We start from the raw sequence: 72089 nt of genomic DNA, 5'->3' as shown, positions 1-72089 counted from the left end.
ACGAGAGTAAAATAGATCCTCCAAAATCTCCTTTCTTTCATAACCCGAGGGCACAATTGATGCCGTAGCCGCGAAATCTCCTGCATAACAAGATCATCGTGAAACAAAGAGAAGCTATCATGGCTTCTCGCAGCAAAACACGCACAGAGATCACCAAGCCAAACATTTAGACCAGAGGCAGCATAGGGAGCTCTTTCAAACCTAAACGACAATGATCAGAACGATAACTCCTTGTCCAAACAAAACTTCATTGAGCCAATCTGAAACACTCGCAAGCACATTTCTTACCAAGCCACAAGAACTCGGCGTCGTACCTTCACGGTCGTGAGGACGAGAGTCGCGTGTTTCGCTTGCCACTCCGTCGATCCCGCTTCACGTTTGAACCAGCCGCGGCAAAGACCGCACTCCTCCTCCACCTCTTCGTCATCTACCATCACAACCAAACCATCAAACGACCACGCCAAAATCAATCCCTACGACCTCACAAGAGCCTCGAGGACATCAAAGAAATGTACCTCGAATTGGTAAGTTCTGGAACGTCGTGGGCGTGGACCCCTTGACGAACTCCCGCAGGTCGCCGGTGACGTCGAGCTTCTTGAGGTCCTCCTCCTCCTCCAACGGCCCCGGGGAGCGGTGGTGGCGGCATTGGCGGAGGGGCCGGCGTCGAGCGCGGGAGATGGAGTCGGCGATGGACTTGATCTGGTCGGCTCGCTTGAGGGCGGCGGCCTTGAGCTCGTCGGCCTTCTTGGAGCCCTAAGAATCAATCAAGGTTGATACTTTAATATTAATTGTGGATTAGGTTGTGTCGGAAAACCGATCTTCACTATACTTAGGTAGTCATAATGTCTTGTTAGAGACCGCTTATGACTTGTGGGCCAAAAGAGTTTTGGGCACACTGCTAATGTTTAGTGAACCTACAGGGTCGCACACAATAGCGAACGGACTTAATATTGTCTGTGCTCCTTGATCTACTTAAGAAGTAGATTTTAATTTATTCTCCTATTTAAATTATCTATGCGGTCGTGCGCGTTATGAGATAACGATTAAACGTACGATTGAAGGTGGACGGTTTGGCGGGCCCAAATAGCTCGGCTCACTTCTTTTAATTCCGCTAGATAATGAGGCTGTATAAATAGATAGAGAATCGTTCTCTGTCTAGGGTTTTTTCGATAGAGTATCGAAAATCAAAAGGTGTTCAAGAAAAGGAACTTCAAGATCTTTCGCTAGCACGTGGATCGTTGGAGAATTCTGTTCGTGTGTGTGGATACCGGTAGAGGCGCAACACTTGGGGCGCTCATCCAGACACAATCAGTTGCTGATTTATCTTCGATCTGCAAAAGGTACGTATCGAAATTCCTTTTCGATTTCAATATACACATGGATCCTGTCTAGAGTTCTATATTCCGCTGCGCTGTTTTCGTTGATGAACCCTACAGTGGTTTGAACTTTTTAAAACATGACTTCTCTCCAACATCTCGATCTTTCAAGGAACTTTTTCAACTCATCAATTCCCATGTGGTTTGACAAGTTTACAAGCCTTGTTCATCTCGATCTCAAGGGAAATCTTTTTGACAGCATTGAGGGAGGCTTATTCTCATTCTTAAAGAACAAGCGGTACCTCAAGTCGTTGCGTTTGTCTGCTAACGAAATCGGAGAAGAGATTTCAACAACCCAAAGAAATTCGTCGAGACTCAATGAGAATAACTTAGAGAGTCTAGAGATACGTGGTAATCTTCTTAAGGTTGCTTTGCCCAACTGGTTAGTGCACTTTACTAACTTAAAATACATTATGCTTCCCTACAATTCCATATCCGGTTCAATCCCTAGTGTCATCGGGTCATTGTCGAACTTGGTAACACTAGATCTTTCAGATAATGGATTGAATGGGACCATTCCATCATCATTAGGTCGGTTGTCGTCATTGAGATGGTTAGATCTTTATAATAATCAATTGGCGGGGCATATTCCCAAGTCATTAGCAAAATTGCGGGCTTTACAAGATTTGTGTCTTGCCAGTAATCATTTGACCGGTACTATACCCAGTAGTTTCGGAAAGCTTTCTCATCTCTTGGGTCTGAATCTTGGTAATAATTCTTTGGGAGGTGTGATTTCGGAAATCCATTTTTCTAATATGTCAATGCTCAAGTTTTTGGATGTTAGTGACAATAATAACTTGACTTTCAAGGCAAAACCCAGCTGGATACCACCTTTCCACCTTCTATTCATTGTGCTAAAATCTTGTAAATTCGGAACTCCATTTTCCCAGTGGATTCGGACACAAGTGGAAGCCGAATGTATCATACTCTCCGATGCTTCCCTTTTTGGGCCCCTGCCAAATTGGTTAGCCAACATGACGTTCGACGAGCTCAATCTATCTCACAATCAAATTACTGGACCCTTGCCTAGCTTATCTTCTAACTGTTTCGCTTTGGATCTCTCCCACAACTCGATCTCTGGATCTCTTCCGACAGAGATTGGTGTTATGTACCGATTAGATTTTCTGTATCTCAATGATAACCTAATTAATGGTACAATACCGTCATCGTTATGTACCGTGATGGGCATGTGTGCTTTGAATCTTGCCAACAATAAGCTATCTGGCAGTATTCCGGACCGTTGGAAGTGTTCTTCATCTCCCTCAACTTTGTCATTCAATAAGTCGTCTGCAGTACCTCCATGCTCAATGAGACCCGTCATTTCTTTCCTACGCTTGAATGGAAACCGTCTCAATGGGGAGATTCCTCTGTCTTTGGGTTATTGCACAAGGCTAGAAATTTTAGACCTTGGAGAGAATAACTTCTCTGGTAGCATCCCGACATGGTTCGGCGAAAGCTTTAGTTACTTGTCGATCCTGAGGCTACGAGAGAATAGGTTTACGGGAAGCATCCCTCCGCAGCTCTGCTCACTCTCAGGATTGAAAATATTAGACATGGCAGCGAACAATTTGAGGGGAACGATCCCACGTTGTCTTGGCAATATGAGCGGCATGATAAACTTCAATCAAGTCAATCCATTTGGATCTCCATTGCCATTATATCCTTTTTTGGGATCAGCTTGTGGTTGAGATCATGAAGGGACGATACAATGAATACACCAATATTGATCTGCTACTTGTGGTCAATTTGGATCTCCCAAGCAACCATTTGACCGGGTCAATCCCCAAAGAATTTGCTTATCTCGCGGGATTGCATGGCTTGAACTTGTCCCACAACCTTCTCTCTGGAGATATTCCCATTGGCATTGGGAACATGACGTCACTCGAATCTCTTGATCTTTCGAACAACCACCTCTCGGGGACAATTCCGCAGGGCATTTCAGCGTTAACATTTCTGAGCCACCTCAACCTATCTCAAAACAACTTCACCGGGCAGACAGAATACAATGCAAGCCTCATCATCATATCAGCCATCTCGTAAGCTGTGGTACCAAATCTGGCATCTGAAGGCCCACCCTAAAGTTAGAATTTTTCTCTGGAACCTGTGCCAAAATGCACTCCCTACCAGAGAAAGCCTATACAAGCGCAAGATCATACCTCAGCCAGTTTGTCCTTTTTGTAATCACGAAATCGAAAGCGGTGGAACATCTGTTTTTGCTCTGCCCTTGGACCGGCTCGGTTTGGAATGATCCTGCATTAAATATACAGTCAGAACATCACGCGGATGGACGAATGGCTACAAAATCACCAACAAAAGCCAGCTAACTCACTTCCCTTTGAGAAAATCGCAGCCCTTCTCTGGTACATTTGGAAAGCAAGGAACGATCTTGTATTCCGTCGAAAACAAACACCCCCCCTGTCCCCCCCCCCCCCCTCCCCCGAAACACTAATTGCTTCAGCGGAGTCGATGATCAGCAATTATTGTAAGTGGAACACTAAAAGTTCAACACTTGACTCGAATCAAGCTCACTTACCCTTGAATTGGTGTCCGCCGAAGAATCAGTCCTTTAAGATAAACATCGACGGTTCCTTCGTAGCTGGTAGTCCAGAGGGAGCGATCGCAGGAGTCCTCCGAGATACCTCAGGAGTTCTGATAGACGGATTTGCTAAAAAAATCCGAGCTTCCTCGCCCATCCAGGTGGAAACCCTGGCTCTGGTGGAGCCGTTGAAGCACTTCAGTTTGAGAAGAAACGAAGTACTGTACTTGGAGACCGACAGCTTGAATCTCTTTGAAGCCATGCAGGAAAAAACTCACGTGCCGTGGGAGGTGGAGGCGCCCATCTTGGATGCTCAAAGCCCAGTTAGCCTATTTTAACAACATCACCTTGGCCCATTGTGGAAGAGTCGCAAATCAAGTGGCTGATTGGGTAATTAAGGCCCGAAGATTAAATACTCTTCCTCCTTCTTGGTTATCCCAGCCCCCCAACCTCTTTAGGACCTGTTGTGTTTTGATGTCCCTTATTTGAGCGTTTTGTCTAAGACTTCTTGATGATAAATAGAACTTCTTTCCGACCAAAAAAAAAAAAGAGGTGACGTCGCTGATTTGCGTCTATTAAAAATGGTGATATTTCCGGTTCTCAAATTTTGAACATGATGAGTTTGCTTGGAGATTTATGTATTGTCAGCGACCGTATGGAATCTGAATTTAACCTTACAAAAAGATTACTTTGAGGTTGCTTTACCAAATTTAGCTATATCTGTGTTTACCATCTTACTTTGCTTAAGTTGAACACGAGTTATTTTTTAAACTACTTCGGATCGTCGGTTTTTTGCGCAACTACTTGCTCTCTTAACGAGGAATGTTGTTTATGATCATCCCATATCTCCTAGAGACTCGTCGAAGTAATTTTCCAAAACCGTGTTTTAATCCTTCGATTATGTTTATATTTTGCCTCGATTCTCGATTCTTCTGTGTTTTTTGAGCTCAGAGGCCTCTTGATGATATCCAATCTAAGAGGATGGAAATTGATGGCAAAGCCGTACTCTTAGCTTCTCATTTCTTCCCCTTCATGAATGACCTTTGGTCTCTCTGCTAAAAATCAACCATGCTTGTCTCCAGTCTCAACTAGGCTTTTTGTCCGAATTGTATATAGAGTTTGAATTCCTCAACCTTCTCATATTCATCATCCATCCAAAAGCTCGTTGCTACATTTTTCTCTACAACAAAGGTGGTGGTTAGATTCTGTCTTTTCTGGATGCTATTAGCAGTGATCGCGAATGTTTATCCCCACTCATTATCAGACTTGTTTTTCTAATATAAGATAAGATACATATGCTGTTCGATTCTTTTCTTTTGGGAGCATTTTATTTTATGATAGCTCTGAGTTTCTTAGTGTAGTTTATATGTAGGAATGGTACTCTGACCCTTTCACTTTCTGCACATGAATTGCGTTATTGATCCCTTGCTCAATTACCATCACTATTAGTTTAGTGATTTGCATTCATAGGAAACACTAAATAACTAAAGAATCAAATTACATCCATGGAAAACAATCGACACACGTCTATTGAAAGAAAAGCCTACATAGAGATAGTTCCTTTACAGATTGAACTGTTAATGTTTTCTATGGTCGAAATCATCATTTATCTTGAAAATTTATGGACGAAGCAAACTCAAGTTTGAAATAGGTGTTGTGGGAGAAGAATTCAGAAATAAAGAATAAAAATTTACATTTGCGATGCTGTGAAAGTGATCGCAGTATGTTTTTCGCTGTTGTTTCCTATTGTCTTGCTTTTTGAGCAATGGCCGAGAATATCTTGTGTGTAGCACGGGCAACAAGACTAGTTGAAATTGTCATTTTAAAATTGGTAATTTGATAAAAGTCATGACGTGAAATGGACGGTGTTGTTATAGACACGCATTTATACATAGAAACAATCATTAACCCAAAAGACTTGACTTAATTAGGTCCGTGTCCAGCACTGCAAAAATTGAGCGTAGTGTCCCACGATCTCCTTAATTGGGCTGCTTTTCACTTAAACTAATCTGTAGTGGTTGAATTCTCTCTTCCGGATGGGGCCCTGTCATTAACTTACAAACTCCCACTTACAAGAACGGACGTGCCTTCTTTTATGACTCTGATTATGGTATGTGGACCTTACATGTGCTGCACATACATCCTTTGAGACAGTACACTTGCATCCACATCAGGTGCATGTTATGTAACCACACCGCATGAGAAATGAGCAATCTCGTGCCCTCTCCCCCGCCCTTTGGTTCTTCATTTCGGGTGTATTTAGAACTTGTGCTCGTGTGATCTCTTCCCTTCCATTACTTTGCTTATCAATGTAATGTAATTAGCACGCTGTGAGGTCTAATTCGCAAAACAATACTCTTTCTACTGTATCTTCGCATGCCAAACTTTGCTCTCCGCTCTCTCTTTTCAGCCAAATTTGATTTCTACTCGGCTTCTTTTCTCGCATTTTATGTGGCCGAAGGTCATAGTGCAAGATACCTGTTAATTAGGGCTGGTCCGGACAGATTTAAATGGGCCTCCAATTCTTGGATCATTGGGACGGACAGGGAAGCAGGCAAAATTCTAGGGTCCGGACAGATTAAAATGAGCACTGTGAATATTCCAATACACTAATCGTTATTAGTTACCTGTTATATATTTTTCATGATAATATTTTTGTATCGGAAAATGTTATTAAAAATAGTAGTTCTTGTCTGAACATGAAACTTAGTGGTTCAGATACATTAAAAACGCATTATGCCGCCTATATTATCTATATTGTAACTACAAAATCATGTTTTATCCTAATTACATGATCAGTAGAAGTCCACCCTTATTGTACCACATTTTTTACAAGTAACAGTTTCGCGATCCCTTTTTCGTTCCACGTACCGGTCCACACTCCAAGTAACCTAGGTCTTGCTTTTTTTTTTTTTTTGGTCTGTCCTTCTCTAACTCTCAACTCACTCTCAGACTTTTGCCCTGCCTCTTGCCGGGCGTGGGAGTCGAAACCCACATCTTAAACTACACGTCCCCATCCCTAGCTTGAAGTATTTGGATATTAGCGATAATTTACTTGACTTTTAGGGTAGATCCCAAGTGGCCCTTTTCCAACTTGGAATCATTCGGATGGATTCCGTCAAATTTGGAGCAACATTTCCACAATGGATGGGACACAAGTGGAGGACCACGGGATATCTCTCTCAAATGGCACCATTTTTGGGGGCTTTGCCCAGATAGTTAGCCTAACATGTCGCTTTTGTGGCTTGATTTCTCCCACAACTCCATCTCTGAACACTCTACCTTGGCCGACTGATACCAGCGAAGTCGAGATAATGAAATTTGACTTTGCTTCAATTTGATTCTATCTTAAATTTGTGGTGCTTAATTTATTATTTTTATTCAATCGATTTTCAGGAAAAAAGTTGGACATGGTTGACCTTTTGAGACCTACTACCCATTTTGTTTTTTTTTTTTTTTTTGCCTTTTCTCTCTCTTTTAGGCTATCTCCAACTTTCATATGTTTTTCGTAATTTTCTTTTCTTTAAAGTAATTGCAAAAATAAGCAATGACCATCTCCTAAATTGACACCTACCTGCATTTTTTATTTTTATTTTTGGCCTTATCTTTCTCTTCTGGGCTCACAAAAGATCGTAGAAATAATTTGTCATGGAGCATTCTACAAACATATAACCATTGCAAAAATTTTGCAAGGCAGTAAAAATATGACTTCCTCAATAAGGTGTTGGCTTAAATGGTAATAGAGCTTGCTTCTCTCCTTGTCTCTTAGTTTCAAGTCTTGTTGTGAGCACTTTAAGAGTAAAATTTTGAATGCACCAAGCCGATGTGGGGAGAGCACACCTTTAAGATCGTTCGGGTAAATGAACCAGTTGAGGTGCGCGAACACTGGTATGGATACCACGTGACCGCTAAACTTAAAAACAGAATATCGCTTCTATCTCATCTTCTTTTGAAAAAATACATTTAAACTTTATTATACCATCTTACTTAGATCACGAATAAAGTGAGGCACAGAAGGTGAGTATTATTAGGTAGAAATATTTATGAAAATAATACTTTTATTATAGGAAAGTTGGACAACATTAATATGCAATTGATTTTCTCTTGATTGAAATACATCTATCAAAAGAAAAGCCAACAAAAAGAAAGTTTCTTTAACAGACTAATCGCTTATATTTCCTATGGAGCAAATAATTAGTTATCTTGAAAATAAAGATAGATGTTACTGGAAAAGGGTTCGGAAATAAAGAATCAAATTACATTTGTGATGTTGTGAAAGTGATTACGATATGGCTTCTCCGTTTGTTTTCATTGTTTTGCTTTTTAAGCAATAGCTAACAAAATTCTGTGCATAGCATGGGCAACATAACTAGTCAAGATAATTATTTCGAAATTGTTAATTTGATTAAGATCTTAACTTAAAATGGACGGTGTCTTATAAACACGCATTTATACAAAAAAAACAAGTGTTATGAATAATGACAAGGAATCAAAAGACTTCCTTCCAAGTTGACTTGGACTTCTCTTCCAGATGGGGTCCAGTCATCAATTTAAAGACTTCAATTCCAAGAGTGGATGTGCCTTTCCTTCCTTACCATAATTATGATAGAGGACCTTAAGTGTGCTGCATATAGAATCTATCATATAACATGCTGGATAGACTTGAGATTTACCTATGATACAATAATTTGGTAGGATTAGTGCACAAACATTCATACATACGGCGAAACCAACATTTCTTCTAATTCATCACAACGGTCTCTTTTCTCTTACCGTTGTTAGTGGCTTTGAGTGTCGATTCGCATGGATTATTGCCTTTTTCTTGAGTAGCGGCACAACAGATGCAGCCGTTCCTTTGCCAACAACTCGACATAACATTGCAGCACTAAAACTGAAAGTACAGGAGAAATGGTACCCCTGGTACCATCACGATATGGTAAACGCAATTCAAATCAAGTTAAGGAAAAGCTTCCACAAATTCATTCACAATGACTAAAACTAGACTCTTTGGTTTCCCAGCTTGCAGGTTGGGTCGAGATATATGAAGGCTTGGCGTTCGTTGCCGTAATGGGCTCGGGACATGAAGTGCCAATGTGTCGCCCCTCCCAGGCACATACTATGCTCAAGAGCTTCCTGTCTAATGCACCAATGCCCAAGCCACCTCCTAAGCAGACAAGCTCCGCCTGAAGTCACTTGAGCTATGATCCCACAAATGCTCAGGTTCATCGTTAAATGAAACGGTTCTGGTCAATCTTTTGTTCTTGATGCAAAACTATTGAAGCCCTTGCAGTATGCTAGAAGCTTGGGAATTTCATAAGAAGTAGTTGGTTGGAAGTGCTTGATATTTCTTCTTGTTAATTTCGAGTTCTCGACTAGAATGCGGAAAGCCAGTGACAATACCAGTTGAATGAAATGGACGTAATTAAGGTTAAAAGATCAGCCTTTTCCTTCTATAAATGTACAGTAAATAATCCTACCACAGACATTACATTCCTTTCTTTTTTTTCCGTAGAAAGTAACACCACACAATTGACTCGATAAACTGTATTAGCGGTGGCCTCTCTTCTTTTTTCATTTGGACATGACGAGAATATTTTCAGAACCGCCCCTGACATCAACAGGTATTATCCCGGAAGTTGCTTGATTTAACGACATAGATGGAGAGAAGGTTCACTTGACCTGGTGTTATTTGCGAATAGTCAGTATTTTCCTTAACTATAATTGACACTCAAACGGTGGTAGTTACATTTTATAATAATAGAATGCATATGCACAGCAAAGTCTCTCCGTGATTTTGGCCCTTAATTTTCTGACCGAGGAGAACATACTAAAATGAGCATTTCAAACGTCCCAATACACTGATCTTTATTACTTATCCGAAATATATTTTTCGTGCTAATAATTTTTTATTTGAAAACATTATTGAAAATAGTAATTTTTGTTTGAACATGAAACTCAGTGGCTCTGATACGTTCGAAACACATTATACTGCCCACATTATCTTTATTATAACTACAAAATCATGTCTTATCTTAATTACATGATTAAAAGAAGTCTACGCCTATCGCTTGGTACAAATGATGTTCCGCATTCCCATAATTTATTCCCCGTACTCAGGCGATCCACACTTCAAATAACCTAGGTCTAACCTGCAGTGTTTGGATATTAGCGATAATTACCCGACTTTTAGGGCAAAGCCCAACTGGTCCACTGTCCAATTTAGAATTATTCGGATGGGTTGTGTAAAAGTTGGATCGACATTTCCACAATGGATGCAGACACAAGCGGAGGACCATGGCATCTCTCTCTGCAATGCCTCCATTTTGGGGGCTTTGCCTACATGGGTTAGCCAACATGTGAATTTTGTGGCTTGATTTGTCTCACATTCAAATTACCACGCCCTTAATATATATACCTTTTAACGGTTCCAATTTAGATTAGGGGTGAGCGGTTCCCGGTCCGGTCCGGTTCCAAGGTGGAACCGGTTCCCAATTTTGGGAACCGCGGACCGGACCGTCGGTCCGGTACGGTTCCGGTCCGGTCCAATGGAACCGGTTACTTAGAGTTTAGGGTTTTTTTTTGTCAAACACATAAGGTTTAGTTCACATTTTACTAATTTTTGTCAATAAATTTTTGTCAATGAAGTTTACTTAAGGTTTAATTCACATTTTACTATTTTTAATCAATGAATTTATGATAATGAAGTTCACTTAGAGTTTAGTTCACATTTTATTAATTTTTTTAAAGAAAAAAATAACAAATATATATATTAAATAGTCGGTCCGGTCCGGTCGGTCCGGTCCGGTCCGGTTCCCCCTTGGAACCGGGAACCGGACCGCCCGGAAACCGGTTCCGCTTTTAGGAACCGGGAACCGGACCGATAGTCCCGAGAACCGGACCAAACTTGTCGGTCCGGTCCGGTCCGGTCCCGGTTTGGGCGGTCCAAGTTGCTCACCCCTAATTTAGATCTCTTAGACAAACTTAATCTCTCTACCTCTTTCAATCGTGTCTCGGTGATATCGTGATGAACGGTACATTTCCATCAACCTTATGGGCAATAAGACTAGTTAACATCGTTATTTCAAAATTAGTAAATTTAGTTAAGATAAATCGTGAAACGGATGGTATCTTTATAAACCCGCAGTGTACACCGAGAAACGACCTTAATATGAATAATAATGAAACGAACCCAAAAGACTCTGACGTGATCCGGGACTGGCACTGCAAAAAACTGGACAGAGTTCTGCACTTGCTTCCAAGTTGACTTGGACTTCTCTTCTAGATGGGATCTGGTCGTCAATTTACAGACTCCAACTGCAAGAGTGGATGTGCCTTTTCTCCCTGATGATGACTATCATATGTGGACCTTAAATGTGCTGCATATACATGATACACATGCATACACATAAGGTGCATGTATGTAACCACAACTGGTCACATTAAAAGAGAAATCTCTGCCTGCCCTTCTCTATAAATGATCTAGGTTTGATTAGAGGACCCTTAAACCCTCCACTCTAAAACATGAATTCATCCTCTCCCTCATTGCTCATGGGGAGATATTGTTCCCAAGTGCTCACACTAGTAGTAACTCTATTCGTTATTTTAGATAATTCATGTGTGTGCTTCTGTAGCAATTCAACGTCCATTTGCAAAGAGCAAGAAAGAGAGGCTTTGCTCCAGCTTCGACAAAGCCTCTTGGATCCATCTGGCTTGCTTTCTTTGTGGAAAGGCCAAGATTGCTGCATATGGAAAGGAGTGATTTGTGATAGAGTATATGGTCATGTCATCGAGCTGCAATTACCCCAACCAAGAAATGACGAAACTAGTCTTCATTTTCCCATGGAATCGAAGCTCTTCCTGGCTGGTGAGTTGAACTCTTCTTTGCTCCACTTGAGATACTTGAACCACTTGGACTTAAGCGGGATCGATTCCAATCATCGAAGAATACCCGAATTCCTCGGTTCGATGAAACAATTGAGGAACCTCAATCTGTCATTTGCTAACTTTCATGGAACGGTTCCCCGACAATTGGGAAATCTCACCAAGTTGGAAGTCCTCGATCTTCAAAATTACAATAGAAAATTGATTGTGGATGATACCTCGTGGGTTTCTCATCTTCAATCACTAAAGTACCTCGACATGAGTGGTTTAAAGATTGCAAACGCAAAAGGCCTCATACAGGTGATCATCATGCTCCCATCTTTATCAAATTTGAGCTTATCAGACTGTGGATTAGATAATTTTCATCTGTCTTCTAATCACTTGGTCAATTCTACTTCTCTTGTTCATCTTCAGTACCTCGATCTTTCGATGAATCATTTCAAAGGTCCCATCCCGAGCACTATATTTCAAAACATGACTTCTCTCCAACATCTCGATCTTTCATGGAACTCTTTCAACTCATCAATTCCAATGTGGTTTGACAAGTTTACAAGCCTTGTTCATCTCGATCTCGAGGGAAATCTTTTTGACAGCATTGAAGGAGGCTTATTCTCATTCTTAAAGAACCACCGGTACCTCAAGTTATTGCATTTGTCTTCTAACCAAATCGGAGAAGAGATTTCAACAATCCAAGGAAATTCGTCGGGACTCCATGAGAATAACTTAGAGAGTCTAGAGATACGGGAGAATCATCTTAAGGGTGCTTTGCCCAACTGGTTAGCGCAGTTTACTAACTTAAAACACATTATGCTTCCTGCCAATTCCTTCTCCGGTTCAATCCCTAGTGTCATTGGGTCATTGTCGAACTTGGTAACACTAGATCTTTCAGATAATGGATTGAATGGGACCATTCCATCATCATTAGGTCGGTTGTCGTCATTGAGATGGTTATATCTTTCTAATAATCAGTTGGCAAGGCATATTCCCGAGTCATTAGGGAAATTGCGGGCTTTACAAGAGTTGTGCCTCGACAGTAATCATTTGACCGGTACTATACCCAATAGTTTCGGAAAGCTTTCTCATCTCTTGAGTCTGGATCTTATTAACAATTCTTTGGGAGGTGTGATTTCGGAAATCCATTTTTCTAATATGTCAAGGCTCAAGTATTTGGACGTTAGTGACAATAATAACTTGACTTTCAAGGCAAAATCCAGCTGGATACCCCCTTTCCAACTTCAAATCATTTTGATGGGATCTTGTAAATTCGGAACTCCATTTCCCCAGTGGATTCGGACACAAGTGGAAGCCAAATTTATCGTACTCTCCAATGCTTCCCTTTTTGGGCCCCTGCCAAATTGGTTAGCCAACATGACGTTTGAGGATCTCAATCTATCTCACAATCAAATTACTGGACCCTTGCCTTGCTTATCTTCTAACTGTCACGCTTTGGATCTCTCCCACAACTTGATCTCTGGATCTCTTCCGACAGATATTGGTGTTATGTATCAATTAGTTATTCTGTATCTCAATGATAACCTAATTAATGGTACAATACCGTCATCGTTATGTAACGTGACGGGCATGAGTGCTTTGAATCTTGCCAATAATAAGCTATCTGGCAGTATTCCGGACTGTTGGAAGTGTTTTTCATCTCCCTTAACTTTGTCATTCAATAAGTCGTCCGCAGTACCTCCACGCTCAATGACACCCGCCCTTTCTATCCTACGCTTGAATGGAAACCGTCTCAATGGGGAGATTCCTGGGTCTTTGGGTTGTTGCACAAGGCTAGAAATTTTAGACCTTGGAGAGAATAACTTCTCTGGTAGCATCCCGACATGGTATGGCGAATGCTTTAGGTACTTATCGATCCTGAGGCTACGAGAGAATAGGTTTACGGGAAGCATCCCTCCGTGGCTCTGCTCACTTTTAGGATTGAAAATATTAGACATGGCAGTGAACAATTTGAGGGGAACAATCCCACGTTGTCTTGGCAATATGAGCAGCATGATAAACAGCAGCATGATAAACGTCAATCAAGTCAATCCATTTGCATTTTTACGGCCATCATATCCTTTTTGGGATGTATTATATCCTTTTCGGGATCAGCTTGTGGTTGAGATCGTGAAGGGACGATACAATGAATACACCAATATTGATCTGGGTCTTGTGGTCAATTTGGATCTCTCAAGCAACCATTTGACCGGGTCAATCCCCGAAGAATTTGCTTATCTCGCGGGATTGCATGGCTTGAACTTGTCCCACAACCTTCTCTCTGGTGATATGCCCATTGGCATTGGGAACATGAGGTCCCTCGAGTCCCTTGATCTTTCGGACAACCACCTCTCGGGGACGATTCCGCAGGGCATTTCAGCGTTAACATTTCTGGGCCACCTCAACCTGTCTCAAAACAACTTCTCCGGGCAGATTCCAGAAGGAAATCAAATCCAGACACTTGACGATCCTTCCATTTATGCCGGCAATCCTCTACTCTGCGGTGATCTTCTAAGAAGAAAATGCCTCGATGCCGAGGCGCCTCAACCTCCAAAAATCCCTCACCCTGAAGATACACATGACGTGGATAAGCTTGAAGAGGCCTTGTTCTACGGGGTCGTAATGCTTGGGTTTGCGACTGGGTTTTGGGGCTTCTTTGGTGTTTTGCAGGTCAAGAGGGATTGGAGACGTACATATTTCAGCTTTGCGGATCATGCAACAGACAAGGCATACGTGGCTATAGTGGTGAAGGTAGCCAAGATGAAGAGACTGAGACGGTCAAGAAGCACATAAATAATGAGCAATCTCTTGCCGTCTCCTCCCCTGCCTTTGGTTCTTCATTTGGGGCTGTGTGAAATTTCTTGTGCTTTCCAATAGTTGGCTTATTGATGTAATGTAATAAGAGTGCTGTAAGGTTTCCAACTTTGTCGCAGAATATGATGTCTGCAGATTGAGAGATGGGCTTCAATTGTGATGGATGCATGGATGCTCTCCCACCAAGCTGAAGGTGGAGAAAAAGAAGTGAAGCGAAAGACGCGGTCATTTTCCCAGATTCAAAGTTGAATACAACTAAAATTTCAAGTCCGAAAGAGGGTTAAAGATCAAAGGCAGATTTGCAAAATTTCAAACAAGCCAAGAGAAATCTAAAGCAGGGTTTATGAGATGTTTGTTTTAATTAGGCAAATTTCAAAATCAGATCTGCCAAATTTCAAAAAGAAAGAGAGCTAACAGATAGTAGAGGTTCGAACAAGAAACAACTTTTTGTTTTTTTCTTAAATTTCTTTCTTCTAAATTTTTTACAATTTTTTTTTACATACTTTAAGGTTTTCAATAGCCCCTGTTTTCAATAGCCCCTTTGGATGCCACATGTAATGCCGATTGCCGACATGGCTTTTAACAGGAATTTAACAGCACCGTCCGCATTTTCTAGCAAATGGCATTAGAAATTTACCAATTAAATAAAAAATCTGAACGGAACATTTTGCAGCTTTTCCAATTCCTTTTATGAATTTTTCCTTCTGTCGTCTCTCTCAGTATCTATCCGCCGCCTGAATTTTGCTTGTCCCCTAAAGCTGAAGTTGTTCTTCTTGTTCTTCCTTCGGCCATTTCTCATATACGTTAGGACTCGTTATCAATAGGCGACCCAGCTTTTGAGTCCATGGAAGATTTGAAATGTTTGTTGAGTTTGAATTCCTCGACCCTTCTTAATATATATTCATCATCCATCCAAAGCTTGTTGCGATATTTTTCTTCACAACATTGGTAGTGGTTAGATTCTGTTTTTTCTCGATGCTTTTAGCAGCAATTGCGCATGTTCGTCCCCACTCATTGTGAGACCTGTTTTTCCATTATAAGATAAGATACATATGCGGTCCGTTCTTTTCTCGTGAAAGGATTTTTTCCTTGTTTTTTTTTACGATAGCTATGACCCTTTCACTTGCTGCACATGAATTGCGTTACTGATCCCTTGCTTAGTTACCATCACCATTAGTATAGTGATTTACATCCATGGGAAACACCATTTGCATAACTAAAGAATCAAATTACATCCATTGGAAACAATAGACATACATCTATTAAAAGAAAAGTCCACATAGGGAAAGTTCCTTTTACAGATTGACCCGTTTATGTTATCCATGGTCGAAATCATCATTTATCTTGAAAATTTATGGACAAAGCAAACTCAAGTTTAAAATAGATGTTGCGGGAGAAGATTTCAGAAATAAAGAATAAAAAATTACATTTGTGAATTGTGATGTTGTGAAAGTGATCGCAATTGTTTTTTCGCCGTTGTTTTCTATTGTCTTGCTTTTTAAGCAATGGCCAACAAAATCTTGCGTGTAGCATGGGCAACAAGACTGGTTACGATCATTATTTCGGGTAATTTAGTAAAAAATCATAACGTGAAATCGGTAGTGTCGTTATGTACACGGATTTTCACGGAAAAACAATCAAAAGACTTGACTTAGTCCGTATCCGGCACTGCAAAAATTGGGTGCAGTGTCCCACGATCTCCTCAATGGAGGAGCTTTTCACTCGGACTAATTTGGAGAGGTCGAATTCTCTCTTCTGGATGGGGACCAGTCATCAATTTTACAAACTCCAATTGCAAGAATGGATGTGCCTTCTCTTCTATGACTATGATTACGATATGTGGACTTTACATGTGCTGCACATACATCCTTTGAGACGGTACACATGCATCCACATGAGGTGCATGTTATGTAACCACACCGCATGAGAGATGAGCAATCTCGTGCCCTCTCCCCTACCTTTGGTTCTTCATTTTGGGTGTATAAAATTTCTTGTGCTCGTGTGATCTCTTCCCTTCCATTAGTTTGCTTATCAATGTAATATAATTAGCATGCTGTGAGGTCTAACTCGCAAAACACTAGTCTTTCTAGTGTATCTTCCCGTGCCAAACTATGCTTTCCACTTTCTCTCTTTTCAGCCAAATTCAAATTTTTTTTTTGTCTATTCTATCTTTAGCTCTCCTCTCTCTCTTTCTCTGACTTTTGCTCTGCCTCTTATAGAGCGGTGGAGTAGAATTCCACACTTATGATACTAGTGTTCTCGCCCCCTAATTCCTTTACTAACATGGCCGCATGCCTATTTGATTCATCTTGGTTAGTGGTAATGCCCAGTAACTTGCTTATCAGGATTTCACGAATGACAAAATAAATAACTAAATTTCTAAGTCCTCTGAAATTCTACGAGTATCCCTGTAACAGTCTGAATTTTCGATCCTTTTCCCGGGATTTAGGAAATGAATTTTATCAATGCACTTATAGTAAGATCTCACCCGGAAATGCGCATTCACGGGATGCTAACCTTAGGGGTAGGGCTATTACGGGATTGAGTTCGCACGACCAAAGAACTCGACCTAGTTTCGATCTTCGACCATATCGATTGACGAGGGAATGTTTTGAGCCAACCGAGACCGATCTATTTGATTGATCGTGTCCAAAGGGCACTAGTGACAGACCCTCGCAATTATATGACAATCGAGGTCGCCTTGGTTCGAGCAAACTTAAACGTGATTTGACTTAGTGTCGGTCACGGGTCGAGAGCGCGTAATCCCAATGAGCCACCCGTTAGCAAGAGATAAGCTAAAGTCGTGATTGTTCGATTTTAGTCATTTCTTGGAATTCGGGCTCGAGAATCGAGAATTTTGAAAGTCACAATTTTGGACGGCCGATGACTTTTTTGGCTTGGCCAACCTTGGGGCCACCCATTTCTGCAAAAAAAATGGATTTCGGTCCGGGGCCGAAAAAATTACAGTTTTGCCCCTATGGGCACCGAGACTGGATTCGGAGGCCGTTTCAGGTTATTTTTCGCGGCCAAGGTCATTTTGGGGTGGCCACGCACATTCAGAGTGGTTTTAGCCAAAAATTGGAATTTCGACAAAAATTGGAAAAATAATATTATTTTATTCCTGAAACTTTGACGTGGATTTTCGAGGGCTTGCGCGATGAATTTCGCGATTCCGACGCCATATTATGTTGGCCACGCACATATGGAACACGTATGTGCGAAAATTGGAATTTCGGTTTGGGATCGGAAAATTACGAAAATGCCCCTAAGACCATTTTATTTAATTCCGAAAATTGGTCAAAATTTTGGGGTTAACCAAGGTTAATTGGGACTAAACCAGGTCTGGTCAACCATGGTTAGGGACAAAAGACCATTTCACCCCTAAATTATTGGATTTGATCAAATCTTGTCCTTTGGATCAAGGGCAAAAGTGTTCAATGGGCTTAGATAATGACACTTGGACTCCACTTAGACCATCTTTGACCCAATTGACCAGAAATCTCTCTCTTTCTCACGCATTTCCCTGATCTGCCGAGCCCATTCTCCTCATTTCTCTTCTTCCTCACTGTTTCGGTTTTTTGCCGTGCACTTTCGCGACCCTCGGTACTGCGTTCACGCAGAACAATGCATCACCGGCGGCCGGGCCGCCCACCAGCCGTCGCCACAGCACCCTTGGACCTCCCTCTCACCTGTTCAGCCACCACAGCCCCGGGTATAGTCCAGAAACAGCCCTCTCTCTCCTTTTTCCCTCTTTTCTCATTTTTCTCGTTTTACAAACAAGATGCACGGAGCTTCGCGGAGCTTCGATCGCCGCTCAGTCGACACCCGGCCGTCCGGCCCAAAGACGTCCATAATCGCCGCCGGCCAAAGACTGCCCCCGCATGCTGTCCGTACGGTTCGTTCACCGTCCGTACGGATCACTGTTCACGCCGGATCAGTACGGGACGCCGCGGCTGTCACCGGCACCTCGCCGGCCACCGTCCCCACCTCTGTCCGTACGGTGTCCGTACGAAAAAACTGTTCACGCCGTCCGTACGTCGCCGCGCGGCGCCCCTCTCATTTGCTGCTGTCCCGGCCCGTTCCAGCCCGTTCTCGTCTCGCCTTTTTGGGTAAGTGTCTTCCCCAAAAACTACCTAGGAGCTCGGGTATTTCTGGGCTCGTTTAGGACCCGGTTTAGGCGATTTTGTGACTATTTTTGTGGCTATTTCGGGACTGAATCGAGGGCTGGAAATTGGTTTGTCGTGGACTAATTTGGCGATGAAATTTCGAGGTTTAGGAGGCTAAGTTAAGGCTGTGATGTTGCGGATTGATCGGGATGAAATTGGGTGCAAAAAATACTGTTTGCTGGCTGTGATATGCCGTGTGATGTGCTGTGAGTGGCTGTTCGATACGTGGTTAGTACCATTAGGACCGGCTTGTAATTTTATGAAAGTGCCGTGAAGAGCCGGGAGTGAGATATGGTGATTTTGAGGGCGAAAAAGACTGATTGATGGCTGTGATGTGTGGTTTTAGGTGCTGTGGGGTGCTGTTTGTCGTGTGGTTGGTACTGTTAGGTCCGGCCCGAGATTTTGTGAAATTGTCGTGAAGGGCCTGAACTGATTTGATAACGTTTGGGTGTGGAGAAATGCCAGTTTGTGTGTTGATCGTGTGTGTTGTGATATGACTGTGTGGTTGTGGCTGATTTGGGATTGTGCTTAGGCTGATTGTGGGCTGACCATGTGTTGCGTGTGTGTGGCTGTGAAGTGTGGTGGTGTGGTAGTGCATTCACGTATTGTATTCGCGTGCCAACAATGTGTGATTGGGTGTTCGTGCGGTGTTTGTGTGACGAGGTTGTGTAAATGTGAAATGTGTGTGAAGTGTGTATGTTTGGCAGTGTGTTTGTGTGGTGGCGTGGCAAGTGTGGTTTGAGTGGAACGAGGGTACGGAAATGTAGGATTGGTTGGAAAGGTCCGTCCTGAGGCGTGTACGTTTACGCGGGACGATGCCGTCCCTGACGAGGTGACGATGCCCGGCCCGACGGGGTGTCGATGCCTGACGTGGTCAGAAGACCATTGGCCTGATGCGTTTTACGTGGGCGCGGTAGAAGGAAAGTGTGTGTAGGATTCCGTTCTGAGGCGTGTACGTTTACGCGGGACGATGCCGTCCCTGACGAGGTGACGATGCCCGGCCCGACGGGGTGACGATGCCTGACGAGGTCAGAAGACCGTTGGCCTGATGCGTTTTACGCGGGCGCGGTAGTGGTGGAAAGGTTGAAAATGAGTGGGATTTGGCAAGACAATCGAGAGGATTGTGGAAAGTGACGCATGGTGTGAGTAGCGTGCGAGTGTGTTTGTATCGCGCGATGTGATGCTTAATTATGGGGTAGAAACTGTTAGGCACGGTATGGGATGTGCCCAAGTGGTTTTTGTCTTATAATTGAGGCACGCGCGCGTCTGTGATTCCTTGCTGTGATGTGTTGGCTGTGTTATTGTCTAACGTGCAGGAACGTGCGTGATGGATTCCAGGTAGGGTCGCATGTGATTGTTAGTTTGGCCGATCGTTGTGTGTTATGTGTGTTTTCGTCTGGCGGTATGTGAGTGCCTACGTGGGCTTTGGGGTTGTACACTTATTGAGATTCGTCTCACGGTTGTATAACCGCCACTTTCAGACCCCCGGCCCTAAACCCGGGAAGTGCGCCTTTTCTTTTTGGAAGTCCGGGGAGCTGCTGTTGGTGCCCAGTGGAGCTGCAGGTGAGTTCCAGAGATTCAAGCCAGAAATTCAGAAGCAGAATGGAAGAGGGCGACCCTTAGGTTTTTCCCTAGGGTGTTTTAGGGGTTGTATAACTTTCTATTGAAAGAAAAGCCAACAAAAAGAAAGTTTCTTTAACAGACTAATCGCTTATATTTCCTATGGAGCAAATAATTAGTTATCTTGAAAATTAATGGTCAAAGCAAACTCAAGTTAAAGATAGATTTTACTGGAAAAGGGTTCGGAAATAAAGAATCAAATTACATTCGTGATGTTGTGAAAGTGATTACGATATGGCTTCTCCGTTTGTTTTCATTGTTTTGCTTTTTAAGCAATAGCCAACAAAATTCTGTGCATAGCATGGGCAACATAACTAGTCAAGATCATTATTTCGAAATTGTTAATTTGATTAAGATCTTAACTTAAAATGGACGGTGTCTTATAAACACGCATTTATACAAAAAAAAAAAACAACTATTATGAATAATGACAAGGAATCAAAAGACTTCCTTCCAAGTTGACTTGGACTTCTCTTCTGGATGGGGTCCAGTCATCAATTTAAAGACTTCAATTCCAAGAGTGGATGTGCCTTTTCTTCCTTACCATAATTATGATAGTGGACCTTAAGTGTGCGGCATATAGAATCTATCATATAACATGCTGGATAGACTTGAGATTTACCTATGATAAAATAATTTGGTAGGATTAGTGCACAAACATTCATACATATGGCGAAACCAACATTTCTTCTAATTCATCACAACGGTGTCTTCTCTTACCGTTGTTAGTGGCGTTGAGTGTCGATTCACATGGATTATTGCCTTTTTCTTGAGTAGCGGAACAACAGATGCAGCCGTTCCTTTGCCAACAACTCGATGTAACATTGCAGCACTAAAACTGAAAGTACAGGAGAAATGGTACCCCTGGTACTATCACGATCTGGTAAACGCAATTCAAATCAAGTTAAAGAAAAGCTTCCACAAATTCATTCACAATGACTAAAACTACACTCTTTGGTTTCCCAGCTTGCAGATTGGGTCGAGATATATGAAGGCTTAGCGTTTGTTGCCGTAATGGGCTCGGGACATGAAGTGCCAATGTGTCGCCCCTCCCAGGCGCATACTATGCTCAAGAGCTTCCTGTCTAATGCACCAATGCCCAAGCCACCTCCTAAGCAGACAAGCTCCGCCTGAAGTCACTTGAGCTATGATCCCACAAATGCTCAGGTCCATCGTTAAATGAAACGGTTCTGGTCAATCTTTTGTTCTTGATGAAAAACTATTGAAGCCCTTGCAGTATGCTAGAAGCTTGGGAATTCATAAGAAGTAGTTGGTTGGAAGTGCTTGATATTTCTTCTTGTGAATTTCGAGTTCTCAACTAGAATGCGGAAAGCCAGTGACAATACCAGTTGAATGAAATGGATGTAATTAAGGTTAAATGATCAGCTTTTTCCTTCTATAAATGTACAGTAAATAATCCTACCACAGACATTACATTCCTTTCTTCTTTTTTTTCCGGAGAAAGTAACACTACACAATTGACTCGATAAACTGTATTATCGGTGGCCTCTTTTCTTTTTCATTAGGACATGACGAGAATATTTTCAGAACCGCTCATGACATCAACAGGTATTATCCCGGAAGTTGCTTGATTTAACGACATAGATGGAGAGAAGGTTCACTTGACCTGGTGTTATTTGCGAATAGTCAGTATTTTCCTTAACTATAATTGACACTCAAACGGTGGTAGTTACATTTTATAATAATAGAATGCATATGCACAGCAAAGTCCCTCCAGGATTTTGGCCCTTAATTTTCTGACCGAGGAGAACAAACCCATATACTAAAATGAGCATTTCAAACGTCCCAATACACTGATATTTATCACTTATCCGAAATATATTTTTCATGTTAATGTTTTTTTAGTTGAAAACATTATTGAAAATAGTATTTTTTGTTTGAACATGAAATTCAGTGGCTCAAATACGTTTGAAACACATTATACTGCTCACATTATCTTTATTATAACTAAAAAATCATGTCTTATCTTAATTACATGATTAAAAGAAGTCTACCCCTATCGCTTGATACAAATGACGCTCCGCGTTCCCATATTTTATTCCCCCTACTCAAGCGATCCACACTTCAGATAACCTAGGTCTAGCCTGCAGCGTTTGGATATTAGCGATAATTACCCGACTTTTAGGGCAAATCCCAACTGGTCCACTGTCCAATTTAGAATTATTCGGATGGGTTGTGTAAAAGTTGGATCGACATTTTCACAATGGATGCAGACACAAGCGGAGGACCATGGCATCTCTCTCTGCAATGCCTCCATTTTGGGGGCTTTGCCTACATGGGTTAGCCAACATGTGAATTTTGTGGCTTGATTTGTCTCACATTCAAATTACCACGCCCTTACTCAATATATACCTTTGAACGGTTCCAATTTAGATCTCTCAGACAAACTTAATCTCTCTATCTCTTTCAATCGTGTCTCGGTGATATCGTGATGAATGGTACATTACCATCATCTTTATGGGCAACAAGACGAGTTAACATCGTTATTTCAAAATTAGTAAATTTAGTTAAGATAAAACGTGAAACGGATGGTATCTTTATGAACCCGCAATGTACACCGAGAAACGACCTTAATATGAATAATAATGAAACGAACCCAAAAGACTCTGACTTGATCCGGGACTGGCACTGCAAAAAACTGGACAGAGTTGTCCACGATCTCCGTAATGGTGCTGCACTTGCTTCCAAGTTGACTTGGACTTCTCTTCTAGATGGGATCTGATCGTCAATTTACAAACTCCAACTGCAAGAGTGGATGTGCCTTTTCTCCCTGATGATGACTATCATATGTGGACCTTAAATGTGCTGCATATACATGATACACATGCATACACATAAGGTGCATGTATGTAACCACAACTGGTCACATCAAACGAGAAATCTCTCCCTGCCCTTCTCTATAAATGATCTGGGTTTGATTAGAGGACCCTTAAACCCTCCACTCTAAAACATGAATTCATCCTCTCCCTCATTGCTCATGGGGAGATATTGTTCCCAAGTGCTCACACTAGTAACTCTATTCCTTATTTTAGATAATTCATGTGTGTGCTTCAGTAGCAATTCAACGTCCACTTGCAGAGAGCAAGAAAGAGAGGCTCTACTCCAGCTTCGACAAAGCCTCTTAGATCCATCTGGCTTGCTTTCTTCGTGGAAAGACAAAGATTTCTGCAAATGGGAAGGAGTGATTTGTGATAGTGTATATGGCCATGTCATCAAGCTCCAATTACCCCAACCAAGAAATGACAATACTGATTTTTATTTTCCCATGGAATTGAAGCTCTTCCTGGCTGGTGAGTTGAACTCTTCTTTGCTGCACTTGAGATACTTGAATCACTTGGACTTAAGCGGGATCGATTCCAATCAAGAAAGAATTCCTGAATTCCTCGGTTCGATGAAACAATTGAGGTACCTCAATTTGTCGTTTGCTAACTTCGGTGGAATGGTTCCTCGACAGTTGGGAAATCTCACCAAGTTGGAAGTCCTTGATCTTCATAATGAAGATGAAATTTGGTCGTGGATGATATCCAGTGGATTTCTTATCTTCGGTCACTAAAGTACCTCGACATGAGTGGTTCAATGATTGCGAATGGAAGAGTGCTCATGCAGGTGATCAGCATGCTCCCAACCTTATTGCATTTGAGCTTATCAGATTGTGGATTACATAATTACCATCTGTCTTCTGATCACTTGGCCAATTCTACTTCTCTTATTCATCTCCAGTACCTCGATCTTTCGATAAATCTTTTTGAAGGTCCCATCCCTAACATTACATTTCAAAACATGACTTCTCTCCGACATCTCGATCTTTCAGGGAACTCTTTCAACTCATCAATTCCAATGTGGTTTGACAAGTTTCCGAGCCTTGTTCATCTCAATCTCAGGGGAAATCTTTTCGACTGCATTGAAGGAGGCTTGTTCTTATTCTTAAAGAACCACCGGTACCTCAAGTCATTGCGTTTGTCTTTTAACCAAATCGGAGAAGAGATTGCAACAACCCAAGGAAATTCATCGGGACTCAATGAGAATAACTTGGAGAGTCTAGAGATAGAGGGTAATCGTCTTAAGGGTGCTTTGCCCAACTGGTTAGTGCACTTTACTAACTTAAAACACATTATGCTTCCCTACAATTCCTTCTCCGGTTCAATCCCTAGTGTCATTGGGTCATTGCCGAACTTGGTAACACTAGATCTTTCATATAATGGATTGAATGGGACCATTCCATCATCATTAGGTCGGTTGTCGTCATTGAGATGGTTAGTTCTTTCTAATAATCAATTGGCAGGGCATATTCCCGAGTCATTAGGGAAATTGCGGGCTTTACAAGAGTTGTGCCTTGACAGCAATCATTTGACCGGTACTATACCCAGTAGTTTCGGAAAGCTTTCTCATCTCTCGGATCTGTATCTTCGCAACAATTCTTTGGGAGGTGTGATTTCAGAAAACCATTTTTCTAATATGTCAAGGCTCCAGTATTTGGATGTTAGTGACAATAATAACTTGACTTTCAAGGCAAAACCCAGCTGGATACCCCCTTTCCAACTTCAATTCATTTCGATGGGATCTTGTAAATTCATAACTCCATTTCCCCAATGGATTCAGACACAAGTGGAAGCTGAATATATCGTACTCTCCAATGCTTCCCTTTTTGGGCCCCTGCCAAATTGGTTAGCCAACATGACATTTGACGTACTCGATCTATCTCACAATCAATTTACCGGACACTTGCCCAACATATCTTCTAACTGTTCCACTCTGGATCTCTCCCACAATTTGATCACTGGATCTCTTCCGACAGATATTGGTGTTATGTACCGATTCAATATTCTGTCTCTCAATGATAACCGAATCAATGGTACAATACCGTCATCATTATGCGACATGGAATTGATGGATTTAAATCTTGCCAATAATAACCTATATGGCAGTATTCCGGACTGTTGGAAGGGTTCTTTGTTTTACTTGACTTTGTCATTCAATAAGTTGTCCGGAGTGATTCCAAGCTCAATTGGATCCTTGCCCTACCTTGCCACCCTCCACTTGAACAGAAACCGTCTCAATGGGGAGCTTCCTCTGGCTTTAGGTCATTGCACAAATCTGGTAATTTTAGACCTTGGAGAGAATGACTTCTCCGGAAGCATCCCCACATGGCTCAGCAAAAGCTTTCAATTCTTGGTGATCCTGAGGCTACGAGAGAATAGGTTTACTGGCAGCATCCCTCTGCCGCTCTGCTCACTCTCAGGACTACAGATATTAGACATTGCAGTGAACAATTTGACGGGAACAATCCCACGTTGTCTTGGCTATATGCACAGCATGATCAACTTCAATCAAGTCAATTCATTTGGATCTGTGGCCGCTGCTCCTATGCAAGATATAACTTCCCCCCCATCTGTATCTCCATCGCCAGCAACCAGGTACTCTGATGCGAATTGGCATCAAGAGCAAGTGGTTGAGATAATAAAGGGAAGATACAATGAATACACCAATATTGATCTGCAACTTGTGGTAAATTTGGATCTTTCAAGCAACGATTTGATCGGGTCAATCCCCGAAGAACTTTCTTTCCTCTCGGGATTGCATGGCTTAAACTTGTCACACAACCATCTCTCTGGAGATATTCTCATTGGCATTGGGAACATGAGGTCACTCGAGTCTCTTGATCTTTCGAACAACAACCTCACGGGGACAATTCCGCAAGGCATTTCAGCATTAACATCCCTAGCCCACCTCAACCTATCGCAAAACAACTTGATGGGACAGATTCCAAAAGGAAATCAAATCCAGACGCTTGACGATCCATCCATTTATGCCGGCAATCCTCTACTCTGTGGTGATCTTCTAAGAAAAAATTGCCCTGGCTCCGAGGCGCCTCAACCACCGAAAATCGCTCACCCTGAAGATACACACGAAGAGGACAAGCTTGGAAAGGTGTTGTTCTGTGCGGTCGTAATGCTTGGATTTGCAACTGGGTTCTGGGGCTTTTTCGGAGTTTTGCAGTTCAAGAAGGATTGGAGACTTGCATATTTCAGGTTTGCGGATCAAGCAGCAGACAAGGCATATGTGGCTATAGTGGTGAAGGCAGGCAAGTTGAAGAGACTGAGACAGTCAGGAAGCGCGTAAGAAATGAGCAATCTCGTGCTCTCTCCCCTGCCTTTGGTTCTTCATTTTGGGTGTATTTAGAACTAGTGCTCGTGTGATCTCCTCCCTTCCATTAGTTTGCTTATATCTGTAAAGTAATTAGCATGCTGTGAGGTCTAATTCGCAAAACACTACTCTTTCTACTGTACACTATGCTTTCTGCTCTCTTTTCAGCCTAATATGATTTCCACTCGGCTTCTGCTCTCGCATTTCATGGGGCAAAAGGTCACCGTGAGAGATCCTCTGTTAATTAGTGCTGGTCCGACGGATTCAAAACTCGAAAATTTCCGTCTTGGTAGAATTTTGAAGTTGCTGGTGATTTTCCAATCTTCTGGGTAAAAAATTGTGGCCAATAATTTGCTTACAAGGATTTTACGAATGACCAGGCAAAGAACTAAATTTCTATGTCCTCTGAAATTCTATAAATATCGCCGGCGATTTACCCACAATATAATAAATTTACCAATATTCCATATCGCGACCCGCCAAATTTTTCCTTGGGAGAGGGAAAGCGTAGCCTGGTACACGCTAAGTTTAGGTCTGGAACTTAACTCGGGCTCAAACCTACCATATTACGACTTGTGGTTTAAGTTTTTAATCTGTGAGTGATTTTTTTATCTAGGAGTCGCCACTAATCAATTTAGGATTTGTCGATTAGAAACCTAAGTAAGGCAACGGGAGAATCGCCCTACTTCTATGAACCATAAATTTAAATGAGTTCGGAGACTTAATTACACTACTTGTCTAACTAGTGCTGTTTCCGTACCCAACCTTGTTTAAATAACATTTAACGGTGTTCATGCAGTCTTTTTATTGATTGTGGATCTTAGGGTTCTAGCTCTAACTAGGCTAACGAAACGACAATCAAAGCATTGGAAGTGTGCAAACAACAGCCCAACATACCTCTAATCAACCATCAACATACCTCTAATTAACCATATGAAAGGTCAATTTAAACACACAATCCAAAACGTGTTAAACAGACGACGTGCAATTAAGCATGTCATTCATCACACAAAACATGCAAGAAAAGGCAATTCCAAAGCCCAATTTCATTTTTTGATTTTCGGATTTTTTTTTTTATTTTTTAATTAAAAAATATTTTTTAATAATAAAATAAAATAATATTATATTATAATAAACGGACCCGGGTCGGATCTCCACATCCGACCCGGATCGGGACTGACCCGGGCACGCTGGCCCGGATCCATGTGGGACTGGGCTCGGTAAATGAGCCCAGTCCGGCAGTGTTAAAAAAGGAACTAAAAAAAGAAAAGGCCCGGCCCACCGCCTATTCAATACTAAATAAACACAAAGCCCAGCCCCAAAAGAGAGAAACATGGGCATCGGGTCGGGCTCCTCGCCCAACCCAGATCCGACCCGACTCTGCCCCCTCACAGACCCGACTACCCTTGCAGTCCCCTGCTCCGCGGGGACTCGACGGAGACGGCCGAGACGCCGCTCGTCTCGGCCTGGCGACGCCCTGCTCGGGCGTCGCCCCGACCAGCCCAGACCGAGGCCCGACCTCCACTTGGGTCGCCGTTCCGCGGCCGGCTTTGACGCCGCCGGCCGGGGGCACCCCCGGGCCAAACTCCAAACGAAACAACAGCGGCGGCTGGGACGCGGCCGACGCCCGGAACTCTAAACACTACAGGTACGCCAAAAAGGGATGCGACACGCGCGGGCGACTCGACGCCGGCCAAGACGGACGACCTAAAACTGGATCTCACGTAGGCGTTTTGTCGAACAGGTGGTGGGCGCTTAAAAAACAAACGACTTTCGGCTCAACCGAGACTCAAACACAAGCCGGGACTCTCAACACACGAACAATGACACACATACCATCCAGACGAAGGATGGACGGGGGCCGGAGCTCCCGTGTGCCGGACAACCACGAAACCCGGCCCGGCGTCCCCAAAACAGGGGAAAAACCGACCCCCAAATCAAGTAAAAATGGAAACCAGCGAAACGGGACCTACCGAGGCTTGGCGCGGGGGAAGGGGAGGACTTGCGGAGGTTTTCGACCGCGGTGATCGCCAGGGGATCACTCTCTCACTCTCTGTCTCGCTTAATCTCCGTCTCGGCTCTCCCTTCTCTTTTTTTCTCAAAAATGGCTTTGTCCAGGCGGCGGCCGATACTAGGCCATCTTGCGTCCACCGTGAAGGAGAGAGGAAAGGGGGAGAGAGAGACTGGGCCGGGGGGAAGAAGAAAGGAGAGAAGGAGTGGGCTGGGCTGGGCCCAGCTCGTGCGTAAGGAAGGGAAGAAAGGAGAGGGCCAGGTCGGGCCGGTCCTGACCCGGCCCGATCCCATTTTTTTTTAAAGTAATAATAATAATTAAAAGAAGAAAAACACATCCTAATAATACAAAATGTACCTTTGTCTATAGGCAATGTAATTAAAATTAAAAATATATTTTTTGTTTTAGGAATTTAAAATTTAATTCCTAAATTTGGTGCAATTTAATTGGGCAATCAAAAAATAGATGTCAACATTCCACTAAAATAGTAAGTTACCAACTTCTTTGAAATTTCACAATTTTTTTTTGTAATATACTAATACTATAATACATTTACCGACATTCATTTGAAATAGTAATTTATTCTAGTGTGTAATTTACTTACAACACAGGTTAAATTCCAGAAGAGTTGGTAATTTTACTATTTCATTTGAAAGTTGAGAAATTTTTCTTCTAGTGTTGGTAATTTTCTAATGGATTACCCAATATTTGAGTTGCTGGTCATACTCTTTCAACCAACGGCATTAAAAATCTATTAGCTAAATCAGAAATCTACTAACAAATCGGAAAATTTTGTAACTTTTCAAACGACTAGACCATAGAATCGTCAAGATAGTTCTAGTTTCTGTAGAAACTAGAAACTTGCAATTCCAATTCCATCTATGAGTTTTTGCTTCTCCGTCCACAGCCTGAATATTGCTTGTGTCCATGAACATCTAAATGGAGGCCAACCCCCATTAAAAAAATAATTTAAAAAATTGAAAAATATTATTAAAAGTTGTCAACATTAGCGCTGGTGGTGCCACATAAGCCGACAGGTATCCACATCAGCAATATCCGGCCAAAATTAGCCGGAATGATTAAATCGGCACAATGACAAAATGTTTAGGACTAAATTGGTACAAAAAAATGTTTAGGATTAAATTGGCACAAATGCAATAAGTTTAAGACTTTTTTGACACTTTTCCCGGTACCTCAATCTGTCATTTGCTGACTTTTGTGGAACAATTCCCCGACAATTGGGAAATCTAACCAATTTGGAAGTCCTCGATCTTCATAATTACAATGGAAATTCGGTTGTGGACGATATCCTATGGGTTTCTTATCTTTGATCACTAAAGTACCTCGGCATGAGGGTTCAAAGATTGCAAATGTAGGAGGCCTCATGCAAGTGATCGGCACTCTTCCATCTTTATCTTGAGGGAAATCTTTTCGACAGCATTGAAGGAGGCTTATTCTCATTCTTAAAGAACAAGCAAAATCTCAAGTTATTGCGTTTGTGTGAAAACCAAATCGGAGAAGAGATTTCAACGAGCCGGGGAAATTCATCGGGATTCATCGAGAATAACCTAGAGAGTCTAGAGATATGTGATAATCTATCTTAAGGGTGCTTTGCCCAACTGACTAGCGCACTTCACAAACTTAAAACACGTTCTGCTTTCCCACAATTTCTTCTCCGGTCAAATCCCTAGTGTCATTGGATCATTGTCAAACTTGGAAACACTGGATATTGCATCTAATCGATTGAACGGACCCATTCCATCATCAATAGGTTCGTTGTCATCATTGTTATTGTTAAGTGTTTCTCAAGATCCCGAGTCATTTGGGAAAATTGCGGGCTTTACAATACTTGCCTCTTGGGAGTAAATCATTCGACAATTACTATACCTAAAGGTTTCCAAAAGCTTTCTGATCTCCTGTATCTTTGTAACAATTCTTTGGGAGATGTGATTTCAGAGATCCATTTTTCTAATTTGTCAAGGCTCAAGGTTTTGGATATAGGTGACAATAATAACTTGACTTTCAGGGCTAAACCCAGATGGATACCCCCTTTCCAACTTGGAATCATTTGGATGGGATTTTGTAAATTTGAAACTCCATTTCCCCAGTGGATTCGGACACAAGTGGAAGCAGAAGATATCATACTCTAACATGCTTTCCTTTTTGGGGCCCTTCCAAAATGGTTAGCGAACTTGACGTTTTACTTGTTCGATCTATCCTCCAATCAAATTACCGGACCCTTGCCCGGCTTGTCTTCTAATTGTTTCGCTTTGGATCTCTCCCATGACTTAATCTCAGGATCTCTTCCAACAAATATTTGTGTTATGTACCAATTTAATATTTTGTATCTCAATGATAACCTATTAATGGTACAATACCATCATCCTTATGTGACAGGGAAGGGTTGTATGTTTTGAATCTTACCAACAATAAACTGTCCGGCAGCACTCCGACTGTTGAAAGGGTTCTTTATCTTTGTTGACTTTGTCATTCAATAAGTTGTCCGGAGCAATTCCAAGATCAATCGGATCCTCGCCCGAGCTTTCAACCCAACACTTGAATTCATAAGATTAATTTTTCTTTTTTATCTTTTCTTTTTCCTCCTTCCTCCGCCGCGACGGATTTTTTTCCGTCGCAAAATTTGTCGCAAATTTGTTTAGTGACGAATTTTGCCAAATTTTTTGTCGCAAAATTTGTCGCTAAAACCTTGTTTTTTTGTAGTGAACAACATCCTAAATCAAGATGATTAGTATCTGACAAATAAACCAAGCAAATAACTATCATTCCAATTTTAATCATTCGACGTTACCTTAATTGCAAACGAGAATGCCATATTCCAAAAAACATGGAGGAATCAGATTAGCTTCCCTGAATCTCCAAATTTCTCTAGATCTAAAAATCATCTTACTTAATGACAACGTATATTTAACAAGAAAAGAAAAACGTTAGGAAACGAGGGAGAGAAGAATTAGTTTACCTTACCTAATTATCCAGATTTAAATTTCCATATTTTCGATTATTTACCTTTCCCAAAATATCCAGATTTAGGTTTCCATATTTTCAATTAACGAGCCCCTAAAACCTATATATTACCCAAAAATGAGTTATCATGTCGATTGATTTGCATATTGCACCTTCATCCCTACCTACAAAGTACTCTTTTGATTCTGGTTTGAGGTAATTGAAAGATCTCATTTGTCAACCAGATGGAGAAGCTTGCGACTTCCCATATTCTAGTCGTAGCCCTCCTTGTCTCAGGTTCATTTGCTTTCCCATCCACTACCAATGTCTATTAATCTGTTCAAACTAGTCTTGACGGTTGGAACTATATGCAGGCATGTGTGCGGTGCCCCGTGCAAACGCGCAGTCGAGATGTTCGGCGGTACTGGACCCAAACAATTGTTATGCCCCTAACTGTCTCGCGGCCTGTCGAACGAAGCACCCCGACGTGCAGCAGCAGGCCTTCGGATCGTGCCAAACTGATGCGTTCGGCAAGATATTCCGCTGCGTTTGCTTCTGGAATTGCTGATTGGTCGATATGATCGTCGGTTTCATTTCGACATGTTTCTTTCTGCTTGAGCTCTATAACTTGCGATGGTGTTTAAACTGAAGATGTCCTTGCATCTTGACAGCTTAATAATTATAACATTACACAGGTTATCGTACTCAACGATATCTATTGTCTTCCCTTTCGTGGTGTCCAGTCAGTGAGTTAGTTGCACGATTCCGAATTCGGAGCGTAATTTCCTCTTTTTTTATGTGTGGATGGGAGCGAACAAAAGGCAAATGCTACACGAATGTGCGTCCAAATCGCGAGGAGTAACATGTTACATAAATTTGATTCACGTGAATTTAGTGCACCTCACCATTTAGATTGGACGAGTTCAACTGAAGTTGATCACATTCGATGGTAGAGATTTCGCAAATATCACATGAATCAAGCTCATGCCACAAGTTTTGGGAATCAATAAGGTTTAGGCGATACACGACTTTACCTCCATAAAGCCAAAATACTTTGGCAAGCTTCAAGTTCTTTTAAGGAAAAATTGGTAAATATATCGAATATCTGTTCAATTTTTGCGAAGTAGATTCAAAGTAAATTGATTTTACTTGACCGTCCTAAATTTAGCTTAAATTAATGTAAAAGATAAAACAAAGTACTAGCACCAGTTTGACAATTTCTGAAGCTTCCGTGAAACAATTATAACTAGACACACGAACCATGCGATGCAATGGAATTATGTTATAGTTAATGTAGGAAGAAATTTCTAAGTTAAATAAGTATCTATCTATCAAGGGAGGGAACACCCTTTGGTTCTCCCACTATCATTTAATTCTGATTTCTAATTAGATTAAAAATAAAAAATAAATAAATATAAATCACGACTACCATTTCTGTAAAATTTAATGCGGAAGTATTTTTCCTAAAATCATGTCATCTCTCCTTAGATTCGTCATTTTTAATGCTATGTGGGATGATTTTGAAGCATCTATTCATGGTGAGAAGGAGTCTAGAGATCAAAGCGATGACGATCTCGGAGCTTCCACAGAGATTCAGGAATTTCTTAGAGATAAAAATTATAATGAATTATTCGAATTGGCGAAAGAATGTAAAATGCTTTGAATGCAATAAGCGGGGTCACTTGAGAAAAGAGTGCTCAAGGCTCGAATCAAAAGAAAGGCGAAAAGAAAAATAAATAAGCCAGGTCACTTGAAAACGAAAGTTCTTTTAGACTCAATTTATTTCGCGAAAAATAAATGATTTGAAAAACGTTTACCTAAAAATAATCCAATTGTACCACTTAAAATAATTAGGCAATGAATAAATATTTTCATAATTCAACAATAATTTATGTCTAAACAAATTGTAGACACTGAAAAAAAAACTTTCTTTGATTCATTGTTGTAAGTGATACAAGCGATTATTTTGAGTATAACATTTTCTAAATCATTCATTTTTCACTAAACAATAGAACCCTTAGAAAAAAAACGAAATGAATATGTTAAAAGTGATCTTGAAAATTCAAAAAATGAATATGAGGTTTTGAAAAAGAAAAATGAAGAGTTGAGCTCTTCCTTTCAAAAATTTGAAGGAAGCAAGAATAAAACAAAATATGTTTGTTAGACATCATGTTAATCATAGAAATGATCGAGATCATAGACATTGTTCAATCTAGTAGGTTTGCATCTCGTGTATGTTATGGTTGTGGTAAATTTGGACATATTGCAAGAAACTGCTATTCTAGAAGATCTGGATTCGTAAGGAAGTTTTGTATGGATCGAAAGTTATTTTGGAAACAAAGTAGCATTTTCATATAAAAAAATAAAACATAGTTTGTTTGAGGGGGCGCTTGATTATGTGATTATTTTTTCAAAGGAGGAAACTGTTAGATTTTAAAGCTTTGATTTTATTCGTGGTATTGTTGTATGATTTTTTTTTCATCATAAAAAATGGAGAGATTGTTGACATTTGTATTTTGATGATTACAAAACCATCAATAAGTTAAAACTATTGATTTTTGTAAATGTGTTCAAACATGCCTGGTAGTAAAACTCACTGTCCATGTAAAGAAACCAGGCGACCGGACCCCTATGTCTAGGCTCCTAGCCAGACCTCTCTTTTGGGCCAACTTTCTTGAAGTGCGAGCGGGCGATCGAAAGATGCAATAGTCGTGTGTTCTAATCTTGTTTGGTTTTAGTGTATACAAAAATTTCATTTATTTCATAAAAAATGAATAATTTTGTAAATATTTTTCTAAAAATAATCGCATGTATTGTTTTATTTAATTAGTTAATGAAGAATATTTCATTATCGACAATAGTCTATGTTTAAATATTTTTGTAGACAACAAAAATTTTTGTTCGTTTATTTTTGTAAGCGATACAAGCAATTATTGCTAGGAAAACGTTTTCAAAATCATTCTTTTTCGCGAAACAAACGAACCTACTTCTGTAGCCTTTGGGGATTTAGAACACACGTTGTCATATCTGAGTGTGAGAAATCTCTTGTACACAAATTTGCTATTGTAAACCATGAGTGAGATGAGAGATACTGTTATAATTATAGGAATTAATAGCTTAACATTAATTCACGTGTAACCGTTATGTCCTAATTGTTGCAATTATTAAGGGTTAATGGCTCTACTAATGTGAGCATTTAATATAGCTGTTAATTATGGGTTGATGGCTCTACTAATGTGAGCATAACCGACAAGTTCATGTCCCTTCAATTTTTTGCAGTTATTTTTCCTCATCTATAAATAGACGTGTCTTATTAGTTCGAACTAGAGACGAAAAAAGAACTCCTCGAAGTACTTCTAGAGCCTCTCTTGAGTTTTCTCTTCAACGATATTCCTCTTCGTGTGCCAGTTTCGAGAAGTGTTCGACAGAGTCATGTTCGTATAGTGCTGATATAAACAGGTTCGAGGTGTTGTATTTTGGGAGGCATAGTTCGAGAAGTTGTTTAGCACCGTTGGTAAGAACTAATCACTTTAAGGAGATTCGGTTATTCGTACCTCACCTCCTGTTTCATTTTTATTATCAATTTCTTGAATTTATTCTGGCTATAACAAACAGTGTTATGTAATTTCCCCAATACGTAAATTCTTCTTCTTCTATTTCTTCCAACAGATATACTTGAGTGTGAAATATAAAGTCGAACTACAATAAATCACTTAATCTTTGGATTTATTGTATTGTACACACGTTTGCTTGGTTGATTTATTTTTACTATATTTCTTGGTTGCCCGAACTATGATTTCGAATAGTTGCCCTTGTACCTTTGGGCCAACAACAACATCCTAAATCAAGATGATTAGTATCTGACAAATAAACCAAGCAAATAACTATCATTCCAATTTTAATCATTGGATCGTTTCCTTAATTGCAAACGAGAATGCCATATTCCAAAAAACATGGAGGAATCAGATTACCTTCCCTGAATCTCCAAATTTCTCTAGATCTAAAAATCATCTTACTTAATGACAACGTATATTTAACAAGAAAAGAAAAACGTTAGGAAACGAGGGAGAGAAGAATTAGTTTACCTACCCTAAATATCCAGATTTAAATTTCCATATTTTCAATTAATTACCTTTCCTAAATATCCAGATTTAGGTTTCCATATTTTCAATTAATGAGCCCCTAAAACCTATATATTACCCAAAAATCAGTAATCATGTCCATTGATTTGCATATTGCACCTTCATCTCTACCTACAAAGCACTCTTTTGATTTTGGTTTGAGGTAATTGAAAGATCTCATTTGTCAACCAGATGGAGAAGCTTCCTATTTCCCATATTCTAGTCGTAGCCCTCCTTGTCTCAGGTTCATTTGCTTTCACATCCATTACCAATGCCTATTAATCTGTTCAAACTAGTCTTGACGATTGGAACTATATGCAGGCATGTGTGCGATGCCCTGTGCAAACGCGCAGTCGAGATGTTCGGCGGTACTGGACCCAAACAATTGTTATGCCCCTAACTGTCTCGCAGCCTGTCGAACGAAGCACCCGACGTGCGACAAGAGCCTTCGGATCGTGCCAAACCGGATGCGTTCGGCCAGATATTCCGCTGCGTTTGCTTCTGGAATTGCTGATTGTTCGATATGATCATCGGTTTCGTTTCGACATGTTTCTTTCTTCTTGAGCTCTATAACTTGCGATGGTGTTTAAACTGAAGATGTCCTCGCATCTTGACAACTTAATAATGATAGCATTACACAGGTTATCGTACTCAACGATATCTATTGTCTTCCCTTTCGTGGTGTCCAGTCAGTGAGTTGGTTGCACAATTCCGAATTCGGAGCGTAATTTCCTCTCTTTTATGTGTGGATGGGAGCGAACAAAAGGCAAATGCTACACGAATGTGCGTCCAAATCGCGAGGAGTAACGTGTTACATAAATTTGATTCACGTGAATTTAGTGCACCTCACCATTTAGATTGGACGAGTTCAACTGAAGTTGATCACATTAGATGGTAGAGATTTCGCAAATATCACATGAATCAAGCTCATGCCACAAGTTTTGGGAATCAATAAGGTTTAGGCGATGCACGATTTTACCTCCATAAAGTCAAAATACTTTTGCCAGCTTCAAGTTCGTTTTAGGAAAAATTGGTAAATATATCGAACATCTGTTCAATTTTTGAGAAGTACACTCAAAGTAAATTGATTTTACTAGACCGTCCTAAATTTAGCTTAAATTAATGTAAAAGATAAAACATAGTACTAGCACCATTCTGACATTTTTTTAAGCTTCCGTGAAACAATTTTAACTAGACGCACGGACCGTGCGATGCAATGGAATTATGTTATAGTTAACGTAGGAAGAAATTTCTACGTTAAATAAGTATCTATCTATCAAGGGAGGGAACACCCTTTGGTCTCTCCCACTATCTTTTAATTTTGATTTCTAATCAGATTAAAAATATAAATAAATAAATATAAGTCATGACTACCATTTCTGTAAAACTTAATGCGGAAGTTATTGTTCCTAAAATCATATCAATCTCCTTAGATTCGTCACCTTTAATGTTATGTAGAATGCTTTTGAAGCTTCTATTCACAGTGAGAAGGGGTCTAGAGATCAAAGCGATGACGACATCGGAGCTTACACGTAATTTTAAATTTTGTAGAGATAAAAATTATAATTAGAATTATTCGAATTGGCGAAAGAATGTAAAATGTTTTGAATGCAATAAGCCAGGTCACTTGAGAAAAGAGTTCCCACAGCTCAAATCAAAGGAAAAGAAAGGTGAAAAGAAAAAGAAATAAGCCGGGTCACTTGAAAAAAAAAAGTTCTTTTAGGCTCAATTTGCTTCGCAGAAAATAAATGATTTAGAAAATGTTTACTTAAAAATAATCCCTTTCTATTGCTTAAAATAATTAGTTAATGAAAAATATTTTCATAATTCAACAACAATTTATGTCTAAACAATTTCGTAGACAATGAAAAAAAAATTTGTTGATTCATTTTTGTTAGTAATACCAGCTATCGTTTTGAGGATAACGTTTTCCAAATCATTTTCACTAAACAAATGAACCCTTAAAAAAAACGAAATGAATCTATTAGAAGTGATATTGAAAATTCGAAAAATGAATATGAGGTTTTGAAAAAGAAAATTGAAGAGTGGAGGTCTTCCTTTCAAAAAGTTGAAGGAAGCAAGAATATAAAAAAAAAATATGTTTGGTAGACATCATGTTAATCATAGAAATGATCGAGATCATAGACATTGTTCAATCTAGTAGGTTTGCATCTCATGTATGTTATGGCTGTGGTAAATTTAGACATATTGCAAGAAACTTTAGTCTAGAAGATCTGGATTCCTAAGGAAGTTTTTTATGGATCCAATGTTGTTTTCGAAACAAAGAAGCATTTTCATATAAAAAAAATAGTTATTTTGAGGGGGCGCTTGATTATGTGATTATTTTTTAAAGGAGGAGAATGTTAGACTTTAAAGTTTGAATTTATTCGTGGTATTGTTTTATGATTTTTATCATCGTAAAAAAATTGGGGAGATCCTATGTGTTTTGATGACTACAAAACCATCAATAACTATCGATTTTTGTAAATTTGTTCAAACGAGATTAAGTACGCAGGCGACCGGACCCTTATGTCTAGGCTCCTAGCTAGAACTCTATTTTGACCAATTATTTTTTAGAGCGAACGGCCGATCGAAAGTCGTAATAGTCGAAAATTAACCGTTAGATTGTGTCCTAATCTTGTTTGGTTTTGGTAGAGATAAGGCTCCATTTGTTTCGCCAAAAATAAATAATTTGAAAAATATTTTTCTAAAAATAATCGCATGCATCATTTTATTTAATTAGTTAACGAAAAATATTTCATTATCGAAAATAGCTTTTATCCAAATATTTTCATAGACAATATAATTTTTTTTCATCCGTTCATTTTTTTAAGCGATACAAGCGGATTATTTTTTTGAAAACGTTTTTCAAATCATTTATTTCCACGAAACAATCAGACTAACCAATGTAGCCCTTAGGGGTTTAGAACACACATAGTCATATCTAAGTGTGAGAAATCTCTTGTACACAAATTTGCTATTGTAAACCACAAGTGAGATGAGAGATACACTCGAGTGTAAAATATAAAGTCGAACTACAATAAATCACTTTAATCTTGGGATTTAGTGTATTGTTCACACGTTTGTTTGGTTGATCTATATTTCTTGGTTGCCGAACTATGATTTTGAATAGTTGCCGTTGTACTTTTTGGGCCAACAACAACATCCTAAATCAAGATGATTTTAGTATCTGACAAATAAATCAAGCAAATAATTATCATACCAATTTTAATCATTCGACGTTTCCTTAATTGCAAACGAGAATGCCATACTCCAGAAAACATGGAGGAATCAGATTACCTTCCCTGAATCTCCAAATGTCTCTAGATCTAATTTTTCGTACATTCCAAATTTACAAACCCTCCTAAAATCTATAAAAGCACCCCCAGCATCAGATTTTTCAAATATCCACAGCATCGCACCTTCCTCTCTACATACGAGTTCTGTTGCTTGTTCGAGATTAGCCCTTGAAAGAACACATCTTCTTCTCACCCAGATGGATACCCTCGCTTTTCCTCGTATTTTCGTAGCAGTCCTCCTCCTCTCAGGTTTCAATTCCCGACCTACTCTTATCCCAAGATGTCCTCAAATCCAAAAGGACAAAGAGAGTCGATCACGATGCAAAATTTGGAGTTATTTATGTTCAATCCATTTCTTCTTTTGCTTTTATATTTTAAATTAAATTTGGAATTAAATGATGAGATCATTAAAAAGGTTCAAAACTCTGGGATGTTAAACTTAGGAGTATTTTCTGGAGTGAGGGAAGAAAAACAATTCTTTCAATTAAAGGGGTTGGGCGTGCGGACACCGGTACGTTAAAATTGGAATTAAATGATGAGAAATATATGCATGGAAATAAGTCTACCCAAGTTCTAAGATTCTCTTTCGAGCCAAAGCGATAATGTGGTTCACTTCACTTGATGGTTGACGGATGTAAACTTGCAGGGATGTGCATGGTGATGGTGCCCCATGCAAATGCCCAGAAGAGATGTCAAGAGTTGCTGGACCCGAACAGCTGCACCCTCTACAATTGCCAGAAGGCGTGTTACCAGAAGCACACCGCCCAGCAGCCCCGCGGAGAGTGCCTAGCCGATTCCAGCTTCAAGTACAGATGCGCTTGCTTCTTCGACTGCTGATCATTATAGATCAAACCTTTTCTCATGATGATCTGCTGCTTCGAGTCTCTCTTTTTCTCGGATCCCCTTTTTTCTGTCTTTCTGTTTGAGTACTAAAAGAATTGCAATCGCGCCGAAAATAAAGAGGTCGCAACTTTGATAATAACTTGATAATGTCATTGCTCTCTCTCTCTCTCTCTCTCTCTCTCTCAATTCATTCTTGCACATACATGTGTGTTTGCCTCTCTAAAGGGATTGGTTCGGATTTTGCGCCTCTAAAATCTAAGGTCGACTGAGATCTGATCCCTAGTTGCAAGTACTTGGACATGATCACAAGGAAGTAATTCCTTTTGAATCCTCTAATTATCGGCGTAGATGGCCTGTCGTAGATCGGAATGGGAAGGTGGACATAATCTGTTACACGAAAATTTGCCCAAATTCTAACTATTCGGAGATCAATTTTATATACATCCCACGAAATCGATGAAGTTTTTCTTTGATCAGATCATGGAATCTAGATGATTAGTACTGCATTATTTTGAAACGGTTTATTCACGGCACTAATTCATTCTATATAGCCTCTAGACTACCCACCAACCTAAAACGCTTCCCAAACTTTGAAACGCCGAACACGCCCAAATCAACCACACTATGGCCAGATCTCTACCCAAACTCATCCTCATCACGCTTATCTTCTCTCTAACCATCTTCGGCACACGATCCCAAACATCCACCGGCAGCCTGTCAATCGAAGCCGGGCCGAGAAGATCAGAGAAGCTGAGCCACCTTCACTTCTACTTGCACGGAGCGTTTGCTGGGCCAAACTTCACCGCCACACAAGTAGCCTCAGCTTCGACGAGTAGCCAGTCGGCCACAGCCTTCGGCACGGTTTTTGTGATCGACGACGTGCTGAAGCTGGGCCCTGACGCGCGCTCAAAGCTTGTCGGCTGGGCCCAATGCCTCACGTCATCGGTGTCGCAGGCCGAGACTGTCTTGTCGATGGCCGTCAACTTTGTGTTCACCGAAGGGAAGTTCAATGGGAGCACTTTGAGTATGCTCGGAAGGAACAGCTTGGCGCTCGAGGTGAGGGAGATGGCCATTACAGGAGGGACGGGAGCTTTCCAGCTTGCGCGCGGTTATGTTCGGACGAAGACTCACTCCATCGACCGGACGAGTGGACTTCTCGTGTCGGAGTATGAAGTCTACGTTTTGCATTACTGAGATCAGTGCTTTCTAGACCTTTATTTGAGAATGATTCTTGAAAATATCTCGAAATAATTTCAAGAGTCAGTAATATTGTGTGAAAAGGTTTTACATGATGGCCGTCAGATGGTTGACATTTGTACGTTGACATAGTTACATAACTGAAATCGGTGGTAGATGCAACAATACCTGTTACACGACTGAGAGAAAGAGACAAGAAACATATGCAATATCTAAGATTTTCATAGATTACAGCAATCGTTTCGTAACCAATATTACTTTCAACGCCAAACGGGAGAATTACAAAAAAGAGTCATGAATCTACTGTAATTATGCTAATTCAGTGCTAAACCTTTTTTTTATCAATTGAGTTTTAAACATTTTGCATTTATGCCAATTAAGTCTATATGGCTAATTTTGGCCGGAAATCACTGACGTTGATGCCAACCGTCCTACGTAGCGTGGCCAGTGTTGATGTGCACATTTTTAAATAATTTTTTATAATTTTTTCTTTTTCCTTTTTTTTCTTTCTCTTTCTTTTTTTTCTTTTGTTTCTTCCTCGGCGACCGGCTAGAGGCGAGGGCCAGCGAAGTTCGTCCTCATTGGCAATGGCAAGGTCAAGCCTCACCCAGCCATTGGCGAGGCTCGCCCTTGCCGACCACTGGCTGGGCGATGCTTGCCATCGCCGGATTTGGTGAGGGCAAGCCTCACCTAGCAATGGCCAGATCGACCTCGCTGGCCCTCGCATCCGGCTGGTCGCTGAGGTCTGGCAACCAACTAGAGGAAGAAGGGAAGAAAAAAAAAGAAAGAAAAAAAAAGGAAATTTTTTTTTTTTAAAAATTATTAAAATATTATTTACAAATATCCACGTTAGCGTTAGCCGTGCCATGTAGGATGGCCAATGCCCATATCAGTGACTTCCAATCAAAATTGATCGGATGAACTGAATTGACATAAATGCAAAAGGTTTAGAACTCAATTAGCAAAAAAAAAAGTTTATAACTGAATTGGCATAATTACAATAGGTTTAGGATTTTTTTGGTAATTTTCCCAATACCAAACGGCCAAGGGGCAATGGCCCTACCAATCTCTTCGATCTTTAAATTTGAATTTTTTTATATGTTGATTATGCAACTGTATTCAATTTTCTAACGCCTTCATGGACCTCATCAAAATCCCCAAACCAATCACCTTTTGTTTAATTTTATTGTTGTTGACGCTAACAATTGACTAATTCTTGGTTGTTTATCGCCTAGAGGTGGCAAATGGGTGGGTCATAAATGGGTTTAACCTAAATTCATCCATTTAACTCACATTGATTCATTTATTTTTTATAAAATTTAAATAATCCATACCTAATCTAGGACCAACTCAAACCCACCACATAACTCACTTTTGTTCTTTTTTACTCTCTCCTTCTCTCAAAACCTCATTTGGCATACCCACCGGGGCCACCACCGTCTCCTCCTCCTCCCCAAACCCTCTCTGGCTCCTCCTCACCTCAGTCTTTCCCGCCATCGATGGCACTGGTGAAAATTGGGATCTGTCTCCGGTGCTCGGCCTTCTTCGTCTCAGAGAACTGCTGCGTTGGTTCCGCGTCCTCCTCTGACGACGACGAGCTCCAGCTCTTCCCCCCTCCCCCTCGTCCTCTTCCTTAGCGTGATCCTCCCCCTTCAGATCTTTGAGTTCCATTACCGGATGATGCTGCACAGGCTCCTCTAGATCGACCTCCGTTTCGGCGTTGTGTACGCCGACTCCGCCTCCTCATGGCGGACGTTGGCTATGTCGGAGAGGTTGTCAAGCACGAGCGCCTCACCGACGACCGATTCTTCCTCATCTACAAGGGGCAGGACGGTTCCCAGTCACTTGCATCGTCTGCATGAAGCCCTACCTGGTCGCGCAAGTCGATTGGCTCGAGGACAGGGCATCTAGCGATGGAAGCGACGATCTGGAGAGGATGACAACTACCTGCGAGAAGAGAGAGCGAAGAGGGAGAGAGAACAGAGTCTGAGTCCTAGTGGTTGGGAAATTCGACCCATTTATTTTAGACTTTAATTTTTCAGATCCATTAAGGGTAGGCTCTTCAAATTTGAAATAATCCATACATGACTCTTAAAAAAAAAAAGAGATTAGTGCATTCAAAGTTCTACAACTTATCACGAAAGTATAATTAAGTCCAAAAAATTTTATAATATGCAATTAAGTCTTAAAACTTATTAGGAAAGTGCAATTGAGTTCTAAAACTTTTAAAAGGTGCAAACAAGTCCTAAAACTTGTTACGAAAGTGCAAACAAGTCCTAAAACTTATCAAATTGGTTCAATCAAGTCCTTCTATTAATTGCACTTTTTGAAAGTTTTAGGACTTGATTGCATATTTGTGATAAGCTTTAGGACTTGATTATACCTTCGTGGTAAGTTTTAAAACTTGATTGCACTTTTTGAAAGTTTAGGACTTGATTGCACTTTCGTGACAAGTTTTAGGACTTGATCGCATTTTTTGACAAGTTTTAGGACTCAATTGCACTTTCGTGATAAGTTTTAGGACTTTTAGTGCATTTCAACCCCCCCCCCGTCAAAAAAAAAAACAAGTGGATCATATATAGATTCAGGACTCATTTTGATAGGTTTAGTATTGATAAGTAGTAAACTCAAAACTCGGTTGACAAGAATAAAATATAATCAAAGCTGAAGTCATCAATGAACAAAGCAATCGACGAGTTGTAAACTCTCCAGAAAACGCCATGGATAGTGAAACCGTATAGAAATTATCGATGAGAACTTTCACCAATCGACAATTCGAAGAAAACCGATTGAGAAAGGGTGAGAGTAGGTGTCGGCGGTGGGTCAGTGGGCACCTCTATTTGGGTAGAAATGGAGAGAGAGAGAGAGAGAGATGGGGTTTAGGGCGTGTTCTCTGACTTCGTCCAATGCCACAATTCAATTGAGAGTCTATCCAAAACTACCGAGACATCTCGTGGATGTTCTCACATCTGTAGGCGGCTAGATAATTAAAACGTTGACCTCGCTCTACCTAGTCCAATGTTTCCACCTGGTGTTCCCGACCCCGTTAGATCTAGATGCGGAAAATCCTCGAAAAAAAAGGCGGGAGGGATAATGACTGATTGTTTTCTATTGAACATTCAAGTTGTGCACGCACGATTCTAGGATCACAGATCAATCCCACAAAATACTTGTTCTATCCCAAGATCGACCTGTAATATATGTCGATTGCACGTATATGCTCGCGATCCAATCTCGGAGTTCCTGCAACTTGTGTATAACAGTCACTATGTTAGCATTGACTTTCTGAATGTATCGTACACTTTGCTTTAAAGAAATGCTAGTGATATAAAAGCACACATGCATAAATTGCAAGAACAATTGATAGCACATATGGCATTTTTTCTCATAAATGTCTCGTGTTCAAGTACCCCACAAGAATTCTTAAACTACCAGTCTACAGCTATGTACAACTAACATAACTCTCTTTTGGTTTGTTAAGCTCCGTCTAAAAAACTAGAAAGTCAATGAAAGCTTCTCTATTTTCCCTCACCTTTCTCACTACGATCAAATCCGAGGGATTGTTCGCTCGAGAACTGTCGGCTCGAGATCAGTTCAGGGTCAAAGCCGAGAAGATGACCCATCTTCGCTTTCATCTCCACGACACAGTCACCGAGCAACACCCTACTGCCATACCCGTCGCATTAAAAGCATTCGGGAACTGTCAGCTGGAGACAAGTTATGCTAATAAAGACCTTTCACTAATCATTAGAGCGAAAGAAATATATATTTGCCTTTTAACGATGACTTTGCTTGATGTATTGTTGGTAACTATAATTTCTCTAACTTTGCGAGTAAAACACGTGTCTGTTTATTAAAAGCATCTTTGATTAATCTCTAGATTACAACCAGTGTATATAACAATCACCCATGTCAGCATTGACTTTCTGGATGTATACTACACTTTGCTTTAAGATATTGCTAGTGATATAAAAGCATACATGCAAAATATGCAAGAATAATTTATAGCACACATAGCATTATTTCTCATGAATTTGTCATGTTCAAGTACCCTACAAAAGTTGCATCACATCATTTTATTACAAAACAATTTCTTAAACTATCAGTCTATAGCTACTGCACAACTAACATTATCCTCTTCTGATTTGCTAAGCTCTGCGCGAAAAATTAGAATGTCAATAAAAGCTTCTCTATAGTTAGAAAACTAGAGCAAAAGTCTACTGATTAAATCGGGATAAGAACAGTGGGAGTGCCATAATTTTCATACGGCGCTCACTTAAGTGCCATAATTTTTTTTTCGCTCACTTAAGTGTTATTAATTTGAAAAATCGATCACTTAAGTACCATCAGTGATTTGTCTTGCCTGAAATCTGACGTGGATAGCAGTTGGCCCACGCGGTACCACCAACGCCGACATGAACAATTTTTGTAATTTTTTTCATTCACTTAAGTACCACAAATTTGAAAAATTGATCACTTAAATACCACAAATTTGAAAAATCAATTACTTAGGTGACGTCGACATTTGCCTCATCAGAAAATCTGCCGCCACCCTTGCCCAGATACGGCTAGGCCACCATGGCCTTGGGTGACATAGACAAAACAAAATAGAATTCCATACATACCGAATAGTCAATTTCCAAATGCATAATTAAACTTGCCCTCGGAACTCTCTTGGTCCAATTTGACTTCGTCAATTGCCATGCGATGCAAATGAAATCGAGAGTCTACTCAAAACCACTGGTGCTTACGTAGGCGGCTAACTAATTAATCCAAAATTTGATCCTCTCAAATATCCAGGCGGCTACCTGATTAGTACGTTGACCTTGCTTTGCCTAGTCAGCCGATAACGACCGGTGATTTTTCTGTTAAGCATTATTAGGTGCTCCCAAAGTACTCATTATATCCCAAGATTGATCGATAATTAGTACGTTGACCTTGCTCTGCCTAGTCAGCGGATATGCCATCGTACCTATTTCACAACTCATTGGAGGGAAAAAAAAGGACATTTTTTTGCCTTATAACCATGACCTAGCTTGATGTACGATTGTTAACTATAATTTCGCTAACTTTGTGAGTAAAACACGTGCCTGCTTTTGGAAAGCATCTTTTATTATCTCAGAGATTATTTATGCAGCTCGTGTATATAAAAATCATCCATGTTAGCATTGATTTTTATGGATATGTACTACAATTTGCTTTCAAATAATGCTAGGTGTTAGTGATATTAGGGATAACGACTTGATTTTGCATTTCTCTCATGATTATGCATATGTCTTTTTTTGATGGTGCATATCCTTGTTCGATTATATTTGATATTGTATTTATCTTATTACCTTAGATAGCCATCTCATTTAGCCTAGAAATAGGCTCTCCATGTACTCTTTTCCATATATCTAGATGTACAGAAAATTCTCCGGGTCACTTTTAAGCTATATTCTTATCTCTAGTGATATAAAAGCATAATGCATAAAATGCAAGAATAATTTATAGCACATTGAGCATTATTTCTCATGAATGTGTCATGTTCAAGTACCTCAGAAGGATTCATCACTATTATTTAGAGTGCCAATGAAAGCTTCTCTATAGTTAAAAATTAGAGCAAAAGTCTCCGGATGGAATTATATATCAATGTTAGCAGCCTCCTCTTCAACACGCATCAAATCTCTCTCTCCCTAATGGCTCACTTCAAGACGAGTTTCACCATCTTGGCCTTCTTCTTTTCCCTCACCTTTCTCACCGCGATCAAATCCGAGACACTGTTCGCTCGAGAACTATCTGCTCGAGATCAGTTCGGGCTCAAACCCGAGAAGATGACCCATCTTCGCTTCTATCTCCACGACACAATCACCGGGCAACATCCTACTGCCGTGCCCGTCGCCCAAGCAGCAACAACAAATACGTCATCTACGTCTTTCGGCCTCGTCGCGGTCATCGACGACCCATTGACCATGAGCCCAGACCCAAACTCCACGCTCGTCGGGAGAGCGCAGGGGATATATGCGTCGTCATCACAAAGCGAGGTCAGCCTCACCTTAACGATGAACTTGGTTTTTGTGGAAGGAGCGTACAACGGGAGCACGTTGAGCGTGTTGGGGCAAGACCCGATTCTGAAAAATCCTAGGGAGCTGGCGATCGTAGGAGGGACCGGCATTTTCCGGTTTGCTCGCGGATATATTCAGCTGAGAACATACACTAACAATCCGAGGACGAATAATGCAATTGTGAAGTACGATGCCTACGCATTACATTACTGATGATGAAGGTACGAGAACGAGCACCGCGATAATAAAGGAAGTTATATTTCTGTCCATGGAAGTCAATAATACAGTTTCAGTTCAGATGTTGTGTACTGTTAACGTTCGCGATGCACGACTTTACCTCCATAATGCAAAAATACTTTTGCTGGCTTCATCTTTTCTTTTTTAAAGAAAAAAATCGTAAATATACCGAGTATCTGTTCAATTTACGAGAAATACATTCAAGGTAGATTCGTTTTACTAGACCGTCCTAAATTAGGGGTAAACTAATGCAAAAAAGAACAGAAAGGATTAGCACTATTTTGGCATTTTCTAAAACTTCCGTGAAACAATTATGACCGACAGCACGAAACCTTGCGATGCAATTAAATGATATCAGAGTTAATGTTGGAATAGATTTTCCAAGTTAATAAGTATATAATCACCCTCTGATCTCTCCCACTATTTTTTTTATTTAATTTCTAATTGTATTAAAAGAAAATAAATACAAACGTATTCACTTCCGTACCGTGCACGTAACTGCCTTCCACTCCATCCCTGGAAAAGCTATTGCGGAAGATACTGTTCCTAAATCATATATTATCTCTCTAAGTTACTGCTACATCTTGGAGCGAAAATGAGAGTGAAGCCAAGCAAACATCCTAGGAAGCTTATTCTCATGAATGTGTCATGTTCAAGCACCCTACAAGAGTTCCATCACATCACATCACATCATTTTATTACAAAACAATTTCTTAAACTATCACTCTACAGCTACTGTACAACTAACATTACTCTTTTTATTTGTTAAGCTCTGTGCAAAAAAATAGAGAGCCAAGGGAAGGTTCGGTATAGTTAAAAAAAGGGAAAAAACCACCAAAAACCCCAAACTTTACCATCTGTGACACATTTACCCCGAACTTTTTTTTGTGACACCAAAAATCCTGAACTTTGCTTTTTGTGACACATTTACCCCAATGTATTTAGTACATGGGCATTTTCGTCTTTTTTGCTTTTTCTTTTTTTTTTTTTTTTTTCCTTTCCGGCGAGGGGGGGCCTCGCCGGATCCGGCGAGGGGGGCCCTCGCCGGATCCGGCGAGGGGAGCCCTCGCCGGCGTCGAGCGAGGGCGGCCCTCGCCGGCGTCGGGCGCGGTTCGCCCTCGCCCGGGCGAGCGAGGGCGGCCCTCGCCCGACTCGAGCGAGGTCAACCCTCGCCGGCATCGGGCAAGGGTCGACCTTGCCTCGAGTCGGGCGAGGGCCGCCCTCGCTCGCCCAGGCGAGGGCGACCCTCGCCGGCGTCGGGCGAGGTCCGCCTCATCGGGCGGGCGAGGCGGACCTCGCCCGATCCGGCGAGGTCGACCCTCGCCGGCGTAGGGCGAGGGTCGCCCTCGCTCGGGCGAGCGAGGGTGGCCCTCGCCCGACGCCGGTGAGGGCGGCCCTCGCCGGATCGGGCGAGGGCGACCCTCGCCGGCGTCGAGCGAGGGTCGCCCTCGCCCGATTTGGCGAGGGCCGCCCTCGCCGGATCCGCGAGGGCCGCCCTCGCTCGACGCCGGCGAGGTCGACCTCGCCAGATCGGGCGAGGGCCGCCCTCGCTCGCCCGTGCGAGGGCGGACCTCGCCGACGCCGGCGAGGGTCGCCTCGCTGGGCGAGCGAGGGCGGCCCTCGCCCGACTCGAGCGAGGTCGACCCTCGCCCGACGCCGGCGAGGGTCGACCTCGCTGAGTCGGGCGAGGGCCGCCCTCGCTCGCCCAGGCGAGGGCGAACCTCGCCCGACGCCGGCGAGGGCCGCCCTCGCTCGCCCAGGCGAGGGCCGCCCTCGTCGGAAAGGAAAAAAAAAGAAAAAGCAAAAAAAACGAAAATGCCCATGGACTAAATACATTGGGGTAAATGTGTCACAAAAAGCAAAGTTCGGGGTTTTTGGTGTCACAAAAAAAAGTTCGGGGTAAATGTGTCACAGATGACAAAGTTTGGGGTTTTTGGTGGTTTTTTCCCTTAAAAAAAATAGAGCAAGAGTCTACAGATAGAACCACGTATAAACTTTATCAGCCCCTTCAATGATAGGGTAATTTTGAAAATAACTTGTCCATTCCCCAAGAGAATTGTCGATCCTAGAAAAGAGATCTCGATCAACGTCCTAAAGTTGTCGATTGAGGATGTTTGAATGTGAAAACTCTCACAACTCGGACAACACAACGAAGAGAACAGGGCAAATAGGTTTTTTTTTTTTTGCTTTTTTATTTCACCTTGAAAGGAATGATCACAAGACTGGCCTTTATATAGGCTATTACAATTAAGACTCTTAAATGATTTATATATATATATATATATATATATATATATATATATATATATATATAGCATTACAAGGAGATAGATTCTTGAGAATTTATAGAACATTAAACTCAACATAGAAACACGAACGGACATAAAACATTAACTAGACATTGAAATGCGAATATACTCTTTAAAGCAACATTATAACAATGCCTCTCTCAATTTATGCGCTGTCTTGGAAGCCGAGCAGACATTGGCATCAATCTTGTAAATCGATAAGCAAGTAAACGATTGACAGCCATTAAAATCGACAACTCATCCATTGAATCGACCAAGGAAAGGTTCGGTATAGTTAAAAAAATAGAGCAAGAGTCTACAGATAGAACCATGTATCAACTTTATCAGCCTCTTCAATGATAGGGTAATTTTGAAAATGACTTGTCCATTCCCCAAGAGAATTGTCGATCCTAGAAAAGAGTTCTTGATCAACGTCCTAAAGTTGTCGATTGAGGATGTTCGAATGTGAAAACTCTCACAACTCGCACAACTCAACGAAGAGAACAGGGAAAATAGGTTTTTTTTTTTGCTTTTTTATTTCACCTTGAAAGGAATGATCACAAGACTTGCCTTTATATAGGCTATTACAAGACTCTTAAATGATTCATAGATATATTTAGCATTACAAGGAGATAGATTCCTGAGAATTTATAGAACATTAAACTCAACATAGAAACATGAACGGTCATAAAACATTAACTAGACATTGAAATGCGAACATACTCTTTAAAGCAACATTATAACAAAGTCTCTCTCAATTTATGCGCCATCTCGGAAGCCGAGCAGACATTGGCATCAATCTTGTAAATCGACAAGCAAGTAAACGATTGACAACCATTAAAATCGACAACTCATCCATTGAATCAATAACCTCGTCGCATAATTGACAACTTCCATTGAAATGAATTTGGTTTATTTACTAACACTCCCCTAAACCGAATTCTTTTCCATTAATCATTCCAAGCAGACATTTGAACTTCCGAAATGCATCAATCTTGAAAGGTTCAGTAAAAAATTTTAGTACTTGATCTCCCCTATTCACATGTGAAACTTCAATTTCCTTCTCTCTTGCTTGTTCTCAAATGAAGTGATATTGAACATCAACATGTTTGCTTTGTTCATGAAAAACTGAATTTTTCGCCAAAGCAATAGCTAAAATATTATTAACAAAAATCTTTGTTGCTTTCTTATGCTCCATATGAATTTCTTTGATGGAGTTGGCGGTTGTAGGGGTAGTGGCGACGACTAGCGATGGTTGCAATGGGCGGCAGAATAAGCGCCAACGGTGGGTCAGTGGGCTACTCTATTTGGGTAAAGGAGGAGAAAAGACAAAGAAAAGGGAGATAGGTTTCAGGATGTATTTTTGGACTTCGTCAATTACCATATGATACAAATCCAATGGAGAGTTCACCCAAAACTACAGATACATCTAATTGTACAAGAATAAATCACATCCTTTTATTACAAAACAATTTCTTAAACTATAAGTTTACGGTTGTTGAGGCTGCGAATGATAACCATTCTGTTTTTCTATTTTTATGTTTCTGAAACAAGTTTGGAACGAAAATCCATTTGGTAACGCAATTTTATTTATTTTTATTTATGGAACAAATTTTAATTTCAGAAATAGGTTTAGAAACAAGTTTGGAACGAAAATCCGTTTGGTAACGTAATTTTATTTATTTTTATTTATGGAACAAATTTTAATTTCAGAAATAGGTTTAGAACATAAATGAAAAGTAAAAATTTTCTACTTTTCTATTTCCATAATAAAAATGAGATCATTCGCCCTCGCTATTAGCCGATCGCCCACCCACCCACCCGCCACCCACCTATCAGCTGCCGCCTCCCACCGTTCACTGTCTCCCGCCGCCGGCCGCCCTTCTCCCACCGCCGCCCACCTCCCGTCGCTGCCCTCCTCTCGCTGCCACCCACCTTCCGCCACCAGCCGTCGCCCACCTCCCGTTGCTACCCAATGCTGGCCGTCATCCTCCACACTGGCCACTTCGCCGTCCGCCGCCGCCTCCCCTCGCCGCCCACCATCCCCTGCTGCCGTCCACTTGCCAGCCACTCAAGAAGGAGAAATTTTGTGCCGTTATCAAACAAATTTTTGTTTTGGAACAGAAATTGTGTAGTTATCAAATGTATATTTTTGCTCAGAAACTCATCCATGGAATAGAAACAAAAATTCTATTTCTGGCCATAAATTAATTTTCGAAACAAAATAGTTGTCATTCACTGCCCGAATCACTAACATTATTCAAGAAAATTATTTGAAAAGTCCTAAGTCTATTGTAGTTGTGCCAATTTAGACTTAAACCTCTTGCATTTCTGCCAATTCAATCCATCTAGGCAATTTTGGCCAACTGACATCGGTGTGGAATTTTTTAATAATATTTTAATAATTTTAGAAATTTTTATTATTTTTATTTTCTTTAATTTTTTCCCCTCCACTTAGGGCCGAGATGCCCTCACCAGATCTGGCCAAGCGAGGGCACCACGGCCCTCGCCTAGTGCCGGCGAGGGCCAGGACGCCCTCGCCTATGGCCGGCGACCCTCATCAGCCCTAAGTGGAGGGAAAAAAACTAAGGAAAAGAAAAGAAAAAAATTTTAAAAATTATTTTAAAAAGTCCACTTTAGCGCCAGCAGTGTTACATCAACGTCGACTGGCCAAAATTGGACGGATGGACTGAACTAGCACAAATGCAACATGTTTAAGACTAATTGGCTCAAAAAAATTAAGGTTTAGGTCTGAACAGTCACAATTACAATAAGTTTAGTTGTAATTCTCCCAACATTATTCTAATTTGCTTTGTTAACCATCACTGAACGTGCCAAAAATTAGAAGTCAAGTGAAAGAAAGCTTTTCTTTAGTTAAGAAATACAGAGAGAGACCCACCAATTAGGGATTGGTAGAGGAAGGCTATAGAAAGTTTGTAGAGAGAGAAAGGGAGAGAAGCGCAATTTCTTTATCATAAGAGAACAAAAGCATGTTCATTTGCCTAGACTCAGATCCATTATGATCGGGGTCATCGCGTGGACCTTATGTTGAGCTGCATATAAATTCAATATTTGTTCCATGTGTGAGCTCCATGAAATTCAATAGCTTAAGCGCACCGGTCCTTGGATATTCCCCCTGAAAAGATACATTTGCAGGGAAGTAACATTGAGGAGAACGATTGACAACAAAAAACAAAACAATGAGGAGAGAGAGAATCAAAAGGGAAAGATTAACAATTAGAGAGCATATGTCTAGGAACGCGATAAAAAAAAAAGAGTCATAATCTGCACTACAATCATACGAACTTGACATAATGTATGTAGGATGACTAAAGCTATAAAAGTTGTCAATTTTATATTGCAATATCTAGAAAGTCTGGAGAATCTCTTTTATTTTTTCCCACCGACACAACTATGTGACTTTATTTCTTTTGTTACTTTTCGCAAAAGGAGGAGTAACATCGGGCAAAAGAGCCGGTACGTATAGGGCCCATTTGGTAACGTGCCAAATAGTGAAAATTTATGTTCTTTTGTTCCCAGAAATAGTTTGGGAACAGAAATGCTTTTGGTAAACTTTTTGTTCCCGGGCATATTTTTGCAAAAATTTGTGCCCAGAAACAGTTTTGGAAGAGAAACAAGAAGTAAAAAAAAGTTGCTTCTTATTTCTCGGCACAATTTTGAGAATCAGTTTTTTTTCTTGTTTTTCTTTTTTTTCTTTTCTTATTTTTGTGTTGTTCTTCCCTGGGCTGGGCCGGCCGCCGTTCACGGCCGGCGACCGGCCACAGCCTAGGGCCGGCAAGGGCGTCACGGCCCTCGCCGCCTGGGCGAGGCGGCCTCGCCTAGAGACGACGAGGCTTGGCCTCGCCAGATCTGGGCGAGGCCGAGCCTCGCCATCGCGACCCACGGCGAGGTCGGCTTCGCCGTCGGTCGCGACGGTGAGGGTCCAGCCCTCGCCCTCGCCTCCGCCGGCGGCCGGCGAGGGCCGTGACGCCCTCGCCGGCCCTGGGCTGTGGCCGGTCACCGGCCGCCGGCGACCGGCCATGGTCAAAGAAGAAAATGGGTAGAAAGAAAAAAAAAATTAAACAATTCAAAATATTATTTGGGAACAGAAATTTTGTGTAGTTACCAAATGCATTTCGGTTCTTTTCTACTCTAGGAATATAAATTTTGGACAGTTTATCAAACGCCTTCAAATGCTCAAAAATTATTATTATTATTATTATTTTTTGATAACCCAGGAACCCCCGCACGGCCGACATAATGCTCAGAAATTGTTTTCGGGCACAGAATAAAAAAAAAATCATTTCTGTTCAGAAATAGTTTCTGGGCACAGAATGGTATTCATGCGCACCCATAAATGCCTCATGCACACATGCATCTTCCCGCCTCGAATTTCGTAGAAGAACAATCAATCAATGATAATCCTAAGCTCTGGTACCAATTTATAACACGAATGCGGAACAAAATGGATTGAGTAACAAATAAGTACATGAATAAAATTTGAACACAACGGACTTATGTGATTCGACTATATGCCTAATCTATGGGGGGAGATTGACGAGATGGACCTATTATCATCATAAAAGATGATATTGCTTGTGTCGACTTCCCTTCATATTGGCTATGAACACTTTATTTTTTCTTGTTCACATGCCATGACCATATGCATAACGATATTTTGTTGCATGCCAAAAAGGTTACATGCCATGTCCAGTTTCGTAACTCCAATAAGTGCTATAAATTAATGTCTTTGGCACTTAATAAAATTAAGAATATTTGATAACCATAAAATAGTTTTGACTTCATGATCCAATTAAGTCAAAAAATCACTTAATTCACTAAGTAACGACGGGTTACTTATTTCATTCAATAGAAAAATGCACTCAAATAGGAAATAGAATCTTGCATATTACATTGCTTAAAGGCTAAAATCTACCAATAATATACACTATTTAATATTTCGCAAAGAAAGCATTCTTCCATTCCCATTATTCAGGTATTATTACACGACTTTCATTTTTTATTTTGAACACTTCAAATGGTCAACACTTAAGTTTGAGGCCTGGTATGGGATTAAGGAACCAAATACAAAGACTAATAGAATAAAAAAAATCAACAAATTAATAATCAGTGTACCTCATTTATTCTGAAAACCCACTTTCATGCATGAGAAATGTGAAGTAGATTGATTTACAAAATTGGTTTATTAAGAAATGCACTTGCAAGTTCGAATTTTGTTTTCAGAGAGAAACTTTTTGGTGATGGTGGCGCCATGAGAGGCGGCCATCGGAGTTGGCGGTTATAGGGGTAGTGGCGACCACTAGCGATGGTCGCAATGGGTTGCAGGATAGGTGCTAGTGGTGGGTCAGTGGGCTACTCTATTTGGGTAAAGGAAGAGAAAAGACAAAAGGAAAAGAGAGATGGTTTCAGGGTGTATTTTTGGACTTCATCAATTAGCATATGATACAAATCCAATAGAGAGTTTACTCAAAACTACTGATACTTCTAATGGTATAAGAATTCATCACATCCTCTTATTACAAAACAATTTCTTAAATTGTAAGTCTACGGTCGTTGAATCACTAACATTATTCAGGAAAATTATAAAAAAAAAGTCATAAATATATTGCAATTGTGCTAATTGAGTCATAAACCTTTTTTATTTTGCTAATTCAGTCCTAAACCTTTTGCACTTATGCCAATTTAGTCCATCTAGCCAATTTTGACCAGCCAGTGCTGACATAGACTTTTTAAATAATATTTTTATAATTTTTTGAAATTTTGAATTTTTTTTCTTCTTTTCTTTTCTTTAATTTTTTCCCATCCACTTAGGGCCAAGCTAGGGCACCATGGCCCTCACCCAATGCTGGCGAAGGCGCGGCCAACGACCCTCACCAGCCCTAAGTGGAGGAAAAAAACTAAAGAAAAGAAAAGAAAAAATTATAAAAAAATGCAAAGAATTATTAAAATATTATTTATAAAGTCCACGTTAGCGCCAGTGGTGTTACATTAGTGTCGACCAGCTAAAATTGGACAGATGAACTAAACTTGCACAAATGCAAAAGGTTCAACACTCATTGACAAATACAAAAAAGGTTTATAACTGAATTGGCACAATTGTAATAAATTTAGTTGTAATTCTCCCAACCTTTTGCACTTATGTCAATTTAGTCCATCTAGCCAATTTTGATCGGCCAGCGCTGACATTGACTTTTTTAATAATATTTTTATAATTTTTTGAAAATTTGAAATTTTTTTCTTTTTTCTTTTCTTTTCTTTAATTTTTTCCCATCAACTTAGGGCCAGGATGCCCTTGCCAAATCTGGCCAAGTGAGGGCGTCGTGGCCCTCACTTAGTGCTGGTGAGGGCGTGGCCAGCGACCCTCACTAGCCCTAAGTGGAGGAAAAAAATTAAAGAAAAGAAAAGAACAAATTATAAAAAAATTCAAAGAATTATTAAAACATTATTTATAAATTCCACGTCAGCGCCAATAGTGTTATGTCAGTGTTGGCCAGCTAAAATTGGACAGATGGACTAAACTTGCACAAATGCAAAAGGTTCAACACTCATTGGCAAATAAAAAAAAAGGTTTATGACTAAATTGACACAATTGTACTAAATTTAGTTGTAATTCGCCCAACATTATTGTATTTGTCTTTGTTAACCTTCACTGAACGTGCAAAAAATTAGAAGTCAAGTCAAAGAAAGCTTTTCTTTAGTTAAGAAATACAGAGAGAGAGAGACCCACCAATTAGGGATTGGTAGAGGAAGGCTATAGAAAGTTTGTAAAGAGGGCAAGAGAGAAGCGCAATTTTTTTACCATAAGAGAACAAAAGCATGTTCACTTGCATAGACTCAGATCCATTATGATCGAGGTCATCGCGTGGACCTTACATTGAGCTGCATATGAATTTGGTATTTGTTCCATGTGAGTTCAATAGTTTAAGCGCACTGGCCCTTACATATTCCCTTGAAAAGACACAATTGCAGGGGAGTAACAATGAGGAGAGAGAGAATCAAATGGAAGGATTAACAAATAGAGAGCATATGTCTAGGAAGGCGATAAAAGAATGCCATAATCTGCACTACAATCATATGAACTTGACATAATGTATGTAGAATGACTAAAGCTATAAAAGTCGTCCATTTTATATTGCAATATCTAAAGAGTCTTGGAGAATCTATTTTATTGTTTCCCACCGACACGACCATGTGACTTTACTTCTTTTGTTACTTTTCGCGAAAGGAGGAGCAACATCGGGCAGAAGAGCCGGTACATATAAATGCCTCGTGCGCACATGCGTCTTCCCGCCTCGAATTTCGTAGAAGAACAATCAATTAATAATAATCCTAACCTCCGATACCAATTTATAACACGAATACGGAACGAAAGAGTTTGAGTAACAAATAAGTACATAAATACAATTTGAACACAATGGACTTACGTGATTTGACTATATGCCTAATCTATGAGGGAGATCGATGAGATGAACATATTATCATCGTAAAATATGATATTACAACTACTCATTTACATTCACTCATAAGAGTTTCTCAATCTTAAATTAAACTTGAACCCGCAAGAAAAGAAAAAAAAGTTCTCTCTTACTCTCGATTCTCATGAATGACGATGACTCTCAATACTCTCTAAGCCTCTCACCAGTTTTATACATATTACGCATGCTAACTATGCATACCAAACCAAACTCAATGACAATAATGGTTACACGTTTGCATGCCTTTTTTGAAAGGCTATGCTAGCATAATTGTCTCTAGGCTATCGTGAGAGTAATATCACAGTGTGAGCCATAAATTCTGGAGTGAACCCCACAATAATTTTTAATTACTTATTATTTGTATTTTTTTTATATCAAAACAAGCTGTTAATATCACGGTAGATTTAAGACTATTACATAAACATTTCTCTTTTTTTGGATTCCCATGACAATGGTGAACTTATAAGTTGAGGTCGTCTTAAAGATATCCGTTTTGTTTCTTCTTTTTTTTTAAGAAAAACAATCTCGTGTTCACGACCTATTCGTATATTATATCTTCTCGCACTATAAATGTTCCAGCCTGTTTTCTTCATCTTGACTTTTCATCCTTGGAAAGAGTCTCACTCGGGGCACTATAAAATGCATGAAATGAAACCGCTACATTGCGAACTAGTGCAACCAAAACTTGCTTTGTTATTTCTCTTCCTCAGTCACTACGTCTAGCCTATCATTCCCTTCCCAATTCCCACGCCATGGCCTTAACCCTAACCAAGCTCCTTCTCTTCTCATTCGTTATTTCTTCCACCGTACTCACCGCAAAATCCAAACTCCTAACCTCCAACCTTGAGAAGCTCATTCGACGTCTACGTGCATGACCAAAACGCCGGGAGCAACGCCACCACCATAAACGTAGCCCAGGCGTCAACGACCAATTAGTCCGCCACGTCATTCGGTCTAGTAGGGATTTTTGACGATGCATTGACTGTGGGCCCCAAGATGAGCTCAAAGAACTTGGGTAGGCTCCAAGGCATGGTGGCATTTGCATCCCGAACGGAGGTGGCCGTGTTGATGTCCATGAACTTCGTGTTCACGGAGGGAAAGTACAATGGGAGCAGTTTGACCGTTGCGGGAAGGAACTTGTTGTTCTCGAAGGTGAGAGAAATGCCAATCGTGGGTGGAACTGGTCTATTCCGGTTGGCCCGGGGTTATGTTCAGACCAGCACTTACTTGTTCGACCCGAACACTGGACTCCTCGTTCTTGTGAATGATTGCTCTGTGTACCACTATTGACAGTTTCGCTAGGTTAAGCTTGGGAGTTGTCTTTGTTTGAATCAATAACAATAAAAACATAATTAAACTCTCAGGGAGAGAGCATGAAAAGGTTTCATGAGAAGTTTGGAAGAGTTTCTTATAATTCTGTCGACAGTGCATGATTGGAAACCGTTCCAGCTATCTTGTTACTGAGTGTTTTGTTGTTAACAAGCGAGCTCTCCATTTATTCTCCAACATAGGATGAGGTTACGTAATACCGTTATTTATAGCAGTGCAAGAAATGACATAAGAGTAATTGGAGCCCACCTGATTATATTTCGTAAGTGATAAGACATTGCACAACGATAGCACAACAAAACGGGACACACTAGAGCAAGTTGCAAATGAAGACCACACGCATAAAATTTGTGATCTACGAGATGAAATTTCATTCATCCAATCCATCATAAAGTGACGTTTATAACTGAAGTATTAAAAGTTGTGATTTGTTCAGAAACCAACTGAGGTAAGGAGAAGTGGATCTTTGTACATAATTTAAATTTACGAAACTTTGCACCTACACCGTCGCAAGAAATTCATCGTATCATGTACGTAGGGTCGCGAGCCAATGGGTCACATAGGCCCCGTGATCTACGGACGTGTGTGATGATTTGACTGGTAAAGATTGAAATAATACATTTATCATCATAATGTTCACCGGCATCGTGACCAACTTTATACACAGCTTATATACACTGGGAAACAATATCATCTTGACCATAACATTAAATATATATATATATATATATAGTTTAGTGCTGTGAGTATGTTCGTGTTAATCAACATGATTGATTAATTCTTTATTGTAAGTTGAATTTGTAATTAAAGCAAATACTCGCCAAATTATCAATGTTGCTCAATATTCTCTTTGCAATCCATGGCTAATGCATATCCAATGAAGAATTTTTACCTTGGAAAATCAGATAAACGAGTCATGCCGATCTCAAATTATATTGTGTGACCTAGATGGATTCGTCTCTTTCATCAAAATGAAAGAGCAGGCCGATGGATTGAGTTTCTTCATCAGCCGAGTTGTCAAGCCGATCTATTCAATCTGAACTTAGAAAACATTGACAGGGTTTTATTCATGTTTCATCCAGAGTCTATCCAAGACTACTGGTACTTCTAGTGGTGACTTGGTAGAAGATATTCAAGAGAAAAATAACTTTACATTTTTGTTCTTGTTTCAGGAAAAGATCAAGGGGGCATATCCAAGTTTAATAAGCCAATTTCCGTATCTCTTGATGCAATTCTGGAATTCGGTTCTTGCGATATTGTCGAATGGTATGACCGACTTATTTCACTAATCATTGGAGAGAACAAAGACATTTTTGCCTTATGACGGTATGACCTAGCTTGATGTATGGTTCACAACCATAATTTCACTAACTTTGCGAGTAAAGCACGTGTCTGTTTATTAAAAGCATCTTTGATTAATCTCTACATTACAACTAGTGCATATAACAATCACCCATGTTAGCATTGACTTTCTCGATGTATACTACACTTTGCTTTAAGATATTGCTAGTGATATGAAAGCATACATGCATAAAATGCAAGAACAATATATAGCGCACGGTATTATTTTTCATGAATGTGTCACGTTCAAGTAACCTACAAGAGGTCCATCGCATTACTTCATTACTAAAAAATTTCTGAAACTATCACTCTACAGCTACTGTACAACTAACATTATTCTCTTTTGATTTTTTAAGCTCTCGCCAAAAGTTAGCATGTCAATGAAAGCTTCTTTATAGTTAGAAAAATGGGATAAGTGTACTAAAAGTTCTAAAATTTGTCACGAAAGTATAATTAAGTCCTAAAACTTGTTAAATTGATACAATCGATTCCTTCTGTTAATTCCATCCAACTTGGCTAACAGAAAATGCTGACATGGCCTTTTTATTTTCTTTATCTATCCTATGTGGTGGTGATATAGCTAAAACGTTGTCATTTTAGTCCAAATCTAATTCTTTACAGAAATTTTATTTAAATTAAATTAAAAATAAGCTAAATTTATAAAAAAGAAAAAGAACTCTCTCTGTCTCTCCAACTACCACGTATTGGCCACGCTCATCGCATGGCCTCTCACCAATCGTGTTCGATGTGACCTCACGAACGAGAGAGAGACGTAAACCACCCACCAATCGGGGGCTGGTTGTGCAACGCTTTAGAAAGTTTGTAGAGAGAGGGAGAGAAGTGATTTTTTACCCTAAGAGAAAAGAAGAACTTGCCTAAACTCGATCCAAGTCAGATTTTTATGTGGATCTCACATTGGATTGCATATGGATCCCACGTCTGATCCACACGTGAGTCCCTTGGAATTCGATGGCTTGACTATGCGCGGTCTGTGAATATAGATCCAGTATAAGAACTTCCCCACGAGAAGATACATTTGCAAGTGAGAAAGAGAATCGAAACGAAAATAAATTAACAAATAGAGAGCATATGTCTTGGATGGGAACATGACATAATATATATACGGAACGACTTTCGTATAACATCATCAGTCATTTTCGTAGTCAGGTAAAGGCTGAAGTACACATTACCGATACTCTCAGCAGTGTTTCCCACCGGATAGACCTTGTGACTTTACTTCTTTTGTTATTTTTCGCAAATGATGGAGCAACATTGGGACCCAAATGCCGCTACTAGTAGATGCATCGTGCGCACATGTATCTTAGAACTCTTCTTACCAATTTGGTCTTTATTTAGTGGTTTTTGGGACACTTGCCTATAGATAAATAATGTCAACGCGAGCACCTTGCTATATAGCTAGTTCCATTATTTCATTTTCCATCACCAAACACTCTGCCACGTATAATTTCTTCCTTCCCTTTGCTCAATTATGGCCGCATCATTCCAAACAAAGCTGCTCATCATTCTCTTGGCGTTAGTACTCTCCTCCTCCGCCACGAAAGCCCAGGAACTTGAGGTCTCCGAACCGCTCAGCCTTGGGCGCGAGAAACTAACCCGCTTCCGCATCTATGTGCACGAGATATCCGACGGGAGCAATGCCACTGTCGTGTACGCTGCCCACGGGAATGCGACCAACCTGGTCTTCGGCACCGTCTCGGTGTTCAACGATATCCTGGCCCTCGGACCCGAAGTGGACTCAAAGGTCATCGGCCGGGCCCAAGCCCTCTCCGGCCTTGCCTCACAGACCGAGTTCGCTCTGACGATGGTCCTGAACTTCGTGTTCACCGATGGCAAGTTCAACGGGAGCGTACTGACCATAGCGGGGAGGAATGACTTGAATCTCAAGGTCAGGGAGCTGCCGATCGTGGGGGGGATGGGAGCTTTCCGGTTCGCTCGGGGCTATGTTCGTACGAGCACGATTGCCGTCAGCCAAATCCATAAGACCGTGGTGGCGGAGTACAACGTGTCTGTCTTGCATTATTGACGTTTAGGTTCGTTCAAGTTGAAAAGAGCTCTGCTTTTGCTTTGTTTTGGTTCTTGTGATGAAATAATGGGGCAGCCTCTCGGTGATCATTTGGATGCTCGGTATCATTTGTGTCTTTTTGAGTACATGTAATGGATAATATGGCAATTCATTCTCGCAGTTTCCAATTTAAAACGTCCGTTTATCGATTCAAACTTTTTTATCTTATTCTTCTCTGTTGTTTTTACCCTTGTGATTATTTTGTAGTTTTTGCAATTTGGATCCAAGAAACAAACGTTTTTAAATTGAGTAACGGGCAGAAGCGAGAGAAGAAACTGTAAAGTGCGGGCATCACTTTATATCTTCACTTTCTTTCAAATTATTATTTTATTTTTTTGTGTCCAGGTGTCGCAATGTTAATGGTACTTTAGCACAATGACTTGGCACTACTCAACTTCCTAATATTTTCTCGACTTGAAAAGTTTTCACATTAAAGCAATAGTAAAGAGTAGCTGTTGTTCTCCCATCACAGCTTTAAATATTATGAAAAAAATGATGCTGAATCTATGTGCTAATATTTATATACTGCGAAACTTTCAAAGTTTTCAAGCCAAGAAAAAGTTAAAGTTCATCCACCGCAAGATCTATATTAAGCAAAATGATAAAGTCCATTTAAACAGGCCCAATCAGTATATTTTTAAGTAAAGTATCCATCAAATCGTGTAGGCCACATTTCAGAGGGCCCATCTCAAAAGTTAAAAGTAATGTAGTAAGTTTCTACAAATCAATACAAGTGACTTTATACACCATCGATTAGAGAGTATATACAAATCGCGAGCGAATAAGGTCGCTTGTGTCAAATTTCCTTTACATTAGTAGTGCATGCTCATTTTTTGATTGTTGACACACCATGGCCATATGCATAACCATATTTTGTTGCATGCCAAAGAGGTCACCTGCCTCCGGCTCAAAGCCCGAACAAATGTCTCGCCACCTCCGTGTGAATGAAAGCTTTTTAGGCACATGAGAGCAAGTATTGCGTCAAAATATATTAGACCAAGTCAATCACATTTCAAGAATTTATGGGTTGGACATTGGGTCTCGTAAAAAACATACAAGTCCCCAAACAGTTTATGTATTGTGTGATCGGCAATGCCCATCACATCATCCATGGACTAATGACCTGTTTCATGACTCCAATAACTGCTGATAACTATTGTAGTTAGTACTTAATAAAATTAAGCAGGTTTGATAACCATAACTAGTTGGACTTAATGATCCAATTAAGTCAAGAAATCACTTAATGCACTTAGTTAGGATGGGGTTACTTATTTAATTCGATATAAAGAGCATTCAAATAGGAAATAAAATATTGCATATTACATTATTAAAGCCTAAAATCTACCGATGATATTCACTATTTAATTTTTGGCCAAAAAAAATTACTCAAACTCAATATGTAGGTTTTTTTACATAATTTATTTTCAGCACTTAAAATGGTCAACACTTAATTTTGAGGCCTAGTATGGGTTTTGTTGACACCTATTTTTAATTTGCCCAAAATTAATTACACAAAATTTAGGAATTAATTTTCTTTAATTCCTAAAACAAAAAAATATTTCTATTTAAATGCATTGCATATAGACGTTAGGCATATGTGCATTAATAGGGCCTATTAGAACATATTTTCTTAAATTTTAAACAAAATTTTTAAAAAATAAAAATAAAAAAATTTCGAGTCGGGCCGGGTCGAAGCTGGGCCGACCCGGCCCATTTCTTTTTTCCTTTTTCCCCCGGGCCCGGCCCTTTTTCTTTTCTTTTTTCCCTTCGCGCGGGCCCGGCCCGCTTTCCTTTTCTTTTCTTCTTTTCCCCCTCGCAGCTGGGCCTGGCCCGGCCCAGCCCTTCTTCCTTCCTTCCTTCCCCCTGCGCCGGTCGCTCTCTCCTCCCCTGTTCTCCCCTGTGCGCGACCGAAGCGTGACGCACGGCGGCGCCGCTCCTCATCGTCGTCATCCGGTCAGAGGAGGCCCAGGCGAGCACGCCACAGGGACTGGCCATTAAGGCCAGTCCCGTCTTCCCCATTTCCCAGGCTCTCTCTCCCTCTCTGCCCCGTCTCTCTGCACCCTCTCTGCACCGGCCCCCCCATCTGCTCTGCTCTGCACCGGCCTGCCATGGCCGCGAAAGTCGCGGGGCAGGTAGGCCGGTGCAGGCCATCGTCACGCGGCCGCCACGGAGAGGGAAGCCATCGTCCGTCGTCCGGCTATAAATAGCCAGAGAGAGAGAGAGAGCCCCGGTCGGCCGTTTTGAACAAAAACAGGGAAAGAGAGAAAAACCGAGAGAAGGAGAGATTGGGTGTGCTTTTTCCCGTTCTTTTGGCTCACGGGTAGGAGAGTACAGTCGCAGGAGTCCCCCTCCGGCGAGCTAGAGCCGCCGGTGATCCGCCGAACCAACGTCGCCGACCGGATCGGATTCCCGGCCATTTGAGAGAGAAAAACAGAGCAGAGAGAGACAGAGAGAGAAAAGAGAGAGAAAGAGTGAGTTTAGAGCGTACCGAGATCACGCCGGAGTACGAGCGAGAACCAGCAGCGTCGCCGTCGCCCCCCCGACCAGTCGGAAGCCTCCCAGACGCGCCGTCGACCGGTGAGTCGTCCCCCGGCCCGAACTGCTCTGTTCTCCCCTGTTTTTGCTCCCGGTTTGTCCGGGACCCACGCCGGCGGTTTCGCGCGAGTCCCGGCCCATACCGCCGTCCCCCACCGTCCGTGCGTCGTCGCCAAAGGTAAGAACAGGTTTCCCGAGGACGGTGGGGCCTCGAAACAGGTCGGAACCTCCTGTTTTTGATCGCGCACGCCCGGTGTTCGACAAAATGCCTCAAAGAGGCCGGTTTTTAATTCGGTCGCTGGCCGGCGACCGGCGGTCGAACGGCGACCCAGGTGGCCGGCGAGGCTTGGTGGCGTTCCCAGAGGCCGGTTTTGGGTCTGCGGAGGTCTGGGTCGGCCGGCGGACGGCCAATTTTGGCCCCGCCGGTGCCCCCGCGTGTCTGTACACGCGGGGTTGACCCGACCCGGGTCAACCGATCCGACCCGGGTCAACGCCCTGAGTCGGATCCGTTGACCCGGGTCGGTTCCGACCCGGACCGGGTTCCGACCCGACCCGAATCAACTGATCCGACCCGGGTCAACCCCCTGGGTCGGATCCGTTGACCCGGGTCGGTTCCGACCCGATCCGGATTGACCGATCTGACCCGAGTCAACGCCCGGGTCGGATCCGTTGACCCGGGTCGATTCCGTTTTTTTATTATTATTTTTATTATTTTTTTAAAAAAAATTTTAAAAAAAATTTAAAAAAAATTTAATTTTTTTCTCCCCTTTTTTATTTAAAAAGGTTTCGTATTTTATTTTTATTATTATTTTTAAAAAAAAATTTTTAAAATTTTTATTTTTATTTTTATTTTTATTTTTATTTTTTATTTTTTATTTTTGATGTGATATATTGTTGTTGTTTTAATCTAATGTGATGTTATTTTGTAAGTTTTTGTCTTGTTTAAATTAGACAAGCCTGAGGTTGCGCGGTAGTATTTTGCATGTTAGTTTTTATTACCGTTGTATTGTTATGCATGTTTTTAATACAATTGCATGAGCTGTTGTGTTTTTGAATGTCATCTGACTTAGTTAAGGTTAGAACCTTAGGCTGCATGAATTGTTGTGTTCTTGACTGCTGATCGTTTCTGATTATGCACTCGCTTGATCACCTCACATGTTAGGAGAAAGGTCCTAAAATCAATCCAAATTGCCTGACAAATGTTTTCAAAAATGAACAGGGTAAAATGGTACCAAAGGGCATTAGTTATCCAACTAGTGTAACCAAGTCCCCGAATTCAGTTAATCTCTGGTTCGCAGGAATAGGGTGATTCTCCCATCACCCTATTTGGGTTTCTAATCGGCCCACCCCAAATCGATTAGTGGCGACTCCTCGATATAAATCACCTGCATGTTAAATACTTAAACCCTAAGTCGCGATATGGTATAGGCTTGGGAGAGCCCGAGTTAAGTCCCGAACCTAGACTTAGCACGTACCAGGCGAGCCCCCTTTTTTTTTGCATGTTCGATAAAAAAGGGCTCGGAAGTTCGGTCGCGACAGGTTTAAAAAATTAAAAATAAAAATTAATAATAGTATAGAAAACAGCAAGTTAATAACTATCATATCTCATTAATTCTGAAAACCCACTTTTATGCATGAGAAATGCTAAATATACAAACATTGATTTACATAATTGGATTACAAAATGATGCGATAGATTTGTATTGATTGCTCAATATCATCCAATTGTTTAAAAATCACTTACAATTTGACCCATCATTTCCTAAGTCAATTTGAATGATGTTGTTAATGCTAAAAATGTTGCACTTTTTCCACTCCTAATTTAGCTAAAACACTCCCTAATAAAGTGTTATGACCATTTCACCCATTATGGTTCCCACCTTTCAGCATCTTAATTGTTCCCTTGGTGTTTTTTTTGTTTTCTTATTTTGCGGGTCCCAATTTCCTTTCATCTTCATCGTTCTCTTTTTCTCTCGACAATTATCTTTCTCTCTCTTGCAACTCCCACTTCTGCGCATTTTGTAAAGCGTGGCCATCCTCTGCGAAGTTGAGGAGGATGCAGAGCGTGAGAATCGGAGAGAGGTAAGGTTGTGAGGCAACCTCCGAGCGGCGATTTCTTGCCGAGGTAGTTATTGTCGCACCTGCATTCACCTCCAAGACGACAACCACATTGCAAGTGCAGGAATCAAATATGTGGGTGAAAAGAAGTCTATTATACAACATAGATGTGCGAGCATAGGGATTGCAACCAATGTGATGTCTAAAAAAACTAAGGCAGATTAGCTACTCACTTTTAGTGGTTTGACCCATTTATATGGGATTTAAGGTTAAAAGCGTGTCTCATAAGCAATTCCATGTAAAGTTTGTATGGTGCTGGTCTAAACTGCCTACATGGAATGATCCTGCACAGAAGACAATAAAGTAGGCCATTTGAAAATTAGGAGAAAAAATGCATGAAAACGAAACAGAATAGATATCCTAGCAATTCATTTTTGTAGAGAAATGTCACCATAATCACCTCCATAAAAGCACATAACTCAGTCGAATGATGTTGTCTCAGTCCAATTGATGGCTGTGCAACATATGGAAGCCCTTCTCTACTCAAAACCAACCCCATATAATATAGAGGAGGGATCCAACCATATTTTGCACCGCCACCAAAAAAATTTACCAACTAATATGCGAAAATGCATTTGGTGTGCCCTCTTGTTTTCCACTTTCTCAAGAACCGGAAACAAAAAGGTAAAAAGTTTTAATTAACCTATTGAAATGAGAAGAAAACTGAAATTTCTTTGAAAAAAAACCCTCATCATTTACTGAGACTGAACCATAATTGGACCAATATTATGAGGAGATATCAAAATATGCATCTTGAAATCTTTCTGCCAAACAGATTGCACAAAGAAAGAGGTCAACAAAAACCAATTCGGGGAAATTTTCTATGAAAGAAAACTCAAAATCCACTAAAAAAATCAAATGCACACCCTATCTTAACTGGGTAAAAGAAATCCGTAAGTTCAATAGTTATAAGTTAATGGGATGATAAACATTTTTTCGCTTGGTGTAAGCAAAATAGAATCCCTAGAAGGAGAGAAACACAGCAATGTCAAAAGGCTTCACTGAAGATCCTCAAAAGCATACACTTTTATAATATTCAACCCTAAACAAGATTCCCAGACATAAAAAAATAGATGAAAGAAGAAAAATAAGAAAAAAGACCTTCAATCTTCATTTACACAAACCCATCACAAGGAAAATCACCACATTACTCAATATTAACCAACACACCGAATTTAATTAATTTATCCAACATTCACCACGAAAAACGCAAAAACCATATCAAACATAGAAGAAAAGAAAGTAAAAGGAGAGAGAAAGAAGGAAGGACGAAGATAAGGAAAGTGAGACCCACAAAAAAATTGAAACGAAAAAAGGACACTAAGATAATGCAAATGATGCTTAAAGGTGGGACCCCTAATGGGTAAAATAGTCACAACACTTTGTTTGAGAGTGTTTTAGCCAAACTAGAAGTAAAACAAGCGCGGTCTGTGCTAAAATGGTGGAAGGTTATTTAGATATAATACTTGATATTTAAAAAACAAAACGGCCCTGCTTTACTTTAAGATATCAAAAGAGTGCTGCGTTCTCACTTTGACTTCAAAGTGCAACATAACTTTTGGAAAGGACATCACTTTGTCAATCGGCTTGCTAATCTTGGAATTGATAAGCTCTTGGATACTAGTTTCTTTTCATTACCTCCTACAGAGTTGCTTCATGTTTTATTAGGTGATGAAATAGGGATAGTAGATTTACATGGTTATATTTTTGTATTTGGCTTTAGCCTTTTGGCAAATTGAAGTTTAGTATCCTTGTGTGTTCACATCTCTTTTCGCTTCTGCGGAGAGAGAGAGAGAGAGAGAGAGAGAGAGAGAGAGAGAGAGAGAGAGAGAGAGAGAGAGAGAGAGAGAGAGAGAGAGAGAGAGCTTAGTGGTTTTGGCGCTGAGAGAGAGAGCTTAGTGGTTTTGGCACTGTGAGAGGCCACCATTAAAGTTGGGGAATATTGTCCAAAAAATCTTAAAGTTAATGTATGGCAGCTATTTCAGTCTTAATATTTTCAATTTTATCAATTTAGTTTTAAACCTTTTGAAGATCCACCGATATAGTCCTTCCAGTCAATTTTGATTAGACCATTTTTGCAATTTTTGGCCAACGGTTTCCGGCTAAAATTGACCAGAAGGACTAAATTGGTGAATCGTCAAAAGTTTAAAACTAAATTTGCAAAATTGAATAATTTAAAACTGAATTGATAGCTATACAATAAGTTTAGAACCTTTTGGAGAACTTTCCCTCGGAGTTAGTAGTTGTTGGGGCACGGGCATTGACATTGAGAGTCTACCCAAAATGATTGGTACTTCTAGTGGAAGATTATCCGGAGAAGGTAACTCAACATTGTTTTTCGTAGGAAAAGATCAAGTGGGCATATTATGATCCTCTCACATCTTTAGGCGGCTAATTAATTAACACACTGAACTCGCTCTGCCTAATCATTCGATGTTCCTTGTTGGAGTTACAGACTTAACGCGGAAAATACTCTAAAGAAAAGGGTGGGAGGGATAATGACCGACGATCTTCTATTGAACAATGTTAAGCGCTCAAATTGTGAACACATGAAACTAGATCACAGATGAACTTCACAAAATACTTATCATATCACAAGATTGAGCTGTAATATATATTGAGTGCAGGTAGAGGCTTTCGATGCAATCTCGGAATTGATTATTTGTTGCAACTAATACATATTACAATCATCCATGCTAGCATTGACTTTCTGGATGGATGCTACACTTTGCTTTAAAATAATGCTAGTGATATAAAAGCATTCATGCAGAGAATGCAAGAACATTCCTCGTAATACATATAGCGTTATTTGTCATGAATGTGCCATGTTCAAATACCCTACAAGAATTCATCACATCATTTTATCACAAAACAATTTTTTAAGTAATATTCTCTTTTAGCTTCACTGACGCGGGGAAATTAGAGAGCCAATGAAAGCTTTTCAATAGTCGGGAGAGAGAGAGACCCATCAATTAGGGCTGGATTGGATTGTGCAAGGCTATAGAAAGTTTGGACAGACAGAGGGGGGAAAACTCAAAATTTTTTACGGGCCTATGATATGGCAAGTCTGTTTTACCTAATATTTTATCACATGTCATTGTGCTCAAGTACCATTGAAATTGCAACACCTAGGCAGCAAAACTAAAAAAAATTGAAAAAAAGTCACGATTTAAACCCAAAACAAATTAATTTTTTTTGGTCGAAAACAAATTATTTATTCACAAAAAAGTCATAGGTGTTGGTGTCCAGCACATATTTTGAGCGACTAAGGATACGTTTGGTAAAATGTTTTTTTCCTCTCTTGGATTATGAGTCTGGGAGTCCTTTTCTTTTTTCTCACATCTGTTCGATCTTCGCTTCTCGTTTTTAAGATCGATTTTTAGTTTATGTAAAGTAAGTCAGACTGGTTTCATTAATATGTGGGACTCTATTTTTGATAAATTATTGAAATCTAATTGTTTCCACTTTTAAATGTCCGTTTATTGATTCAAACTCGTTTATCTTCTTGTTTATGGTTTGTGATTATTTTGTGGTTTTTGCAATTTTGGAGCTCAGAAACAAACTTTTTAAATTGAGTAACGGGGAAAAGTGAGAGAAAAGTGTAGGACCCACCTTAAACCTTCGACTTTCTTTCGAATTTTTTTTTCAGTCCAGGTGTCACAATGACAATGGTATTCAGTTTGCACGATGATTATTTGTATATGAGATGGAATTGTAAATTGCTGTTTTGTTTTCACTTTAAAGCAATAGCTAAAAGTAGATTTTTGCTGTCTCATTGCAATTTAAAATATTATGTTAAACGTCAAAACATTATAATAAAATCATGCAGAATCTATGGCTCCCTTTATTTCGAAGAAAATGAATAATTTAAAAAATATTTTTCTAAAAACGATCACTTATATCGCTTGAAATAATTAGTTAATAGAAAATATTTTCTTATCGACAATAATTTTCATCGAAACATGTTCGTGAATAATTAAAATATTTAAATTTCATTCATTTTTGTAAGCGTATATGCGAGTATTTTAAGAAAAATATTTTTCAAATCATTCATCTTCCGCGAAACAAATTCACCTTATGTGTCAAAGCTAAGAAAAGTAACGGTTCCTCCGCTGCAAGATTTAGATTAAACCAAAAGGTAAAGTCTATTTAGACAGGCTCAAATGACATATTCTAAAGTAAAGTCCACACCAAATCATATGGCCCGCATTGGAAATCGGCCACCTCAAAGTCAAAAGTAGCGTAGTGATTCTAGCATATCCGCGAAATGTACACATCTATAAGAAGATAATGATTGCTTGGATAAATGAGAAGGTATTGTAAACTGTGGCTCTATTTTCACAGTAAGCAAAAGCAAAAAGTAGTTTTTATTTTTATTTTCCCAGCACAATTTAAAGTATTATTTGAATTTTAAAGAATTATGAAAAATTACACATGAATTTATATGTCGATATTTATATGCAGTGAAAGTTTTTGGGGTTTCGAGTTAAGAAAAGTCAAAGTTCGTCCACCGTAAGATTTAGATTAAGCAAAGAGTAAAGTCTATCAAGATAAACCCATCCAGTACATTCTAAACTAAACTCTCCACCAAATTATGTTGGCCGCATTTGAGATGGCAACCTCAAAAGTCAAAAGTATGTAGTAATTATAGCATACTCTTGCTGCATACAAATTTATACTAGTGGCTTTATCCACCATCAATTAGAGAGTGGATAGTTATAATTCTCAAATCAAGAGCAGATAAGGTCCCTTGTGTCGACTTCCCTTCATGTTGGCAATGAATACTCTATTTTTTCCGTGCGTAGAGAGAGACTTTTTGGTGATGGTAGCGCCATAAGCGGCGGTCATCAGAGTTGGCGGTTGTAGGGGTAGTGGTGACCACCAGCGATGGTCGCAATGGGCGTGGGTCAGTGGGGAGTCTATTTGGCAAAGGAAGAGAAAAGACGAGGAAAAGAGAGATGGGTTTCAGGGTCTATTTTTGGACTCTGTCGATTGCCATATGATACAAATCCAATGGAGAGTCTACCCAAAACTACTAATACTTCTACTGGTACAAGAATTCATCACATCCTTTTATTGCAAAACAATTTCTTAAACTATAAGTCTACGGTAGTTGAATCACTAACATTATTCGGAAAAATTATCAAAAAAGTCTTAAATATATTGTATTTGTGTCAATTCAATCCTAAAACTTTTTTTTTTGGCCTATTCAGTCTATCCAGCCAATTTTGGCCGATTGGCGCTCACGTGGACTTTTTTAATAATATTATAATAATATTTGAATTTTTTTATAATTTTTGAATTTTTTCTTTTCTTTTCTTAAATTTTTTCCCCTCCACTTAGGGCCAGGATGCCCTCACCAGATATGGCCAGGCGAGAGCACCACAACCCTCGCCCAGACTAGGCGAGGGTCGCGATGCCCTCACCCAATGCTGGCAAGGGTCGGCTGGCGACCATCTCCATCCCTAAGTGGAGGGAAAAAAACTGAAGAAAAGAAATGAAAAAATATATATGAAAATTGAAAATATTATTAAAAAATTTAACGTCAGTGTCAACAATGTCATGTTAGTGCCGACGGACCAAAATTGGCCGGATAGATTGAACTGTCACAAATGCAAAAACTTTAGGACTGAATTG

At 40.4% G+C, this 72089-nt stretch overlaps 5 protein-coding genes and 1 pseudogene across 5 annotated transcripts; all 6 read left to right on the top strand.

Moving 5' to 3' along the window:
- Positions 1-13933: 13933 nt before the first annotated feature.
- LOC130134966 (receptor-like protein EIX2) lies at positions 13934-14742 on the top strand. The gene has a single exon (XM_056303031.1). It carries the CDS (start codon positions 14074-14076, stop codon positions 14575-14577), a length of 504 nt encoding a protein of 167 aa, XP_056159006.1. The 5' UTR covers positions 13934-14073; the 3' UTR covers positions 14578-14742.
- A 9460-nt stretch (positions 14743-24202) lies between these two features.
- LOC115667765 (receptor-like protein EIX1) lies at positions 24203-26604 on the top strand. Its single transcript, XM_030589308.2, has one exon. The coding sequence runs from the start codon at positions 24243-24245 to the stop codon at positions 26523-26525; it is 2283 nt and encodes a 760-aa protein (XP_030445168.2). The 5' UTR covers positions 24203-24242; the 3' UTR covers positions 26526-26604.
- A 13804-nt stretch (positions 26605-40408) lies between these two features.
- On the top strand, positions 40409-40978 carry LOC115667652 (pterocarpan synthase 1-like). The gene has a single exon (XM_030589209.1). It carries the CDS (start codon positions 40409-40411, stop codon positions 40976-40978), a length of 570 nt encoding a protein of 189 aa, XP_030445069.1.
- A 5681-nt stretch (positions 40979-46659) lies between these two features.
- LOC115667666 (dirigent protein 22-like) lies at positions 46660-47238 on the top strand. Its single transcript, XM_030589224.2, has one exon. The coding sequence runs from the start codon at positions 46660-46662 to the stop codon at positions 47236-47238; it is 579 nt and encodes a 192-aa protein (XP_030445084.1).
- A 10560-nt stretch (positions 47239-57798) lies between these two features.
- LOC115674890 (dirigent protein 22-like) lies at positions 57799-58354 on the top strand (annotated as a pseudogene).
- Positions 58355-60998: 2644 nt separating this feature from the next.
- Positions 60999-61896, top strand: LOC115674826 (dirigent protein 21-like). Its single transcript, XM_030597336.2, has one exon. The coding sequence runs from the start codon at positions 61206-61208 to the stop codon at positions 61758-61760; it is 555 nt and encodes a 184-aa protein (XP_030453196.1). The 5' UTR covers positions 60999-61205; the 3' UTR covers positions 61761-61896.
- The last annotated feature ends 10193 nt before the right edge of the window (positions 61897-72089 follow it).

This window comes from Syzygium oleosum, unplaced genomic scaffold (assembly GCF_021117445.2).
Source record: "Syzygium oleosum isolate NSW1041296 unplaced genomic scaffold, Sole_v2.1 Sole_v2.25, whole genome shotgun sequence".
Lineage (NCBI taxonomy): Eukaryota > Viridiplantae > Streptophyta > Magnoliopsida > Myrtales > Myrtaceae > Syzygium > Syzygium oleosum.
Note: the sequence above shows the minus strand (reverse complement) of the source record. Positions and strands in the feature narration are given on the sequence as shown.

Coding starts and splice junctions, on each gene's coding strand:
- LOC130134966 (XM_056303031.1), top strand. CDS start 14,074: ATGCCCATTGGCATTGGGAACATGAGGTCCCTCGAGTCCCTTGATCTT.
- LOC115667652 (XM_030589209.1), top strand. CDS start 40,409: ATGGCCAGATCTCTACCCAAACTCATCCTCATCACGCTTATCTTCTCT.
- LOC115667666 (XM_030589224.2), top strand. CDS start 46,660: ATGGCTCACTTCAAGACGAGTTTCACCATCTTGGCCTTCTTCTTTTCC.
- LOC115667765 (XM_030589308.2), top strand. CDS start 24,243: ATGTGGTTTGACAAGTTTCCGAGCCTTGTTCATCTCAATCTCAGGGGA.
- LOC115674826 (XM_030597336.2), top strand. CDS start 61,206: ATGGCCGCATCATTCCAAACAAAGCTGCTCATCATTCTCTTGGCGTTA.